General features: G+C 34.8%; 1 protein-coding gene across 2 annotated transcripts; it reads left to right on the top strand.

Moving 5' to 3' along the window:
* The first annotated feature begins 3,535 nt into the window (after positions 1-3,535).
* On the top strand, positions 3,536-36,051 carry LOC123546749 (probable serine/threonine-protein kinase pats1). 2 transcript variants are annotated; one of them, XM_053551052.1, is made up of 6 exons: positions 3,536-3,749; positions 11,016-11,152; positions 18,754-18,828; positions 19,297-19,371; positions 21,799-21,814; positions 32,410-36,051. In XM_053551052.1, the coding sequence occupies exons 2-6, from the start codon at positions 11,054-11,056 to the stop codon at positions 34,509-34,511; spliced, it is 2,367 nt and encodes a 788-aa protein (XP_053407027.1). In that variant the 5' UTR covers positions 3,536-3,749; positions 11,016-11,053; the 3' UTR covers positions 34,512-36,051. The 2 variants fall into 2 exon arrangements, with proteins under 2 accessions (XP_053407027.1, XP_053407028.1); XM_053551053.1 differs by lacking the exon at positions 19,297-19,371.
* Positions 36,052-72,089: the final 36,038 nt, after the last annotated feature.

Below are 72,089 nucleotides of genomic sequence, written 5' to 3' on the forward strand. Positions count from 1 at the left end.
GCGCCATGTAAAGATGATCAGTATTGGCGTAAAAATACGGTAAATAGATCTTTATATTGTTCTATTGATCTGTGTTGAGTTTAATCTTACTTTAACAACTTTGGGAGTCTTACTGTGACGAAACTCCAGATAATATATTGTTGTGTAAATGATTGCCATTCCCGCATGGGGACAAAACAAACCAAAAGGATCACAGTTGCGCACCGCCTTTGTATGAATAAAAAATGCAATGAGTAAGTATTTGCTCGATATTTCCTATACATAAACGACAGAATCTCTGCTCGAAAGCGTGTTAGTTCAAGAAAATGCACATTTATTAACTTGACTTGCGCAGTATTATCTAATATGATGAAATGTAATAAGGCTTGCTTGTACATGTAATTACACGCTAGTGTATCATTGAAGGTTCCATCTGCGGATGTTTCTAAATTGATTTTTGTACTTGTAGCATGTGTAAATGTTGTGTTCTGCTCAACCCGGGGCTAGAGGGCGTGGACGGTAGCATGCATTTCCACTACCGTCAACGAACAGGCTTAATCAAGCCGAGCTTGCAACATTTTCGTTTTTGTCGTGTTGAGCGACCTGTGGAGTTTCCACTTTTTCTATTTTGCTATCCTTTGTCATAAAGTTTGTGTATTATTCGTCTCGTTTCGGAAGGATGCATGTCGGGATAGCTCTACCAAACACCTTTTATATTAACAACAAAAACTAATATACCTCAAAAATCATTTGTATCATTTATTTACTTAAATGATTCGATTAACGTGTAATAACCAAATTTACTGGACCCTGTTGTTACTAGTAACTGAAGCTTTGTAAAATAGTATGATACGCTGTCTGTATATTTTATTGTATGTTGTTGTTCAAATTTTGTTCAATATTTTGATGCAAATATGTTCGTACGTATATTTGTAAATGTTGATAGATCTCCTTTTTGGAAGTGATAAAGGATATACTAGTATCCAACCTTTCCTTTACGGTTAGTGAATTTTCAAACTAAAAATAGCTTTGAATGTCTGAAACAACTGAAAGTTCTATGAATAAAACATAGTTAGTCCGAAAAGTGCTCACAATTTATTCTTTTCCGCGAGATATTTTTTTAAATCTATTGACGAATATTGTAAAAATCTTTATTATACTTGTCTCATTTTTTTTAAAATGTCGTATCTATATTATGATTAAACTGCTATACATGTTACCTCTTACTTCATAAAATCGGTCACAGTACAAAAATGTACAACAACATGTGGCTGTAACTTGTGTAACGAATCTGAGAAGATGGGTCCTTTTTTTTTTAGTAAACATGTTTCGCTTGTCAATCCCCATTTCTGGAAATTGGCCAACAACATCAGAAGTAATTTATAGATTTTCTTGCGTTTTACGTCACACTGACAAAGTTATTGGTGAGGTGGCGACCTTTCAGCTTTTGTAGGTGTAGGAAGACCCAATGTACCCCTCTGGACATCATTCCAGTACGGGCGAGCACCAGGGTAGAACCACCAGTCTCTTGTAAAGCAGCCGGAAGGCTCCCTCTGGACATCATTTTAGTACGGGCAAGCTCCAGTCTCTTGTAAAGCAGCCGGATGGCTCCCTCTGGACATTATTTTAGTACGGGCAAGCTCCAGGGTAGAACCACCAGTCTCTTGTAAAGCAGCCGGATGGCTCCCTCTGGATATTATTTTAGTACGGGCGAGCTCCAGGGTAGAACCACCAGTCTCTTGTAAAGCAGCCGGATGGCTCTCTCTGGACATCATTTCAGTACGGGCGAGCACCAGGGTAGAACCACAGTCTCTTGTAAAGCAGCCGGATGGCTCCCTCTGGACATCATTTCAGTACGGGCAAGCTCCAGGGTAGAACCACCAGTCCCTTGTAAAGCAGCCGGATGGCTCCCTCTGGACATTATTTCAGTACGAGCAAGCTCCAGGGTAGAACCACCAGTCTCTTGTAAAGCAGCCGGATGGCTCTCTCTGGACATTATTTTAGTACGGGCAAGCTCCAGGGTAGAACCACCAGTCTCTTGTAAAGCAGCCGGATGGCTCCCTCTGGACATTATTTTAGTACGGGTAAGCTCCAGGGTAGAACCACCAGTCCCTTGTAAAGCAGCCGGATGGCTCCCTATGGACATTATTTTAGTACGGGCGAGCTCCAGGGTAGAACCACCAGTCTCTTGTAAAGTAGCCGGATGGCTCCCTCTGGACATCATTTTAGTACGGGCGAGCACCAGGGTAGAACCACCAGTCCATTGTAAAGCAGCCGGATGGCTCCCTCTGGACATCATTTCAGTACGGGCGAGCACCAGGGTAGAACCACCAGTCTCTTGTAAAGCAGCCGGATGGCTCCCTCTGGACATCATTTCAGTACGGGCGAGCACCAGGGTAGAACCACCAGTCTCTTGTAAAGCAGCCGGATGGCTCCCTCTGGACATCATTTCAGTTCGGGCGAGCACCAGGGTCGAACACCAGGGTAGAACACCAGTCCCTTGTAAAGCAGCCGGATGGCTCCCTCTGGACATCATTTCAGTACGGGTGAGCACCAGGGTAGAACCACCAGTCTCTTGTAAAGCAGCCGGATGGCTCCCTCTGGACATTATTTCAGTACGGGTGAGCACCAGGGTAGAACCACCAGTCTCTTGTAAAGCAGCCGGATGGCTCCCTCTGGACATTATTTCAGTACGGGCGAGCACCAGGGTCGAACACCAGGGTAGAACCACCAGTCTCTTGTAAAGCAGCCGGATGGCTCCCTCTGGACATCATTTCAGTACGGGTGAGCACCAGGGTAGAACCACCAGTCCCTTGTAAAGCAGCCGGATGGCTCCCTCTGGACATTATTTCAGTACGGGCGAGCACCAGGGTAAAACCATCAGTCCCTTGTAAAGCAGCCGGATGGCTCCCTCTGGACATTATTTTAGTACGGGCAAGCTCCAGGGTAGAACCACCAGTCTCTTGTAAAGCAGCCGGATGGCTTCCTCACATAAAGAATTCACACCCCAAGCGAAACTTGAACCCACATTGGTGTGGAGCAAGTGATTTGGAGTCAGTTACCTTAACAAATCAGCCACGGATATTATTCATGAGACGTGTATATGAAAATATGTATTCATGTGTACAATACGTATAAATAGTGCCTAAAAATTTGTATAATCTATAATCATGTTATGTCATGTTATGTATATAATGATACAACATGTTCCTTAATGTTATGTTTATTAAAACGCTAATATGCTGTTGAATTAGGTCAGGTATTTATCAAATGTCATTCAGTCAAAAACACAACATTTTAAACACGCAATAATTATTTTGAAGATATCGGGTAGTCAAATATCTGTTTGCGCTGGTAAACTTTACAAGTTGTATTTATATTGTATTAGGTGGGTTCTATTTAAATCACACCAGGCTATCCCCACAACTAAATGCGCCGGATTTTTCGGCATGTTCCGCTGGCGTACCGATTCTGTAATGAGGTCATGTAATTAGGTTACCATTTATGTATTAGTTTTCGTTTGTGAAATAGTAGATAAGTATTAAATGGAGTATTAACTGGAGTATTTTAACTGCGTATCCGAACTGATGCGTGCATAACATATGAAACGAGTGCAAATCGGGCCAAATCGGTGTACCGGGTGAAATCGGGCTATACAATCGAGCCCACCTAATAGTTATAGGTTACGGTTCATGTCATTTCATGTATAACAGTTTCGGTTTGTGAAATAGTTTGTACATATAAACTGAGGTATTTTGACTGTGTTACAGGTGAGTTTTTGGTTTATTATTGAAACTGTAAAGGCAATTTTCCATATTGTCACAACATAATTTCAGTTAAGTGCTTGAGTACACTGGAAATAATTTGATCATTTGTGTCCGTTTTTTTTTTCTTCGTATTTTTACATGATCCAAAATATGATCCTGAGATGAATTTTGACTTGATTGATTCTATTACTTTTCTTTCCGGCCCTCTGTCAACGATTAATGATTAAAGTACGGTGTTCCGTTTTGGATTTCCGCTTTGGTTGAAAACCGGTCTCGGGGTCTTTAGGACGGCTAGTCCGTTCGTCATTCCATCCGTCCATCCGTAATTTCGTGTCCGATCCTCAATTTGTCACTCAGGAAGAGATTTAATATTACTTGGCACAAATGTTCCCCATGATGAAACGACGTGTCACATGCAAACAAGGATCCTCTAGCTTAAAGATCAAAGGTCAACAGTATTTTTTTCTTGTCCGGTCTATAACTCAACATTCCATGAAAGTATTTTAATATTTCTTGGCATAAATGTTTCCCATAATAAGACAAAGTGTTATTTGTAAATCAAGACTCCTATCTCAAAGATTAAGGTCACATTTAGCGGTCAAAGGTCAACATGACTTTTTCCAGTCCAGTTTGTTACTCAACATTTCATCAAGGGATTACCATAAATGTTTCCCATAATAGGACGGTTTTTCATTCGCAAAACACATTTCCTTAGCTCAAAGGTCAGGGGCGCTCTTGAAAGTCAAAGTTCAAAAGGTTTATTTTCCTGTCTGGTCCATAACTGTCATCCATCAAGGGATTTTAATACTATTTGGCACAGCTGTTTCCCCATATCCAATACATTTTTTTCCTTAATATTTTGCAATATTGTAGCGATGAAGATTTTAACTCTTACATTTCAAAATATGTAACATTCATTCTCACCTCTGGTCTTTGTACAGTTATGCATGGATCTGAATAAAAGTACGCTATAATAGTTTTTGTCTAATTTCTAAAACTTTTGTTATTTCACCACTAGCACCAGACCAGAAAGACAATGCCACTGTAAATGTTATACCCTACCCATAGATATACTATAAGAACCATGGTCATTAACGGGAAAATGCACTAACTCATTTCTCACCTAAAACGCGCAGTTCGATGAATGGGTAAAAAGCATATTGAACAAGCGGTAATTCCTCTCCATTGTGCACCAGTCACATTGTCTCAACATTTCATATGGCAGAGATACTCCAAATATTTTATGCTTTATTCAACGTTACAGAAAAAGACTTGCGTGAATGAACATCCGGTCTAGAGGTCACAGCAGTGTGCAAATGTAAACAAATTAAAACATAAATCAAAATATTCACAGTTATACAATAAAATAACAACTTAGAAATGATTTTTATTTCTAAGTCAAAAACTGGTACACATGAGTTCACATTGCACAGTTATGCTGCATATACGCATTATAGCGTACATGTGTAGTTAATCGACGAGTGACAAACATTTTCACATCAGCCAATCAGAATAATTTTGAACGCTAGTCTGCAATGCAGATGAAACTATAAACTACGCGTTTTTTCTCTGAGATAAGAAATATTGAAGGAATGTGACCGATAAATTGCCACTTGTTCAATATCCATAGTTGCGGTGTTTCATTAGGGCCAGCGCTTGCTCCATGTGAACGCGAAGCGCGAAGAAACAACGGTACGAGGGCGAAGCGCGACAGTACGACGGTGATAACACGACAGTGCGATGGCGAAGTGCGACAGTACGATGGCGAAGCGCGACAGTACGATGATGACAGCCCGTCGTACTGTCGTGCTTCGCATCTTACTGTCGCGCTTTACCATCGTAGTGTCGCGCTTCGCTATCGCACTGTCGCGCTTCACCATCGTAGTGTCACCATCGTACTGTCGTGCTTCGCAATCGTACTGTCGCGCTTCGCCATCCTACTGTTGCACTTCACCATCCTACTGTCGCGGTTCGTCATCGCACTTCGCGTTTCACCATCGTAGTGTCACCATCGCATATCGTTTCTCTGTTTACCTAAGGACCAATTTTAATTAAACTCTGTATTGTATAGTATTGTCAACTCTGTCCAATGATCAAATAATTGGAACGCTTTTCGGCACGGGTATTATTGAAACGAATACCACCAGACTTGTTATTCAGGCAGAGTGTCACACAAATGAATATTATCTGAAATGATGATATTAGAAAAATATCATACCTTAAGGTCTATGGCTATTTTACATTGTTTACATGAGGGATGATAAATAGAGAATAACAGGCTACTGTCTTTTGACATCAGTGTTATCAGGTCGAGGCTGATATGGGTTGGAAGGGGTGAGGGAACCGAACCCCTTCCGCCCATATCAGCCGAGACCTGATAACACTGATATCAAAAGACAGTAGCTTGTTATTCTATTTATCATGAAACTCATACAAACTGCCTAGAAAAACACATGTCTTCTTCTCTTATTTCGTAAAAAATGTCTTCTGAAGCAAAAAATCAAATTTATATTTTACGGATTTGAAAATTCATCCGCCCCTGAAACTCTGAACGAAACAATACGGCAGCCATATTGAATTCAACTCCGACAATGTTTTTGACTTTCTGATATTCTTGTAAAAAAATAACAATGAAATAATTTCTTACCTGCGTAAAAATCAAAAATCATCATCTTGAACAAACCAAAACATGCTTTATTTCCATATTATACAACATTTGACTCAGACAACTACATGTCCAAATGTTACTTATTATTCTTGAATCAGTTAATTATAGTTCTTGGATCAGTGTAAATTTAGTGATTTTAAAAACTTTAAAATCTGGAACTGGAAGTGAAATTTTCAGCGCTTTGGACATGTAGTTTGTTTTGTTTGTTTGTCTACGGATCGCGGGGTTGTGAGTTTGATCCTCGGGCGGGGCGTATGTTCTCCGTGACTATTTGATAAACGACATTGTGTCTGAAATCATTAGTCATCCACCTCTGATTCATGTGGGGAAGTTGGCAGTTACTTGCGAAGAACAGGTTTGTACTGGTACAGAATCCAGGAACACCGGTTAGGTTAACTGCCCGCCGTTACATGACTGATATACTGTTGAAAAACGGCGTTAAACCCAAGACAAACAAACAAAACAAACTACATGTCCAAAGCGCTGAAAATTTCACTTCCAGTTCCAGACTTTAAAGTTTTTAAAATCACTAAATTTACACTGATCCAAGAACTATAATTAACTGATTCAAGAATAATAAGTAACACAAACACTTCTGCTAATACTTAATAAAATGTGCATGCCTTAAATAAGGCATAAATCAAGAATAAGTATATCATACATTGTCAAGTGTATTGTAAACCTTTCCAAGAATCGATCCATGTAAACATTGTGATGTCAGGATGAACGTTTCACGATGACGTCATTCAGTGCTATTGTCTGTGCGATAAAATTAGAGACAACCATATTCAAGGAAATTTGTTGAGATTACAGAATCTATTTAGAAAAAATATTGTGCAACATTGAAAGTGGACTCTGTAATAAAATTCAGTCTGGAAGGAAACTGATGTAAAAACTAGTCCGTCAATATGGGAGGAGCTTAATTTTGATATCAGGTCAATGACCTGATAACAAAATAAAATATCAGGCAAGTGATATCAGTCACTTTGCATAGTAGTTGCATGATAAAAACGAATATCACCCAACCTAGTGTTATTTATAAATCAAATTCATGATCCAAATTTTAAAACCTCTCTGTGGAAAAATAAATGAAAATGTATTAACATGTATTTAATTGTTTTGTGAGAAAATGTTGTTTAATCAGCTCATACATTTCAAGCCATGAAACCTAATAAAAATACACTGTTGTATAAATTTTGCTTATAAAGCTTTTGGGCAAATTTTATGCAAAAGTAAGGTTTAGAATACAATTGTTTGTTTCCGCTTAACCGACCGACTCTGTCCTTTTACCACTGACCCTAAAGTTTTAATTGAAGAAACGTATCGGATAGAAACAAAATGTGATAGAAATTTACCTAAATACACTGATTTTTCTACATATTGCTACATTAATTCAATAAAATTTTAGATATTAAACACATTGTCTTGGCCTAATATATGTCACTGTCAATTTGAAACTAAAATCTTGTATATCTCATTTTTTTCATGCAAATCATATATAATTACCATCTTAGACCACGATAATCCGTAAATAGCCAATCGCAAAGCAGACTTGTACCCGTCTATATTTCATATACAACAGTAGCGTTGTATATATATCGGGGGAAACTTGGGCAAAAAAACGCGTGAATTTCGTGCCAATTTACCATCTAACAATACAGGCTAACGCCGGAGTTAAATGACCTTGCAATATTCTCACCAGTTATCAATGGGATAAAAAATAAGACTGACTTGGAGGTAAATTCAGTTGACAACGTCTAAATATTAATATTGTAAAAATGACCCCATGTTATTAGATATCAATAAAAATGAATTACAATAAACTACATATTTGTAGTGTAGAACCAACTGGGTAAAAACGTAATATACACATTCACTGAAACGTTTCCAACTGTTGTAACTTTTTATGTTCACTTGTTATAAAAAAGACATGTCAGCACGATCCTTACATTTGCAATCAACTGGATCCAGTTGTTCGAAACTTTAACAGGCGATTGAGTTAACGGTCGATTGACTTTATCAGTAGATTTCGACAGTTTAGAAAACTTAGAAAATCAAATGCACTTGTTAATGATTATAAACACTAAACCATCTTTACAGTAAAATTAAAACATTATACTAGTGTTTCCCACCCACCAAGACAAGTATCATAAATAGAAATTTAACAGGCGGTTAGTTTAACAGCTTAATGCAGTGGTCGTGGGTTCGAGCATCATTGGGGTCACGACCATGACTTCTCATATGACCCCAGTACTAGTTTTCATAGGAAACGGACTAGAGAGTGGTTACAATAAGCTTAAACAGTTAAAGTTTTCATCACAATCGAGCTAAAACAAATTAGTATAAACTAAACTAAACTAAACTAAATTACAGTCCGTTAAAGTTTCGAACAACTTGGCCCAGTTAGGAAGTAAAACAACTACATCATTCTTACAAGAAGGGTACGATATAGTAAAAGGTATTCGTAGTCCTACGAGCATCTACGCACTAACTATATCCTGACAAACAAAGTAAACAAATAAAAAAATAACTAACTAACTAAATAAATAACCTGGCTATCTTCTTGAATCAACGAATCAACGTATCTGTCATCATGTTTCGCCAACATGCAAACTCCTCACAAAAACACTGTTCAGCATGCAGTCCAATTTTGAGTATTTTTGAGAAATCCATATTTAACTGTTTAGCATTAATTTTGTGATTGCAAATGACTCAATGTGTTAATGAACGTTAAATCTTAGTAAATCCGGTATTTGAGTAAAACTGAATTTATACAAATAACCTGCATTCTTTCATATGCCCTACTGACAATTAAGCGCTAACGGTACAAAGATGATATTACTCTTATAAAAACACGTTAATCCTAATTTCTATAGAACGCGTGGGAGAGTTTTCAATAATTGTAGTTTTTATGTCACGTGGTCTAAGTAGGATAGACAACTCGTGCCGTTGTCTACGGGATATATACAACTCGCTTTGCTCGTTGTATATATCCCGTAGACAACGGCACGAGTTGTCTATCCTATACATAGAAATACAAAGGAATACAGACTTCTTGTGGCGCGTCTTTAAACGGATATTCGTTTGAATTACTTTTAAAATCACGTGATCCCTAAGAATTTCCGACCGATTATGGAAAAGCGATAAACACGAAAGTAGGGCAAAATGACCTCCCCTGTCAGTCTAAGAAAATAAAAAAAATCATTCGTTTCTCTGCACAAGTTTTGACTTCAAGGGAATATTGCACGGCTATCGTAATGTTTAGTAGTATATTTCGAAATGTGTAGTCTTTTTTTAAGATTTAAGTTTTCTTGTTAGTTTCTATTTGGCACCTTTAAGGATTTTTCCTGGAGGTGTTTTCCTTTACCGCCCATCGTAACGATGGATACCATCAAGAATGAGGTGTCGAGGGTAGAACTTGCTTCGCATTGGACCGAAAATGAATTAGTATAAACTAACTGAATTATTGACTTTTTTCAACACAAAAGTTTTGCATGCAACTTATTGTACCGTAATAAGAATTTATTTTTTATATAAGGATATATTCAGAGATTGCAACTAAATATTATCATAGCGATTATTTCTTTTGAATTGTTGAGCACAATGCCTTACTGGCAGCTCTTCATATTTTTGCCTCAAAATTAGTTCACCTGTTCAGGGATAATTAAAAGAATGTAAACTATATATACTGTATAAATTATATAGTAGGTTATTGAATGCTGGCTATTCCAGACAATTTAGATTTGTTAAAATGATTAAAAAGTTTTGCGTGTGTAGTGAGTTGCCGTGTTCAATTTTACAGCTTGATTTTTATGGTCAAATTTTGCAATGTTATTAAAAATATGTTTTATGGTCCATTTAAACACCACTTCCTATGCTTTATTAAACTGTATCATTTGATATATTAAGTTTAGATATTTAATATGGTACAAAAGTAATTGATGTGTGAATTTTAGACAGTTTTGCACTTTCCCAAAATCATTCCTCGCTGAAATTTCATAGTGTTAAGATATATTTTTCAACATTTTTGATATAACTTGTTATTTATCATCTTATCGGTAAATCTTTGCAAACATTTATATCTATAGTAAATTAAGCTTGTGAAAATTAAGATAAAATTTCACTTAGAAGTTGTTTTTTTCTTCCACTGAAAAGTTTAAAATGCATTTGCAACGGTTGCGCTTTGTACTTAGAACGAGATAAACCCTAAATATCTAGTGTGGTCTTGCCTGTTTACTACCCTTGATATTGAAACCATGATTTTTCATAAAAAGTCATATTTATTTCATGTTCGGATGCCGTTGAATTATACCCTATCCGTTAGCACAAATGTTGAAAGCTATGCAGGTGTAAAACGTCATAGTTTTAGATAAAAGGGAGCACGCCTTCAAGTGTAACGTTTAACATTTTTGAATTAGGAGGTAAAATTAGAAGGCATCAGTTACAATAGCCTTTTAAAATTGTGAAAATATTAGACTGAAAAGTATTATAAATTTATTAATAACTTGAAAAAAAATTAAAATACTGACGGAACAAAACGACAGGGCTGTTTGCTTAGTCTAATTGAGCTGTATTAACTGGATCTAATTATATGATTTCAGCTGAACTGATAAAACCTGGAACTGTTTGACGAAGACAAATGTCTGTCAGGAAGAAAAAACAAACGGAAAAGGAAAAGAAGTTTGAAGAGCAAGAAGAAGGTGAAGTAGTTTCGAAATGGCATCCACAGGCTAGATCAGTAAGTATGCAAAGTTACAAATAACACCACAGCTAAAGCAGCTGCTTATTTCAGAATAACATTCAGAAGCTAAGTGTGTCGTCTTTTCCTTACTGAAAAAATAGATGAAGGTTATTCCAATGTACAATATAAATTTTCTATTGAATATATTTTTCACAAATACATTGTTTACAATCATTACATACATTTACATGAAGCATAATATATCGTCAAGTACAATATTAAATACATTTTCGTGGCTTAGAATCAGGTGAAAGAAAAAGAAAGAAAAAAGAAAGATAAGAGAAAGAAAGGTTTAGTTGTGTGTGTGCGTACGTGCATGCGTTGTTGGTGATATATACATGCATGTATGTGCGAATATTGTGAGTGTGAATGTTTAAAAACTATTCACGCTAAATTACAAATTTAAAATCTTACATATATATAACAACAACATATTTTAAACGAATAAAAATACTTTTTAAATCCATATAAAAAGGAAATTACGTCAGTAAGTAGTCAAGATTTTCAGTTCGACTGTTAGAAGATGTTGCACTCACCTATTCGTTGGCATTTGCAACGGCATCCGCATTTTTAACTTTTGTATGTTAGCTGGTATCACACTTACTACTGGTGGGAAATGATCTTATATTCACTGTGATGATCTGAAGTGATGTGCACAGGTTAAATAACAATGTTTTACTTATTCATTATTTCATAAAGTTATTCCCCTTTTTGTCTATGCAATTTTCAGTTTCGATTTTGTATGTAAGCTGGAATCTAAATGTAGTAGATTGATCGAGCAAAGTAAACCGGTGTCTCAGTGTAGTTGACTGATTTTTTTTTATGCCCCCAAAGGGAGGCATATTAATTTTCAACTGTCCGTTCGTTCGTTCGTTCGTTAGTCACAACGTTAACTTTTTGCATGAAGGCACTTTACTCGCGAACCACTGCACCCAGGACCTTCAAACTTCACATGCTGATAGTACTCATTGAGTACACGACCCCTACTGACTTTGGAGTCACCAGGTCAAAGGTCAAGGCCACAGGGACCAACGTTAACTTTTTGCATGAAGGCACTTTACTCGCGAACCACTAAACCCAGGACCTTCAAACTTCACACACTGATAGTACTCATTAAGTACACGACCCCTACTGACGTTGGGATCACTAGGTCAAAGGTCAAGGTCACAGGGACCAACGTTAACTTTTTGCATGAAGGCACTTTACTTGCGAAACACTGCACCCAGGACCTTCAAACTTCACATGCTGATAGTACTCATCGGGTTTACGACCCGTACTGACCTTGGGATCACCAGGTCAAAGGTCAAGGTCAAAGGGGCCAACGTTAACTTTTTGCATGAAGGCACTTTACTCGCGAACCACAGCACACAGGACCTTCAAACTTCACATGCTGATAGTACTCATCAAGTACACGACCCGTACTGACCTTCGGGTCACCATTTCAAAGGTCAAAATTACAGGGGCCAACGTTAACTTTTTGCATGAAGGCACCTTACTTGCGTACCACAGCACCCAGAATCTTCAAACTTCACGTGCTGATAGTACTTATTGAGTACACGACCTCTACTAACGTTGGGATCACCAGGTCAAAGGTCAAGGTCACAGGGGCCAATGTTAACTTTTTGCATGAAGGCACTTAACTCGCGAACCACTGCACCCAGGACCTTCAAACCTCACATGCTAATAGTACTTATTGAGTACATGACCTCTATTGACTTTGGGGTCACCACATCAAATGTCAAGGTCACCAGGTCAAAGGTCAAGGCGCTGCGGGGGCATTTGTCACCATTAGTGACAGCTCTTGTTTTTGATCTGGCATATCCGATCATCCGATCTGTGCACTTGGAACTAGGTACCTTGCAAACCAAGATAGTGTCACCGCGCTACTACTATTATGTATCAAGTAATAGGAAAATATCTCCAGAGAGAGAGAAAGAGAGAGAGAGAGAGAGCCATCAGATATAGGCATGTCCGGCTAACTTAGCCTGGCTCTTTGCGAATAAACAGTTTGGTACTTAAGCGTGTCCGATGTGTAGCAAGGATACACACAAAGCTGAGGTTCCTAGGAGGAACCAGTACTGGCCTCTTATTAAGTGGGAGACCCTGTGTTTTGTTCACAGGAGAAAACTCCTCAGACTATTCAAATTTTGTATAATTATATCCCTTTTCTTCTCAAAACACTAGATAATCAGAGCCAAGACTGATAAAGTCAGAATATATAACAGAATTATTTTTTCTAAAAACTGGGATTCGAACCCTGGACCTCTTCATTATCAGTCAAGCATGTTAACATTAGACCACAGGGGCACAATTTGTATGAAAGCAAACTTGACCAATCGAGCGTTGTACAAGTTACTGTATTGTAAAAAATGACTTGGGCTTGATTGACAAAAGTCTTATTCTACTTTTGCTTTCGGTAAATAATGCAAACTTATTTGTAAATGACACACACTGTGTCTATAAACTGATTTATAGACACTTGTTACTTGTATGGAAGACTCTTTCAGGAGAATGACTGTCATTTTAGGTATTGGAGGGTCGCGCGAGACATTGAATAAATCTTATAAGCGCCCTCTGGTTCTTTAACAATGCAATGTTTAATACTTCCATACGGTAACTCGGTTTAAAGGTGCATAAAAACAAAAAAAAAAAAAACAAAAAAATACCCTACCAAAAAAAACCAAAACAACAACAACAACAACAACAAAACAAAAACAAAAACAAAGAAAACAAACCCACACACATTTACACGTGCAACGTATGTACACATAACTATGTTATCTAATAGCGAAAACAGAAATGTATTAGTAGCAATTTAGTTATTTTACTTCAAGTTTTATGTAATGCAATACTTGTAAGTTGTAACGTATCATACCTGTCACTATCTTAGCTGATTTTTCAACGAAATTCGGAAGGGTAGTTCTGAAAGAAGGTGAAGTAATGCGCAATAGTCACAAATAGTACCATATTCACAAAGTAAGATAGACAAGAAATCCTATATATTTTCATAATATTTTTCCTTTAAAGAAAATCTTATTAGCTTCAAACTTGTAAAGATTGAATGCAAGCAAGTAAAGCTTGAAAGTGCATAATTTGAATGAGGAAAAATAACTATTGTGAGTTTCATTTCACAAAATTAGTATGATAACCAGGATGAATAGATCAAAGGTGAAAGACGATATGAGGAAAATTTCGAAGCGGCAATTAAAGGCTATCTTTTAAAATGCGTATTTTCTGCGAGTCTAGGTCTTTGATAATGTTTCTAAAATAAATAGTAGTACCTTTTATTTGGTGAAAGACGATATAGCGGCGGTGCAAAACCTAAAACAAAAAGTAGTACCTTAAAGCTGTTTTGATACTTATGATGGGTTTTAACAATATATTAAGAAATTCCAACCTAGCGTCATGTGATTTACAAACACAAACCTGTAGTAAGACAGCTACCGAGGAGTGACGGCTCTAACGTAAACACCGACTGCACGTTTTATACAATATAAATACAAAATATCTAGGGCGCATGTAAATAAGAAAGTCGTTCTATTCTTTTTATTGCATATTCCTTAGCAGAGCGTCAGTCTTTCGAAACTTAAGGGTGTCCCATAACATAACACCACATAGAGAAACATAACAAATAAAGAATCACTTTTGTGTGCCTCTTCTCCATTTCAACGACAACCTACATTGAAACTAATTTTTTCCCCTAAATTTAGTTGAAAGTGAATCAATCGCAATATATGACACTTTAAACAGTTCGTTTAGATTTTATATTGTATCGTAAAGGTTGGCGGCATTTTTGTAGACATTATTTATTATTTTCCATCACTCACTAAAGCATAAAATAAATATGTTGATCGTAATATTATGTTTAAAACTGCAATGTCCTGAGCCACATCCATGCCCCAAATCACAAATGATATTTTAAGAATTAGGAAATTTGTAAAGATTTCGCTTTTACTAGACTAAGTCCGTTTATATGACAGAAAAGGACTATTGGCTTTGGTAGTGTCAAGCAAACGTTTCTTTTGATACAGTTGTCATTTAATGTTGTTTACTCAGTTTAAAGTACACAAAAACACAAATTTGATTATAACAAGAGCTCCATAACTTATTCCGATACAATTTATATATTATCGTCGTTTTGTATTCAAGACTTGTCAGTCACTTGAAAATAAAAGAATTCTACGCCCCAAGCAAGGAGTCTTGCATTGTCCGCAGTAACGTTTGACCGTACAATGACAGTAAAGCGGGGCATTAAAGATTTTTACATTGGTGTAATTATACCTTAGATTTACCTGAATTTTGTTTTACCTTATTAATTTGTTATTTTTGCGCTAATGTTAGAGCCTTTCTCAACTGGGATTTTATATACGTTGTGTTGTCTAACTTGTTGAAAATAGGGTAAGTGCGAGGTTGGCATGACCTTAACGCCTTTTAAACCCCCAGTTTCCTTTATATAGTTTATTGACAGTTCCAAGCCAGCGCCCCTATTTTCAACTGGTTTTCTGTCTGTCTTGTATTGTCTGTTTCGTATGTTTTCTTGTTTGTTTTATGCGTTTTTTCCTTTCCTCCTTATTCCCCCCTAGTGCCCCCCTTCCTTTCCCCTTGCATTTGCACTACTTTTTGCATCCCTCCCCCTTTACTTTGAGTTAGTTTTCGTGGCCCCCCTTTATTAAGACTGACGGAATCCTAAGGAGGTACACAATTGATTTTTCCTGCTTATATGGGTGCGTTTGTGTGATTGTGAGTCTAAGACGGTTCCCTACTGTTTTCTATGTTATTTAGCTGGGTATGTTTGTGTGTTTGATTGTGGAACACGAGTGTCTGCGCTTACGTTGTAGTGTGACTGTTATTAAGGAACGTAGCATTCCCTTTGTATTTTTATCCTTGTTCTTCTTTCCTCTTCAAATTCCCACCCCAACCCCACCATTTTACCACTTCCTCACCCTCTATCTATATTTCACATAAAGTAATATGCACTTGTTAGATGTTTGAAGCAACCCGTCTGTAATATTTTTCCATTACAGCTTCTTTTTATCGTGGACCGACTTTGCTAATGCGTGGCTCTGAGGCTGTGTTTGAGGTGCTCTGTGCTTCCGAGAAATCTACCCTTACCTATTATCTTTAGATATGTAATCAATTTAAAGTTTCCAGCTTGCTATTTTAGAAAGTTTTGTTCAATGCAAAATACTGTCAAAACCGTGGTAACTTTTAAGTTAATAGTTACAAGGTTTCTTCGTTCAGTGCATATAGCTTCTTTACTTATAAAACACACGGCCACACAATTTAATAAACGATAAACTTTATACTTTAATTAAATTCATTTTGCTTGGAAGGATAGTGCGTATGTAATTTTTCAGAACGCTTTTTTCATGAGTAATATTGTGAATATAATCTTTATGAACATCTTTATTTCGGCCCGAAATTACGAAAATCTACGATAAAGTCCGAAAAACCTCGGTTGTGGAGAAAAGAATCTCGATAAAAAGATTCCAAATGACTTGGAATCACTTGCATTTCACCGATGTTTGTTCGAAATTTCACATTGAATGTAGAAGTCTTCACCTGAGGAAGCCATACAGCTGACCTACGATAAATCGGTCGTTCTACCCAGGTGCGCGACCATACCTGGAACAATGCAAGATAGATATGTTAAAACACTTAGGAACATAGTGTGACTACGAGTCTAGTCTGTTGCCCAACAAACATCAGTTTAAACTTCCCTGTGGTGTTTTACCACTGACCATTCCAAGGAAGTTTCCCACTTGTTTTTTTATTTGGCTGGTCTGTCATTGTTATCAAATTGCTTTACTTTTTCTGTGTATTTTTGTGTAAATGCAAATCATTTATATTAAATAAGTACAGTGTTGTTGTGCTCTTAAAATTTGTAAATATATTCCTATAGTTTTCATACAAAAAGGTTGTTTATTTTGCCGCTGTTGGTTATACCACAATGTTCCCATTAGTTTTTAATGTTTTCAAATATCATATAGTTTGTAGTTGTTGTCATTAAATGGACTAAGCCTTAGTTTAAGTCTTCTGATTAATTATGTCTCCCCCAGGAGACATATTGTTTTTGCCCTGTCCGTCCGTCCGTACGTCACACTTCATTTCCGAGCAATAACTGGAGAACCATTTGACATAGAACCTTCAAACTTCATAGGGTTGTAGGGCTGCTGGAGTAGACGACCCCTATTGTTTTTGGGGTCACTCCATCAAAGGTCAAGGTCACAGGGGCCTGAACATTGAAAACCATTTCCGATCAATAACTAGAGAACCACTTGATCCAGTATGTTGAAACTTCATAGGATGATTGGTCATGAAGAGTAGATGACCCCTATTGATTTTGGGGTCACTCCGTCAAAGGTCAAGGTTACAGGGGCCTGAACATTGAAAACCATTTCTGATCAATAACTAGAGAACCACTTGACCCAGAATGTTGAAACTTCATAGGATGATTGTACAAGCAAAGTAGATCACTCCTATCGATTTTGGGGTCACTCCATTAAAGGTCAAGGTCACAGGGGCCTGAACATTGAAAACCATTTCCAGTCAGTAACTTGAGAACCACTTGACCCAGAATGTTGAAACTTAATAGGATGATTGGTCATAAAGAGTAGATGACCCCTAACGATTTTGGGGCCACTCTGTGAAAGGTCAAGGTCACAGGGGTCCGAACATTGAAAACCATTTCCGGTCAGTACCTTGAGAACCACTTGACCCAGAATAATGAAACTTCGTAGGATGATTGGTCATGCAGAGTAGATGAACCCTAACGATTTTAGGGTCGCTCTGTTAAAGGTCAAGGCCACAGGGGCCTGAACATGGAAAACCATTTCCAATCAATAACTTGAGAACCTCTCGACCAAGAATGTTGAAACTTCATAGGATGCAGGGTAAATGACCCTTATTGTTTTTGGGGTCACTCTGTTAAAGGTCAAGGTCACAGGGGCCTGAACATTGATAACCAGTTCCGATCAATAACTTGAGAACCACTTGACCCAGAATGTTGAAACTTCATAGGATGATTGAACATGCAGAGTAGATGACCCCTATTGATTTTGGGGTCAGTCTATTAAAGGTCAAGGTCACAGTGGCCTGTTCATGTAAAATCATTTTTTGAAAATAACTTGAGAACCACTTGACCTACAATGTTGAAACTTAATAGGATGATTGGACATGCAGAGTAGATGACCCCTATTTATTTTGAGGTCACTTGATCAAAGGTCAAAGTCACAGGAGCCTGAACAGTGACTTGAGAACCACTAGGCCATGAGTGTTGAAATTTAGCGGGATGACTGGACATGCCAAGTAGATGATCCCTTTGCAGCCAACCATCAGTGTCTCTTTGACTTTCGCTCCTGACCCCTATTGACTTCTTGCCTATAGGACTTTGCATTGGGGGAGACATGCGCTTTTTTACAAAAGCATTTTCTAGTTTCTTTCTACGTCGGAGTTGGTGTCGGCATCTACTTTCACAAGCGTTTTGTATGTTTTCTTTAAAAAACTACTTGCCCCAATGCTCTCAAACACGTCTTTGTCATCTTGAGACAACCTCACACGTCAAGATACATAACCTTGCTTTCATTTTGCCTTTTCAGGGATATCAGCCCAGACGTAGAGATGCTTTCTCACGAAGCATAAGCCCTCCAAACTTAATACGATCACATAGGCTGGTGAGTTATCTCAATCAATCCATAAACCACGCAGTAATTTACTTGTCTGTAACACTATTAAAATGCATCATATGATTCAGTAGCCGTATAGTTGGTTCCTCTTTCAGAATATTGCCACATTTCAAGTATGTCTTTTTCAGAAGACTAAATTTAAGAACATATTATAAGACCGTTAGAGCGTCATTTTATTGTTTAGCGATTTTCTTCCTTTTCGGGAATAGGGATCAAGACGCAAAAAATGTTAGTTTTTTAAAAATCACGATTAATTGGTATAACGCTTAAAATAACTTTGCGTAGACATCAATACATACTAGTACACGGAATATATATGATGTTTTGTTGTTCTTAAATTAGTAAATAATATTTTGAACATGCTTGTTTTCAAGGGTACCTTTTCAGTTAGATATACATTTGAATTCAATATATCACACAACTTTTTATTTTTACCTTTGCAAGTTTGTTTTTCAGCTATCTACACGAGAACAGGACGATGATTTACCAGTGAGATCTATTCCTAGAAATTACGCTGTGGTTGACCTTACGGTAACGAATTCTTTTCTTATCTCGAGTTTTGTTGTAAAACTGTGAATATTTTGCATTCTGCTTTTGTTTGTTTACATTTCGCCTAAACATGTGCAGACTGCTGTTACCTCTAGACCGGATGTTCATTAGTTAGAAGTTCACACAACGTTGACGAAAGCATAAAATATGTGAAGTATATCTATAATATGAAATATTGAGACAATGTGACTGGTGCACGATGGAAGATAAATTACCGCTTGTTCAATACGCTTAGCACCCATTCACCGAACTGCACGTTTTAGTGAGAAATGTACGATTGAAATGGGTTAGTACACGTCCCGTTTATGACCATGGTTCTTATGGTATACCCAGGGGTATGGTATAACATGTACAGAGGCATTATCGTTCTGGTCTGGTGTCAGTCATTTCAGTAAAGTGTATAAGAAATTGTTTTTAATTTACTTAATGGTTTTCGCAGGATTTATGTAATCATTAGCTTGAAGATTTAAACTCGACCGGGATTCTCCGTAACCGTCAGTATCAGCCTTGCTTTCCTTAAGGTTGGTCTTGATAATAGGTAGTAAGAGTAAAACCCCTGGAAGAATCGGGCAGATCAAACAGAGCAAGAGTCACAAACTCCTAAACAGGTCAACAACAAATATAAACTATAGTGGGAAAATACAGAAGATGGAGTATTTCAAATACCCATCAACAATATGGATTTTAGTAAATTAAATACGAAACGGAATGATAAAGAGAATTCATTTTAAAGAACTTTATACGTTGGTTACATATCTTAATAATAAATATAAAAGTACAAAATTGTCATTAGAACTGACTTTTACAAAACATCTGCTTTGTAATTAAATGATGCTAAATAAACTAGGATTACTGTGTGCGCTTTTAATTTATCGAGTGTAAATAACGTGTTTCAAAACAAACAGAAAATGATTTACAATCCTTTAATTCACAGACTGACAAATATATCGTACTATAATAATAGGGTGCTTTAATTATTGATTAGGCCGGTATGTTAAAACTTTCCTTTATACTATTTTTTTCTAAACACATATCCGATAAATGACTTATTTACTAGATCATGCCTTACAAGTTTGAATATTTTAAAAGTTCTACGTACGAACAATATTCCTACGAGAATACTTAGAAAAGCACGAAAAAAAACTTGATCTCGATATCTCAAATTAATGTATTTCATAAAGAAGGGTGATTCAATCAATTCTGTCACTGGTTTTATCAATCAGATCAATTCACTCTTCATGCCACTGCTTCAAAGTATTCTCCCTGCTCAGAAACACACTTTTACAGTAATTCTTACTATCCATGAACTAAATGCTGAAATGTAGTATGTTCTTGGTATACCGTTGAGGCACTGAAAATGGTGTAGCGTTTACCTGCGAGCATTTTCTTAAGCAATGGGAATAGGAAAAAGTCACAGGGACTTAAGTTAAAATCAGGCGGGTGCTAAACCAGAGTAGCAGGAATAACTGTATGCCTTTCAAACCTTTACTTTGGCGTTTATTTTGATAAATATTTTGACAGCTGTAAGCACTTTATTTTTGTAGAATAAAAAATAATAGTAGCCTTTGATGGTTTTACTCTCCTAAGGCTATTGTACAAAGGGGCCACTAGGATCAAAGAAGATATTATTTAAAACCTCTTGATATATATTTAATTTTTGCAATGACAACCCTTCCCAGACTTAAACTCAGCCATTATTATTTTTTATTTATGGGTCGCTGGGGCTCTCAAAATAAATAAAAACATCGCCAGTGCAATTTTGAGATTACAGTTGTTATATAATTTTCAGCATTTTTTTTTGTCGCAATCTAACCGCTTGGACGTTTTGTCAGTTGTGAACATATTGGGGGAACAATCTTTTATTTCATACAATCAGTCAGAATTAGATGGACGATCTATTCTGAAATACCTATAGTATGATTTGAGCTGTTCGGAAAATTGTTTATAGTCCATCTTCCTCTACCATATCATTACGACATCAAGCTTTTTCTTTATTGCTGCAACAACAGGCCTGCCTGGACGGTTATTGTCTTGAGGACTATTGTGACCCTCTTAGAAAAACTGTTTTAATGTCACTACAAAACTTCTATGGACACGACACAATTCAGAAGATATCTCTTTTGGGGATTCCCGCACTTTAATATAAACCCTGATTTCTATTTCTCTTCACATTTCATATTAAATGAAATAAGGCCACTGTATATTTGAGTGTGTATCAACAAGCGATAATTCACAAGTATTAGTATGTTTGTTAAACATGTGTCATCAGTGAAGACCATTTAGTACAGAATTTATAGAATCTCCCTCATACAAGAAAACGGATAACTATGACAAAGTAGTAGAATATGATTTGAGAATATATGTTTGTATGTTTGTTTTGTTTGAAATACAGTCATGTTTTACTTTCAGAGATATACTGGAGAAGGTAAGTGTGTATGTTTACTTGACTCATTTTATTCTGTAATCAAACCGTGTTGGAGAAGTGTCTCACAAACTTACATGTATAGTATATTATGTGCCTACCCGTCGACCATTTGGTTGATTTTCTAGTATGCTTTTCACGTGATGATTTTCCGTCAAAATAACAGTGACAATAAAATGTAACATGTTACATTCCAATAACAGTTGTTGCACGCACGCTTACGATATAATAAATTTATTGGTTTAGTGGTTTAGTAGTTATTTTTTGTCAATAAAACCAAATTAGAGAGGTTTAACTATATTTGCTTACATTGTTTGCAATAATAAATGCTTTAACAGTTGCGAACAGCAGCCCTTTGTTTTATTCTGTTTACCCCAAAACTGTCAGAGAAGTGCTTCAAAACGAATCCTTGTGAACAATGAAATGAATAAATGATAAATATAATAACATGCTACATAAGTTTTTACAAATATGTGATACCAGTTTTCATTGATTTCTTATTTCTCATTGTAAAATCAAATTCTGTGTTAACAAAATTTTCTAACTGACAGCAAGTACTTTAGCTTAAAAGTTAAATATTTTTAGTAACGGCTCTTTAAAGCCGTAAAATTACACGGATGGAATAGATACATCCTTTTTCTGCTAAACCTGTAATTTATTGCTGTTATTCTTTTTAAATCTTCTTTTATAGGTACTATCTCTTCAGTACTTTAAACTAATTTTTGTATTGTGTGAAGATTGATCGTAGATAGTGAGCGATCAGATAACGACCGTAAGGCGTTTTATGGGACACGCCTCCATAGTTGTGTATTATTTTGAGCTGTGATGAAGTACTCTTTTACTAGCCAGAAAAAAAAATAAATAAATAAAAAAAAAAACCAGAAAAAACCCGTAAACATTTTACAGTAAGAATAATCTTATTATAGATTTTAGCTTGCCGTGACGAAAGTCACCAGAGCTGTTGCAATACTCCCAGTGTAGGCCTCAATTGTTATCCTTATTAACGATTATCATCAAGCTTTTATTTTGATAAAATTTTGCCGCTCCTTTCTGTACCTTTTCTTCGATTAAGTTATGTCTTCGATTGTCAGCAAGTATATATCTCAGTAACTGCATTATACAACTAAATAAAAATTCACAAACTTCTTTGCCGTGATAATACCAACCGAATAACTATTTCCTACATCAGATTCTGATGCTTTTATTTTGTTGACATTATTTCATTTTTGTACTAAGCCATTTTGTTTCTTTTCTTAAGCAACATACTGTTCGCATTTGTCAGCGAGTTAGCATATTAACACATCGCCCCATTTATAGTGCTCACTCCAGGTATTTCCGTCGAGGGTCACTAACAAATCTAATACTTAACAGTGTCAATTAATTTATCACAACATGCTTCGCTAGTGTGACGAGCAATACATTACTGAAATCACTGAGTACGAGATGGTAGGAACTCAAATTGAAGGCAGTGGTATACATATAACGGGTATAAAAATGCTCAACAGTGTAACCTAAGGACATTTCATGGGTTGGGAGGCTAATATTCTCATGTCAATGTTTGCGAACATATGCTGTCAAATGGTACCAAGCCTTGAAAAACCAGTCTTTCCACATAACGTATGAAAAATGGTTTAGTGTGTTCTTCCAGGATATTTGACGCATTAACATTTCGTCTTGCAAATCAAATTTTCAGTACGGCCAGTAAATCATGTAGTTGCATTTTCTGAAGGAATGTAGTTTATTTAGCATATTTCAGTGCAAGTCATTTCATTTTCTCTATTCTGTAAGAACTTGTCTTGATGTGTATAATTAGCGATTTCTATTACTGTTTGTTTATGCTTAAGATGAGGTCTGAACTATAATGTAATGGCAAATGCATCCAATCTAAACAAAACAGTACTAGCTACGCAAAACACCCCTATCGAAAATAGAAACTTCTGTAAAACACTACTTATTTTGATATACAAAATGTATATGCAGTTAATTGCAACATATTTCAAAAACTGCAACATATTTTAAAAACTGAAAAAAATAATGTACAGAATCTTTTTTATATTTTAGCTAAAATCTAATATTTATAAATCATTTTGAGGAAAAGAGAAACAACTGCGTGAAAATATCTTTGTAGACTTTGAGGAAAAAATATTATTTAAACAGTTTTAATATCCTTAACATTTGTTTGACCACAACTTTCATACCCACAAATAAAAATGGTTGGTGGCACTAAGAGTTGTCCTTCGGCCAGTCCGTCCATTTGTCAGAATTTGTGTCGTGCACATTTGAAAAAGTATTTTAAACCTCATAGAATTGTCATTTAGCATGAAAAGTTGTGTACCTGGTGTTTTAACTGGGATACACACAGACCAGATTTATGACCCTTGACTTAGCCAAAAATATGCTTAAAAATTTGCTCCTTTGGCAAAAAGGTATTGTCGTATGTTTCTCAAAAAGTATTTGACTTACGATTACGAAACATGATCGGAAATATATTTAGCGTGTGAATTTGTGCAACTATGGTTTTGTTTGAATTTTCACTTAGCTAGACCAGAGTTATGGCCCATGACTATGTCAAAAGTATGTATAATTTTTTTTTCACGTACCATAAAACTTATTTAGCTAGGGCCATGAAACATAATAGGAATATTATTCAGCATGTGAATTGTGCACCTCGGGTTTTGTTTGACATTACTCTTTGTAAGACAAGAGTTATGGCCCTTGCTTTGTTCAAAGATATGCATAAAGGGCATACACGTTTGTATCGCATGCATCTCTAGAAGTATTTGACTTAGGCCACACCAAATCAATTTCTTTGTCATCGGATTTTTTCCAAAAAATTTAAGAGCGAGCGAGCGAGCGAAATAAAAATAAAAATATTTGTTTTTTGATTTCACCTACTGTTGGAGCGGGCGAGGAGCGATTTGAAGAAAAAAAAATAATAAAAAACCTTGTCACAAAAGTCAAGAAGCACTGCAAAAAAACATATCAAAATGGCTTAAAAAGACATAAAAGAACCAAAGATCCTTAAAAGTTGAAGGTTTAATTACAAACTGTTCCCAAAATACGTTACAAACATTTAGACATTTAAACAAACTTGGGGGGGGGTGGGGGGGGGGGGGAGCAAAAGGCGGATACAAGAAAATCTGGCAATTTGACTGTATTTCTAGTGTATAGAACTAATGTGTATGCTAAGTTTTATCCTAGGCAAGCCAGTACCCTGGCCACATAAAGGGTTTTGCCTTACATTCCATGTCACTACATAAGAATAAGAAAGCTGTTACTCTCGTGTAGTGTATAACAGAAATCATCTCGGTATCTCGAATTTCAAGGGACCTTGCTTTTTATTTCGAGATAACCGAAATTCGAGTTATGAGGAGGGACGTATATGGACGAAATAAGTACACATTACGAAAAGATTTAATAAAAAATAAAAACTGTTTCCTTGATGCCGTGTATACGCTGTCGGCACTTTACGCATACACAATTCCGTACAGTTTGTGTTTATCAAAGTTTTCAGTCTTTCGAAGAATAAAAATGATACTAACCTCAAATGTTTTTGAGTCAAGTTTCCTTTTTGTACCACGTTTCTCTCCGGAGGATTGACAGCATTTCGATCTGACATTTTGAACGAATTATGCTTTCCCCCAAGAAGTTAATTTTTATACAGTCTCATCGCGGTTACATCTAAGTAATCCTTATTAAAGATCCCAACAGTTCAAACTAATTAATTCATTAGTTTAAATTAAAAGCAATTTTCATAACGTCTCAAAAAACAAATGACTGCTGATTAAAGAAATGTAATGTTTACATCAAACAATTATCATTATGGCACGTGCAAACAAGTATGACATCATCTCACCTTGATAATCACCGCGCCTTTGATATGTCGGCATCACGTGTTACCGGTTAGGCAAAAAACATGGACATGTGTTAAAAACCAACCAACATTCACAATGACATGTGTGAAATTTTATCGCATATTTTTCTCACTTCGACTTACCGAGTTCACAATGCACTTGAATTTTATTGACGGGACTGAAAATCCCTTTCGACACATCCGGAGTCTCGGTAAGTCAAATTTTGACATAACCGAAGTTGAATTACTTATATAAAGAAGGAAAGTTGACGGGACTTGAAAATTTCTTCGACTTAAGCGGAATTTCGAAGTAAGCGAGTTTGAGATACCGAGTTTCGACTGTATATGGAAAATTCTGCAATCACCTCACCAGTACATTAGGTATACTCATGACCTATGTATCATAGTGTCATGCAATTTCACAAGATACCAGGAAATCCATCATCCACTGATTGTAAATTCAATGACAAATTTTGCACTTTCTATTGTTCTTTGATTTCACATTTAACTTTGGCAGATAAGGAAAGACTTACTTTTGATGATGCAAGTCTTAACAATAAATGCATTATCATCTTCAATTTCTTTTTAATAAATAGATCTGACGGTACCCGTTAAACAAATCTGAAAAAGGATCTATAAACAGTTATATAATATTCTTGTTTTTCAACTCTACTTGAAAAATAAAAAAGTAAGCCTTTAATGCATGTTTACTTGGATTGTGAGTTTGTAAGCTCTTTAGGATTCCTTTGCCCTAATAAAGTTCCATGTGCGTACCCCTTCTCCGCAAGAAAATTTTGTCCATTTTACATAGCTGATAGAAGCAATGTTCCAGTCTTTAAAATCAAAGTTATTTCAACAGTACATTATTTATGATGTAACACTGTATGTGAAGTCCAAACTGAATTTATACCGCCTGTCCATTATTTAAGTACTGATATATGTGTATAATTTTAAGGATTGCAGCAAAACGTTGTTTAAATCACCGGCCATTATTAGATGACATTGTTTTAAATATGACATTGTTTTAAATAATGTGATATTGATGTTCATCTTGAGAAAAAAAATGTTCTGCGGAAACTCTTTCTGATGATCTTTCAAGGATTTATTTACACAATCTAACTGTCATTTCGGCTGTCAGTTTTGCAAACTGGGACAACACAGAGCCTCAAACATGTTTTTCTTGTGTTTTAATGGACAGTTATGATTAAAAATACATGTGTATTAAATTTTATGAATTACTGTCGCTTCACAGTAATAATAAGGCCCCTAAACAGAGAAAAACGCCCGCTCTGAAATTTTGAAATCGGTCTCCAAAAACTGAAGCGAGCGGAAGCTGATTTTCAAAAAAAAAATTTGTTTTTGAATTTGGAAAAAAATGGAGCGGGAAATCCGTTGACCAAGTAATCAATTTGGTGTGGCCTAACTTATAACTTGTGCCTGGGTTTGCATTCTACAAGTCTACAATTCTATCACACCAATCGTCATACTTAAAAGATAATTTCATTTTTGAAGATATAAAACACATGTATTGTACTATATCATATAAAAGGGAAGAAATTTCATGTACAAATTTAATTCGGGTGCCTGTGACTTTGGCCTTAGCACATGCCACATTGTCTTGTAATGGTGAATATTCATGCCAAGTTATTTGAATATACACCTATGCATAAAAATCTTACAGACCGGATAAAAACACACACACTAAAATTGTTCCTTGTGACCGTGAAGCCAGGGGTCTGGTTAATGCGTATGACAAATCAACTCATTATAGGAAACATTTATGACAAGAAATTTTAAAATTCCTTGATGAATGGGCAAAGTTATTGACCGGTCAAGAAACATATCATGATGACCTCTAACTTCTAAATGTGACTTTGACCTTAGAGCCAGAGGTCTGGGTCTTGCTCATGACACGTCGTCTCATTATGGGGAACACTTGTGCCAAGTAATTTCAAAATATCTTGATGAATGGCAGAGGTATTTTCTGGACAAGAAACAGACCCTGTTAACGTTTGACCTCTAAGTTTGACCTTGACCTTGGACCTAGGGGTCTAAATCTTGCGTTTTATTAAGGTGAAAATGTATGCAAAGTTATTTTATGATCCCTCCGAGGGGCAAAAACTGACCGACACTCAAATAAATCTATAAATGGATTTCTGATTTGGAAATCGCTAGTGAAACAGTTTCCATCGGTCACATTTTGACAGAATTCAGTAACAGCAGTACCAGAAGCAGCAGTAGCTGTAGCAAATGTGGTATTAGCAGTAGCACTAGCAAAAACGTAATATTGGCATTAGCACCCGTGTAGCAGTAGAACAACAGCACTAGCAGCAATAGTAGCAAAGTTAGAAAATTTGAAAACTGGCAGAAGCAGTAGCAGCAGAAACAGTAGCAACAATGTGAAAAAGGCAGTAGAAGTAGTAGCAGCAGTAACAGAAGTATCAGTAGTAGTAGCAGTATCAGTAGCAGTTGCAGCAGTAACAGTAATAGCAGTAGAAAACTTGAAATTGGCAGTATCTGCAGTAGCAGAAGTATTAACAGCAGTAGCAGCAGCAGCAGCAGCACTTACAGTACAGTAGCAGCAGTAGCAGTTGTAACAGTAGCAGCAAAAGTAGCAGCAGTAGCAGTAACAGCAGTTGCAGTAGCAGTAACTGCAATAGCAGTACCAGCAAAAGCAGTACTAGCAGTAGCAAAAGTAGCAGAAGCAGCAGTAGTAGCAGTAGCAGTAGCACAAGCAGTAGCAGAAATAGTAGCAAAATTAAAAAATGTGAACCTAACAGTAGCAGTAGCCGCAGTAACACTTAGCAAAAATGAGCAATAGGCTGTAGCAGTAGCAGTAGCAGCAGCAGGAATAGCAGTACCAGCAGTAGCAGCAAAAGTAGCAATATTAGCAGTAGTACCAGTAGCAGCAATAGCAGTTGCATAAGTAGCAGTAGCAACAACAGTAGCAGAATAAGAAAATACGGAACTGGTAGCAGCAGCAGTAGCAGCAGCAGTAAAAGTAGCAAAAATGTAAAATTTGCAGTAGCTACTGCCAATTTCACATATTTGCTACTGCTGCTACTGCTACTGCACATTTCACGTTCTTGCTACTGCTGCTATTGCTATTGCTTCTGTCGTTTTCACGTTTTTGCTACTGCTGTTTTTGCTACTACCAATTTCACATATTTGCTACTGCTACTGCTACTGTCGAATTCACGTTTTTTTACTGCTATTGCTGCTTCCGCTACTGGCAGTTGACATTTTTATAATTTTGCTACTGCTACTGCTACTGCTACTGCTGCTTCCGCTACTGGCAGTTCACATTTTATAATTTTGCTACTGCTAGTGCTAACTTCCTATACATTAAATAGCGCTAAAATACACGCGCGTTTCATCGACATTTAATGAGGTTGATGGACAATATACTTTTCCACGTTTATGCTAGGAAAGCTTTCGCGCACGTTTACCTTTATGATAACATTAGCATAATCCATCGGGATACGTTGGCACTTTTGCAGTTCTTCAGGTGTGATACAACGAAAAGAAATAAAAAAAAAGCAACAAAAAAAAAAACCAAAAAAAAAACAAAACAAAAAAAAACAACAACAAACAAACAAAAAAAATGCGTTATCCCTACATAACAGACGAATTTTCAATAAAGAAAATTTCAAAATTACCAGTTTTTCTAATTCATGAGTCTGTAAAACTGTATACAGAAATCTGTGACAAAGAAAAATGGGTCGTCATGAAATATGTGACAATTAAGAAAAAAGACATTAGGTGTAGTGTGATATTTATATGATCTGTTCAATGGAAGTCACTTGTTTGAGGCCGAATAACACTATATTACCAAAAATAAGTTAATAAATAAGTTAATTGATATAGACGTATCAATATATGAAATTCTAATCTACTTCCGTTTTCAATGATGGCGAAGAAGTCGCTATGAAATTCTTGACATTTTGCTCTCAAATCAACTACCAAGGCTCGTTCGAAACAATGTCATCGTGTTACCGGCATCACTAAGCATAAAGCTGCACATTGGCTCGTCCGAAACCATATCTTCGTGCGACCGATATCCGGACAATGCGCTTAGTTTTACACTATTGTTTAAACTAAAACAGAAAACACAATATATTTTTCTATTATGTAGGTATCATAGAAAATAGACACCTTTTGTGCTTACAACTGTATTCGTCACACCGAAATCTTATAACTGATTTTAGTTTAGGATAAAAATACGTTTAGATTGACCTTATATGTGGTGAGATATATTGCTTTTGCACAGTCTGACAGAGTGTGAGTCAGTCTGTCTACCTATCCGTACATCTGTCTGTCTGTCACAATAGTTCGTCCGAAATAATTCTCTGAACTTGCCGGTGTGATTTGAAGCAAACTTTGTATAAAGAATTCTTACCAAGGCTAGTTTTGCATGTCGTCGGCATTTACCGGGTGCATTATTTTGCAGAGTTATGACCATTAAAGGTCTTTTATTATAAAATGTGTCTTTACATTTTTCATGTCCCGAACGGATTTAAAGCAGCACTCTACCAATGATAAAATTTATAAGAAGATATTTTAGAAGAATAGAATGCAACCAAGAAAATTAATAGCAGATTCGGTTTCATTTAGTTTGTTCATGAGGGGTAATGGATAGTGCAACATCTTTCACGCCCCCTAGCACCGTCTTAAGTGGAATTCTATTACATAGTATTTGAATCGGGCCAGGATCCCAAAGGAACAGAAATTATAACAACAATGAATCTTAATCAAGTATGGGGAGAAGTTTTACGACTGCGAAAAGATTGCTGTAAATTGTGATAGTTAATAAAAGCTTAGTTTAGCAAATGTGTTTTTATTGTATGATATTTGAAGGAGTTATGAGACTTCGCAATAAAACAAATTCAATTCATGTTTACATCGAATGTGTATTACATGTACTTATAATATCTTGTGTTCAAGAAATAATGCGATATGTCCTGGTATTTTCAAAGTTTAATTTTTCACTGTAACAACCTTATTTTGCAACGAATCCTTATCATATTTAACAGTGTGTATATTTGTAACATGTATCTACTGAGATCAGACTATTGATTGCCGAGGGTTGTGATCTTTATGATGTAATAACTTGCATGCAACATATGTATCTGGTATATAAATAACAAACTTTGATACGCGAATTCATATGTGAATGTATCGCAATTGAGTTGGTTTTTGTAAACTTTGTGAATTAAGAGTAACAGTACTCCTTTGAACGGTTAAGGGCAACTGTGGCACCTTTGTTTCGCTTTTTATACGCCCGTTTGAAAAACGGGACGTATTATGGGAACGCCCCTGGCGGGCGGATGGGCGGGCGGGCGGGCGGCGTCCACAGACCTTGTCCGGGGCATATCTTCTACATGCATAGAGGGATTTTGATGAAACTTGGCACAGTTGTTCAGCATCATAAGACGGAGTGTCATGCGCAAGAACCAGGTCCCTAGGTCTAAGGTCAAGGTCACACTTAGAGGTCAAAGGATACAAGAATGAAAACTTTGTCCGGAGCATTCTTTCTTCATGCATAGAGGGATTTTGATATAACTTGTCACAAATGTTCACCACCATGAGGCGGAGTGTCATGCGCAAGAACCAGGTCCTTAGGTCTAAGGTCAAGGTCACACTTAGAGGTCAAAGGATACAAGAATGAAAACCTTGTCCGGAGCATTTCTTCTTCATGCATAGAGGGATTTTGATATAACTTGGCACAAATGTTCACCACCACGAGACGAAGTGTCATGCGCAAGAACCAGGTCCCTGGGTCTAAGGTCAAGGTCACACTTAGAGGCCAAAGGTCAGATACAAGAATGACTTTGTCCGAAGCATTTCTTCTTCATGCATGGAGGGATTTTGATGTAACTTGGCACAATTATACACCATCATGAGAGGAAGTGTCGTGCACAGTTCCTTTCTTTAGAATTACTTCCCTTTGTTGTTACTATAAATAGCTTATATTGTAACTTCTTCATTACTAGTCGTAGTGAAAAATTGGGACCATTTTTCTGTAGTACAACATGCATGCTACATCCAATTTTGAGGTGTATTTTGACCAATCTCTACCTGGTAAAGATTTTTGTGTGGACTTACAATTTTTTTTTTGGATTTTTTTTTTTTAATTTTTTTTAAGATTAACTTCCCTTAGTTGTTACTATAAATAAATTATATTGTAACTTTTTTATAATTGACCATAGGGAAAAACCAAGACCACTTTTCTTGGTACAACATAGATGTTACTTTTAAATTTTAGGTGTATTTTAAGGTCTCTCTACCTGGTAAGGAATTTTTTTTGTGGACTTAGGAAAACAAAAGACTTACAATGATTACTAGACAACCACAAAATTAAAATTCATGTGCAATACAGCAGCTAGAGTAAAGAAATTTGCTGTGACGGGCGTATATTGTGACATTCTGGCACTCTTGTTTGATGAGTAATAGTTGTATACTATATTTTATTTTCCTTCCTATCCCGCCCCTAAAAATTCGCAATCATTGTTTTGCTTAACATTTATAGTTGTTTTTCTCCCAACACATGTCTTCGTGCTATGCCAAAGTACTGCATGCTAATTCATCCTGCAATTCTCTAGTAAAAATAAGATTGTATCACTTTTGAATAATAAATATGCATTTTTGTTTTGAACTATTTCTGGTGTATGATAATAAGTTAACGAAGCTACATGTATATATCTGTAGTTTGAGCCCTGGTAAATTTTATTTTGGTGCATTTCAGTCCCTGACGAGATTGAAAAGACTCCATACTACGTAGATCTCTACCATAGATCCTTACAATATGGAATGACAAATGATCGTTCCATTCGGGTGAATATAGTTGGGAACTTTGGTCAAGGGAAGACGACTTTGGTAAGACGTCTTACGGAGCGTAATTTAGACGGCATTGAGGTCACCAATGGTATTGACCTGGCACATTTCATTTGTGAGAGAGAATACTGGGGAAAACTAAAATATAAACGTGAGGAAGAAATGGTCTCACGACATCAAGATACTGTATATAATATGGATATCTGGGATTTTGGTGGCCAGTATATATATTACGCGACACATACATTATTTCATAGCAAAAGAGCTGTATACCTTTTGGTGGTGAATCTTGATCTTGACCTGAAAGATGTTATCAAAGACGAAGATTTTCCTACACAATCCGGAGAACGCAATATGGAATATTTTGTCAAGTTTTGGATGAATTCAATACATTCCTTTATTGGCTCTGAAAATGGACATGAACCTCCGGTCATTATTGTTGGTACACACAAAGACCTACTCATGGGAAACTCGGAGACGGAACGCCAACTCAAGGCTGACGAATACTTTGATAATATCAGACAACTATTTGACAATACGGAAGTAAGAAACCATATACGAACAGATTTTGCCATTGATAATACGAACGAAAAGGATGAGTCAATAGAAAGGTTGCGTGAAACAATTTATAAAACTGGGAAAACAATACTTGGAAATTTTCAAATACCGAAATCGTGGATGGTCGTTGAAACCGCAATTCAGCAAGCCGACATTGGGAAGATTGTAAAATTTCAAAGGATAAAGGACCTAATAAGGTACGAAACATATGTTTTAGAAAGCAATGAACAAATTAAACTGTTCTTACAGTACTGCCATGCCAAAGGGACCTTGATTTATTTTGACGAAGAACCGATTTCAGAGTATGTAGTTTTGGATCCACAGTACCTGATCAATGCCTTCAAAAGTATCATAACATCAAAAAGATTCATGAAAAGAAGTGCACAGCTCCGACCATTTTGGAACAGACTAGTTACAGAAGCCAAGCTTGATGAAGAGATGATTGACATACTCTGGAGAAAGGAAAATTTTATTCACCATAAAGACATTCTGTTGGCATTTCTGAAGAAACATTATATCATTTCCCAGGCAACAAAATTTGATGACAAAACTCAAACTTCTGTTGATCTAGACTGGTACATCGTCCCCAGTTTGCTAAAGGATCACAGTTCGCAAAGTGAGATAGCTGATTTTCTTCAAGGAAAACAACAGTCAAAAATTCGATACGTGCTACAGTTTGGAGGCATTTCAGTCGTTCCCACCGTGTATCACCGATTAATTGCTGCAATACTAGGAAAGTGGTATGTTGTAGATTATAAGGGCAAAAATCTTATATATGACAAGCTGCTTGTATTCAAACTAGATATTACCCATTTAGGCCTGATTGAGATGAAAGGCAATGACATTGAACTAGCCATGATTTATTTATGTCCACAGTCAGGTATGTCAACAGCTGTTGCCGACAGCTTTCGCCGTTTCGTTGAATCAGTTATCTCCTATGAATTCAGGAAACTTCGAACAAGCATTGATGATAAACGAAAGCCATACTCGATACATTACAGATGCAATGACGCAAGTCATGATTTTCAAGGAAGCATGAAGCTTGAAGACTTTCAACATTTGAAAGAGAAAACTCATGTTCCATGCCCCGATCTGCACACACACGTTATCGATGCGTATGAAGCAAAGAGCGAATGGTTTCTAGAAAGCCAAATATTTGAGGATCTGCCAAAACGTATTCTGACGGACAAGGACTTAGGCAGATTTTCGCAGGCAATAGGAAAGGATTGGCAGATCCTTGGACCAGAAATTGGCTTGAGTAGAGTGATTATTGAGCATATCACAGTAGATTATCCCCAAAGCACTGCGATGAAAATATTCAAAATGCTCAGTATATGGCGAGATCGGAATGAAGATACATGTACAATTGGTAACCTTGTGATGGTGCTGAAGAAATGCAAAACAATTACCGTTGACTGGGACACAGTAAGAAATATCATAGAAAACTTAAATTAACTTGATTCTGATTGTATAAACATATAGATACTTACAATTTAGACAGTCTGGTTGTATCAGTTGTCTACAGCTATATATTTATAATGTATTCAAAACTAAACAGAACAATGTCAATGTCGCTTTACAGTACTATAATAATCTCAAAACAAAACGGTCACGAGAGCATGGCGGCAATGTTTTTTCTCTCTGTATGGCAGTCGAAAAACAGATAAGGTATGATTTAGTGATTTAGTACAATTTGGCGGTTGGAATGTGTGCTGAATACCAGAAAAGGATTACAGTCACAAATGAAGAAGTATTATTTGAAATGATCTTGTTGGGACACACAATTTTGAATTTTTAAGCATAACACCAATAAAAAGTCCTTATGTTTGCCATTTGAATGTTTTGACTCGGAAAGAACTCGCAATGGATCGCAAACCACGTGTAACATTTAACGCGCATCTATTATCGATTGGTGCCTTTTACCGCGACGTCACTTATGACGTACGTCTTGGGTACTTGTTTGTATTGGAATGGAGTTGATGTAGTAAAGTTATTGAAACCAAACGTACTTTTAGTATTAGTGTCGGTCACGACAATTTGGTCCTGCGAACCTGATACACCGCCTTAAAAGAGAAACTTATGCAACAACTCAAGAGTAGATTTACCGCTACAGCTGCAAAGATCGATTTTACGAAATGCCGCAGTTATAAAAGTTCAAAGGTCGGTGCAGACGATTTGGAGATCAGCGAAGAAGAAATAGAGACTATTAGTCTTTCTTTAGAAGAGAAGTAGACAACACTTGAGGGTGTACACTTACAGGCTCTAGAAATACTACCGCTGGAAAATGAAAAGAAAATAGAAATAAGAGTGATCGCGCAGCACGAATACTTATCTACAGTGCAAATCATACAACCTTAAGAAAACATTAAAGGTAAAAATATAAATCACAATGTCGCCTCACATAAAAATAGTAATAGTTTCACAGAAACACAGTCCAGTCCTGAAAGCGGAAACATCGAGTAAACAAAGACGCCGCATATTCAAGCAATGCTGATAACAGTTAAAATAATGTCCAAACTTCTTATTCCTGAAACAGTTAGCATAGATTGCTGAAATAAGGCATTCCAATATTCACCGGAAATGTACTTGACTGGCAAGCCCTCTGGAATTTATATGTATCTGCAATACATGCAAACTCGTCACTTCTGAACGCACATAAATTCAGGTATTTGAAATCGATTCTAAGGGGAGAAGCCATCAAACCAGCACAGGTTTTGCGCTTCCAAACGAGATTTTACACGAACGTTATGATAATCAAGACATACATTACAGCCCTATAAGATTTACCCGTACCAGTAAATAATTCTGCAAACCTTTGACCTTTCTACGATGGAACCGAGACGCCTTGAAACAGAGTGAAAATACATATGATTTATTGCTAGTACCCGTCATAATGCAGAAACTTCCGGCTGAAATAAAAAAGAACATGATCCGTGAACATGGTTCAACAAATTGGGAGTTTAAGGACATTAGACGAATTTTGTAGAGGGATTTAACCATTTTAACCATTTCGACCTACTTAGCTGCAGCAGCGTTTGTGACCAACAGTGACAAAAATAGATCCAGACAAAAGGCATTAAAATCCACATTCAGTCTTTAAAAGCAAAAGTATGCGTTTTCTGCAAAAAAGCCTCGTTACAGCGAAGATTGTAATACTGTGAAAGATTATGACAAAATAATTGATAAAGTTAAACATGACAGACTGTGGTGTAACTGCTTTTGATACTATAGGATCTCAAATTGCAAGTCTAAGTCTAACTGTATGATCTGTTCTCTTAGACACCATACCAGCCTATGTCAAGATAAGTTTAAAAGTCAGCCACAGCACACGAAGTCAATACACGTAGAAAACATAAACACTGGAAAGAAAGCTACAGCAATACTACATTCCCCATATATAACTAAAGACAGAGATGTACTTCTAAATATCGCCGTTGCCGAAGTACAGCCAGAATCTGCATATTACGAAGCCAATACACTTTTTAAAGAAACAAAACTTTAGAATAACCGGCAGAGAAACACATTACCTGTCAGGATTTTGCTAGAAGAACATCTAGAAACCGCTACGATAAAGCTACGGACAGACACTGAAGATACTAAAATCAAAGTACTGAAAGTGCCAAATGTAGCAGTCCCAATGTGCCGTTAACAAGCTTCCTTACCTTTTTAAAATCATATTACTCATTCTAGTAGATTATTACTGTTGCATAATACATAAAGCTTCCAAAGACGGGTGATCTTAGTGAAACCAACAACTGGAGAGATATCCAACTAGTATCCCTCCCATCTAAAGTCCTTGCCAGGGTACTCTTGGAATGGATGAAGAAGGCCATAGATAGCAAGCTAAGGGTTTAGGTAGGGCGATCGTGTACATACCAAATCGCAACACTACGGATGATCATTGAACAATCTCTCGAATGGCAAACAGCAACGTACATGAACTTCATCGACTTCCAGAAGGCTTTCGACTTTATCGACAGGAGAGTTATCTGGAAGATAATGAGGCACTACGGCATACCAGGGAGGAACAACAATATCATCAGCTGTTTTTACGAAGGCGTGAACTGTAACGTCGTGCACAACTCCGACCTCACTTCCTCATTCAACGTTACTACTGGAGTACGCCAGGGTTGCCTGCTGTCACCCACGATCTTCCTTCTGGTTATAGACTGGGTATTGAAGACCACGATGAACGAGCCAGGAGTGTACAATGGACTTTCATCAAGAAGCTTGAAGACCTGGACTTCGCCGATGTTATCTGTCTTCTGTCCCATACGTTCCGACACATCCAACAAAAAACGACACGTCTACATCAGACGGCACTAACTACAGGACTGGCCATCAACTCCAAGAAAACCAGAAGCATGCGAATCAACACAGCACAGGTTAATCCCATAGATATAGATGGGAGTCCGGTGGAGGAGGTGGCCAACTTCACGTATCTGGGAAGTGTTGTGAGTACAACAGGGGTGACAGAAGAGGACATTAGATCCAGGATAGGAAAAACTAGACACTCCTTCACTACCCTAATACCAACCTGGAAGAACTGAAATATACGCCTCTCAACCAAGCTCAAGTTATTCAACTCCAATGTACTGTCCGTCCTGCTTTATGGTTCTGAAACATGGCGCCACACCAAACATCTAGACAACAACGTACAGGTATTCGTGAACACCTGCCTCTGACAGATTCTCCGAATCCGCTGGCCAGAGACCATCTCAAACAAGGAACTCTTGCGGAGAACAAAACAGACACCGATAGCCACTATCATCAGGCAAAGAAAATGGAGGTGGATCGGACATGTGCTCCACAGAGGCCCTGACAGCATAGTCACACACGCTTTCGACTGGAATCCCCAGGGAAAAAGGGAGAGGGGAAGGCCAGTCATGAATTGAAGGAGGACCCTTGCTGGACAGCGAGCTTAAGAACATCCCTATGTCGTGGAAAGAGACTAAAGCTACTGCACATGAACGACAAAGATGGCGTCAAGTGATGAAGGCTCTATGCCCCCCAGGGGCGAGGAAGATTAGGTAAGTAAGTATAATACAATTTACTGCCGTAAAATTGAAACTTGGATATTTGTTGTCTGGTCCACTGATTACATTTGAAGATATTCCACATCATACATCATCGATGAATTTAGTTGGAATAGACACAGAAGAATGTTACCAGTCCTATGATGATTATATGATTTCAGAAATGCAGCGTTACATACAGTGAAGACGATCGAAAATATTACGCTGATTTACCCTGAACAGAAAGACATAAAAACATAACCGACCAGTGAGACTATATCCAGAGGACGAACAAGAAGACCACAGGGACAACCAAGTCTTCTAAAGAAATACAGAGCAATTATAGCAGAACAAGGGCGACGCGGATTTGTTGAGGAAGAGCCCGATGCTACATTATATTCCTCAACTCTCAGTTAAGAAAGAGTATTAGGATTGTATAATTATGTCAGTAGCTGCAGAAGTTCACAAGAGTCAGCAAACTTGAATAATTGTCTTTAAAGTACTCAGCCTATACTGAACGACCTTTCATCAATTCTTATGCGTTTAAGGATTCACAAGTATGCAGTCACGACTGACATAGAGGAAGCGTTTCTGTACGTTCGACTAGGTTAAGAAGATCGTAGCGTCACGTGATTCTATTGGTTGGGTGGTCCTGACGACTCGAGCAGTGACTTACAGATCTACCGCTTCAGATCTGTGCTGTTCGGTGCCACGTGCTCATCGTTTATTCTGAGCGTCGTAATACAGAAACGTTTGTCTTCAAACCAGTGTGGCGTTAAGAGAGCAGCTTTTAAGGCATATTTATGTTGACAAGATACTTTCAAGCATACGACATTACGACACTCTGCTATTCACAGAGACATTTATAAGGGAAATGGATTTAACCGGAGGTCTTGGGCTTCAAAATACGAGATTTTACGTGAAGCGGCGAGATCAAAGAATGTTGCAGACGACTGAAAGGCTACCATAGTTCTTAGAATCGTATGAATTTTTTAAAGCGACACTATTACACTTACGAAAAGGAAAATTATAAGAGTAGTCTGAAACCTATGACGAAAAGATTAGTTACTTAAGGAATCTTCATCCATATCAACTGAGTCTACTAACAATTAGAAGCAAAATGTTGATGCAGTCACTTTAGCAACATAATCTGGAAGTCATGGCAAAACACAGTGTTGTTCCAACAAATACTTTAGCCGTATCAATGGTAGAATTAATGACTTTGTTGGAGAGGAATTGGCGTTTCATATCCAGAAAAGCACCCAGTGCACAAAAATAGTATTTTGCAGCGACAGACAAGTAGTATTATCAAAACAACAGAACACATCCGTATGTACAGAATAAAGAATTTCAAAGAATTGTCAGTTCATAGCGAGTGGTGATACTGCCCTAATGATTAAAATCAGTCAGATCTGCCTTCGAGAAGCATTACTTTCGGCAGAATGTAAAATAACCAGTTATGGTTACATGAGCCTTCAAGGTTGATAAAAGGTTTTCCCAAAACGCTACTGTTACCATCATTGATAAGAGAGAGTGATTCGTCCAAGAACACAAGATATACGTCCCAGAATACAAGAGAATACAAGAGATGTGTCCCAGATACAAGCAAAACACTTCCCGGAGTGCGAAAGACATTTACCAGTCTACTTATCTACACAATATAAGTTGCAGTCTTTCCAATTTGGGTCAAAGACAGCTACTCAAGAGACGTTTCAGTTGACATTTTACAATATGTCAGATTACACACGGTCATTTACAAAACAGTTAACCGTCGCAGACATCGTCAACCTATTAACCATCTTAAATGTGCTGAAAATAGATAAATTAAGTTCTTGCTTCAGACAAACTACTGAACGTCACTGCATATGTACTACGGTTCTTACGTAACTGTGCAAATACTCAGAAAATACGAGGTCCGCTTACTACAGACGAAATAAACAGAATATTATGCACATGGAGTAAATATGTGCAACATAAAAGGTATTCATAGATCTTCATGAGAGAAAAGACCATACTCGACACAAATACAACTTGACCTCTACTTCGATGGAAAGAATATTGTTTGCTGTGGTGGATGTCTATACATAAAAAATAAAAGATTTCCATTGTTGCTACCTACAAATCCAACCATCTAACTGACCTCATCATTACTTCATCACACAAAAGACAACTACATTGCAGTACTAAAAGTTTATATATCTACCTGAGACAGATGTTCTGGATTCCGAAAAACGTCAAAAGAATAAAATTCATTATACACATGTGTATGAAATATCGAATACAGGAGAAACTTAGAGAGTTCCATGCCCATTATACCAAACTACAGAGTACAAGACGGACCACCATATAGCATTACAGAAATAAACTTTATTGGAGTCATGAATATAAAAAAACAAAGATGGATCAATAGGAAAGACATACATTTGCCTATCCACATTTGCAAAAAAAAGAACAAAAAATACCAAAAAAAAAAAAAAAAAAAAAAAACAAAAAAAAAAAAAAAAAACAAAAAAACAACAACAACACCAACAGAATAACTGGGAATAGTTCCTGATATAATCACAAAATTCAATTAATATTAGTATTCTGTTGTTTCGTCAGCCAAAAAGCAAGACCAATCGCAATTAAAAGATGCTTTTGTACAAAGTCAAGTGTCTCCCCCAATGCATAGTAGTAAAAGCCAAAATGAAATGCAATAGGAATCATCTGCTTGGTATGTCACATCATCCCATGATGTTTCAACGTTCTGGGTCACATGGTTCTCAAGTTGTGGATAGGAAACGGTTTTCCATGTTCTGACCACTGTGACATTGACCTTTGAAAGAATGGCCCAAAAGTCAGTAGGGGTCATCTGCTTTGCATAGCCAACCATAATAAGAAATTTCCACGTTCTGGCCCCTGTGATATTTACCTTTGATCAACTTATCCCAAAATCAAAAATAGATAAAGGTCATCTGCACATCCTATGAAGTTTCAACATTTTGAGTCAAGTTGTTTTCAAGTTATTGGTCACAAACTGTTTTCCATGTTCAGGCCCCTATGACCTTGACCTTTGATTAAGTAATCCCAAAATCAATAGGGGCCATCTTCTTTGCATGTCCAGTCATCCTATGAAGTTTCAATATTCTGGGTAAGTGGTTCTCAAGTTATTGACCGAAAACTGTTTTCCATGTTTAGGTCCTTGTGACCTTGACCTTCAATCGAGTGTCCCCAAAAACAATACTGGTCATCTACTTTGTAAGCCATATCACCCTATAAAGTTTGAAGGTTCTAGGTCAAATGGTTTTCCAGTAATTGGTCGGAAATTACATATGATGGATCGATGGACGGATGGACTGAGGTCTTACGAACGGATCTTTATTAGGTATTCCTTTTGTTCTTTTGTTATAAAGTGCCCAACGAGCGACATAAAGTACCCAATAATCAGTACGGAATGAACAGAATTTAGCGTTACCTATTTTCTTCAGTACCCAACAAGTGTTATCTCGTTAGCTTGGCCGGCCGGCTGGACGGACCCGGCAGAAACAATATGTCTCCGCAAGAGGAGGGAGGAGAAGCCATAATGATGTCAGACAATACTATTACGAATAACGCTGCTGCGAAGATCCTGAAGGACCCATATTCACTATAAGAACATGAAACGATTTACCTAGACGTTTATATCTCAACGTTCGCCTTGGAGGCTGATTAAAGAGGCTGATCTATTTGACAAAAACCTGCATTTCATAAGTATTATGAAAAACGCTTACAAGACTCGAGGTTCTTCAGACTCTCATAATAGAAGTAGAATGCATGATCAACGACCGGCCGCCAACGCATATGTCTTCCGACTACTAAAATGAATATCCAATTTCACCAGCTCACCTTATATACGGACGCCAGATTTCTACACTTAAACTTCCAGACAACAGGTGCGATCTCACACCAATGTCATTCTTGCGAGATTCCGTGAAGAAATTAACAAACTGTACGGCTAATACGCAACTTTTTGACCAGATTCGAAAAGGAGTATCTCACATCACTTCGTGAATACCACAAATTACATAAACGATTGCGGGATACTCAAAGAATCTGCGATGTCGTACTCGTATATGACGATAATTTCCACAGGATCAGATGGCCTCTTGAAGTTTTCGACGAGCTGGTACACATGTACACACGGTTTCGTGCGAGCTACCTAAGTTAGAACCATCAAAGGTGTTACCATACGTCCAATAAAAAGTAAATTCCATTGATGACTAACGACCAATTTGTACTTTCGTAATGACTTTAAGATGCAGATTCAATTTTAAGATATTCTTATTTAAATCTTAATGTTGATATTAAACTCAGAGATAGTGGTAATTTGTGCAAAGAAAGACTATACAAACTTATACCTTTCGTGGCCCGGAATGTTATAGATGGCACGCATTTCTTTTAACATTACTGATGTTTATCATTTGGCGCCTTTGACCGCGACATTACTTTTGGAGTTCCTCCTATGTACTTGTTTGTATTTGACAGGAGTTTATGTAATACAGTTATTGAAACCAATTGATGTCAATCCCCATACCATGGGTGATGATTCTGGCACAACAAATGTAGTAAGCAGTAAGCTTATCGCGAACGCTATTGTCGATGGAGTTCTTCCTGGGCTTCAAGAGAATATACAATCAGAAAAAATGAAATTCAAGCATAAACATGATAATCTTATAAACAGTGTGAAATAGCTGAAACTCGCTGCTGACTCGTCTTAATAATATACATATAGCTAGAATACTCGAGTGACCGGAATACCGGAAACATGAAGAAACGGAAACATTGATCAAATAATCATAGAAACGTGTAATAAAATGGATGTCACAATGGATCTGTCTGAAACAGACCGATATCACCGTGTTGGTAAAGCTAACTAACCTAGAGGGCCTAGACCCATTATTGTTAAATTTCATATCGAGTTCGTCATCGAATGTACACGCCAAGGGCTTTACCCAAAACAAATGGTTTAAATGGTACGTATATGAAGAAGGACAGCGTAGCTTCGCCTTCTACACTGCAAAAATAGTGGTAAAACGTAATATATGACAGCTTCTGGCTATCAGAATGTGTAATTTTAGTGACGGTCAATGATGGAAACATTCACGGTATAATAAGCATTGACATCTTGTAAATTGAACATGACTGAAAGTTGTTGTAACTTTTAAGTACACACTCTAATCGCAACGTGTTACAGAACATTTATTGATTTATTGTCGGGTAGCTATGACCATTTTTATTGACTGGTTCGCCAAAAAGTTTACTGAATATTCGTCTATTGTGTCTATACTGATTTGAATAGTTCTGTAAATAATGGTATAAACTTGACAGACATTTACCTCTATATTTGCATGGTGTTAGATATTTCGTATTTTGGAAAGTGTACAGAGTAACAGATTTGAGTCAAGGTTATCAATACGTTTAGATATAGGTAAGATTTGATGAACAATAGTTTTCATGTAATTTATCTAAAGCATTCTTTGAACTTCGGTTGTAATTTTGACTATAGTTAGACTCTTTTTTAAACTAATATTTTATTGAGTTCGTTCCCTCTATACTCGCTCATATGTAACAATGCTCCATTCTCTGAAGAAGTGTTTTGTGACATGTTTGATCTAATATACTTGTATGTCAAGTAGCAGTTCAATACTATAGAGTAAATGCTATATCTGAATGACTTTTTTAAGAAATAGTGAGTTTTTGTGACATTACTCAGCATTGATTGTTCTAGTTGTATTTACATCAAGAAGTAATTCAGCATTGTGTTTTTTTTTGACCTGGCAGGGCGGAGTAAATCTCTGACTTATGCAAATAATAGTAATCTCAAAAAACAAGGAAAATAAGTAGAGCAATATTATTGTTCAATTCCGTAATTTTTCGGTAAACAACGACTTAAATTCAACGCTATATTACTACATGTAAGGTAGTCCCCACTGAATAGAACTCCAGTTACGAATTTGTGACATTTATCTCATCTTGATTGTTAGCATACTTGTATTATTCAAGTATCAGATACATGTATGTATGACCTTTTTAAGTTTAAATTTATTATACCAGCCACTGGAAATACTATGTATTAAAACAGGCGTTTAATCAAATAAAACTGTTCAGTTTCAGTGCAGGTGTTCGCATAATTTACAATGAATGTACATAACTGTTTTTTGATTTTTGATTGAAAAGAATGAAGTGATTGTTCAAATGTGCATTTTATGATATTTTGTTTTGATACACGAAACATGAAATTAGGTATGAATATTCAGTTTATATGATGTATAGTTATGTAATTGATAATAATCATTCGTTTGATTTTCATATGTCAAACCGTTTCACTTAATATTTTTGTTCTTCACAAATAAATTCCGCTTTATGATTTTTGTATAATACTTTTATTGTTTTCTTGCAAAACTAGTTATATTAAACTAAGATTCAATTGCATATGTACAACTTATTGATCACCATTGTACATGTATATGATATAATCAGTAAATCGCAAAGAATCCGCAGAAATCGCCAATCACTCTTCCGTAGTGCATTTCATTCGTTCCATTGCTAAAATATTTCTTTTTGCAGAAGTATTCCGAGTAGTTTATATTTTCATTGATGTCAACGTTACATAAAAACCTTGGATGAACTTCCCTAATGTAATTCCGGTCCAAATAACAAAATTATTCTTACTGGCTGATATGGAAATGTACACTATACGTGAACGCAGTGTGAATTAATTCTAAATCGTTTTTAAGAAGATGTTCATTCATCATTTCAAGTTTTTTTGTATAACTGTGAATATTTCATTATTCTGTTTTATTTGTTTACATTTTACTTAACATGTGCACACATGGCGTTGTCGTCCAGACCGGAAGTTCATTAATAATTCATTCAAGGATTTTCCTGACGAAAGCATACAATATGCGGACTGTCTCGTAATTGAAACATTGAGAAATATGACGGGTTTGCCAGTTGAAAGTAAATTTACCAAATGTAAAATGCGCAATGAAATTATACATTTCCCGTTAATGACCATGTTCTTAGAATGGGGTAAGCTATAACGTGTACTGTGTTTTTTCTCGGTCCGTACTAGTAGGCAAATAATCTATTATATTACATGGTATATTTATTTTAGAATTACTAATATTAAACTGTATCCGTTATTACGGTCCATAATTAAAAGTAGATACTAATTATTATAAAAGCATCTTACAATGAACTTGGTCGTTTATCAGTTCAGTTATTGTAGTCAAAGAACTGTTTTATGCGTTTTGAATTGTATACTGTAAAAGCAGAAATTTTCGAGAGGGTTTAACTTTCGCTATTTCCGCGAGGTCCCACATCTCGCGGAAATTAATCCTCGCGTAAATATTCACCAGTAGTATAATTCTAATTCAAGTAGGATACCACTTTTACAATTTCGCGAATATTGAAATTCGCGAACATACCCAAGATTTCAAATTCGCGAAATTTTGACCCAGCGAAAATATGTGCTTTTACAGTATTGAAATGGATTTGCATTAACCCGCTTGAAGTTAATTTCACTGTAAGATTGTATTTTACCATCTTCTACGGTCGTAAAGACCATGATTGAATGGTAAGTAACTAAACTTTCAGTTTTAGTCGTCGTCCATATATTAGTTAAGGACAACTCCAACTCCACTCATTAATGCCCAGATGATTTTATTGGAATTTCATTTCGTGACCTATAGTTTTTATGCGCATCTTTCTACGCAGCCGACATTTTTCATGGAAAACTGAACTGAAGTCAACATTTGTTGAAACATGTTACAGACAATCTTAAATATGAGGAATCTTGAATGAAATAACATTTTTGATAAGTTTTATCAGTAATCAAATGTTGATATTGGTTTATGTTGTATTGACAAGTATCATGCCTGACAGGTATCTTGCTGTTTTTGTAGTTGAATTTTCACATCGCATTTTAGTACAAAGACAGTGTTGTTCATATAATGTAAGATAATTGACTCAGTATTGATAAGACACCCTTTCAGATTATTTAGTTTTCAATTATAGAAAGAATTAAGAATTTTAAAAACATTTTTTAACTTCTAGCAGACATACATGTTATCAATTTGGCCAGGTTCACGCCATTTTCCGTCCGAATAGGTGTTGTATTCAAGCGGTCTTAACACAAAATTTAGCCTGGTGACCCATACATTTTAAGCTATTTTTTTTACTCACAATACAATCATCTATACACAAGAAAAACAGGAACAAATTCTATGAAAGAGTTTTTTTTTTTTAAATTTAAAAAAATATTCTTCACTACGGGTATTTTTCATTGAAAAAAGTTCACAAAAGTAAATATGAAACAATAATTTTTTTTTCATTTGTACCCATTATTGTAAGGATAGAGTATTACAAATATGACTATGATATCAAATAAGTATATAATAAAATATGTAAAAAGAAGAAGAAAAAAAAAAAACGTTTTGTGCTGTCTTGATGTATATTTTGGTTGGTATTTATAAAAAAGCAGAAAATTATGAAAATGCTGAAAAATCGCTTGCAATTTCAGCAACAGAGGGTGTGTTCAAAACAATTTGTCACAAAAACAAGCCTGGTGACCTATTGTTTTTATTTTTTCACTGTTTTCAGCACAAATTTTCCTATCATATATGTGAATTAAAAAAAAATCTATGAAAGGAAAAAAACTATAGGAATTCTCTTTAATAACCCTACTATTCTGAAAATATAGTCTGATAATAAGTGCCGTAACAGTATTTTATACTCACATGGATATTCATGTGCCTTTTCTAAATTGATTTTCTTTAAACTTGTATCAGTGATGCAAACGTTTGAAGTCTTAGACCTCCGAAACGGTATAGTGTCGTCAACTATCGGCTAAAATTGAAAACGTTCCATAATTGAACCATAATACACACTGACCGTTGGCAACGCACTGTAACCTTCCCGTAACATATATGACGTTTGACGTATGTGAACTTACGTTGCCGATAGAGCTATGTGATCTTCGGCATTTTCCATCTTTGGGGTTTATAAGTGGTTTACAAACTTCGTAAGATCTTGGGTCATGGTAATTTTCCAAATGTATTTGAAAAGATTATCAAACGTTTTATTAAAAGAGGTTACGACCCAACTGTTTTGAGACATACCGCATGTTTAGTGTTCAACCCGTTTACAGTTAGACACTACGCTTCCCTCTTTGATTGCGTCTGACGGAAGAGGGGGAGGACTCTATGATGAGCAGTTTTTAAATCCTACCAGGACTGAACTGTTTTGATATTTGTCTTCTGGCCTGTTTCGTCGGGCCCTTAAGGGTGTTTCTCTTGTTGCTCTGTCTTCTGAAAAGGCATTGAGTACATACGTTTTTGGTTCTAAAGATTTGCTTTTTATATATTTATACACGAGCATTTTTGTGTTTTACATGCCATGCCTTTCTGTTTCCATTACGTGTGTTAGAGATTCACCTGCAGGGGATTACTTTTATTTACACTGTCCCATGTCTCTGGAACATGGTGGGGGTAAGAGTGAGGTTGGGTGCGCACCATAAACCGGTTTAAGCTCCCCAGTGGTGTTTTTGCCACTGACCGTTCCAAGGCGGTGCCCCACTGTGTTCCTTTGTTTGTTCGTTTTGTCCTTGTGTGTTGACTTTGTTTGCGCGCGTGTGTGTATGCTTATTGTTCGTCTTGTCCTTATGTGTTGGCTTTGAGTGTGTGTGTGTGTTGTTCGTTTTGTCCTGATGTGTAAGCTTTGAGTGTGTGTGTGTGTGGTGCACGCGTTTGCGTGCTGGGGGGTTCATTTTGAGGAGGCTGCGCTTTTGGTGCGTGGCATTCCCTGTTTGATATTTTTCTTTGTTTTTATAGAATGTGGTCATAGAATAATTGTACTCAGTGAAATCGAATGAAAGCTTTTGGACTTAAGTCATTATCCACTATGTATTTCACTTCAAAGTAATTGATCAAGTCACTCAACATTCGTAAAACATGAGGGGGTGGCCTTCCATTGAAGATATCACATTGGACTTTATCACATAATAAAGGATAAACAAGGATAAACAAGTGAATGAAGTATTGCCATGCAATACAAAGTCCCCTACTGGAAGGCACCTAATTTTCTCTACTGCAGTATTGAATAATGAACTGATATCTGTCAATGATGTATAAACAATATTGTACTATATATACAGTATGTTATAAACAAAAGACTTTGATTAAATTTGTATATATAAAACCCTATAATTGTTTCATATAATATAGCATTTTTGGTCGATTATCAAAAAGGTAATGTTATTTATAGTAAAAAATCCATATAAGTCCACACAAAACTCATTACCAGGTAGAGATAGGTCAAAATACACCTACAAATTGGATGTAACATGCGTGCTGTACCACAGAAAACTGGTCTCGAATTTTCCCTACGGCCTGTAATAAGTAAGTTACAATATAAGCTATTTATAGTAATAACAAAGGGACATAATTCTAAAAACGAAGAGTGCCTCATGGTGGTGAATATTTGTGCCAAGTTACATCAAAACCCCTCCATGCATAAAGAAGAAATGCTCCGGACAAAGTCATTCTTGAAATTGGCATTTGACCTCTACGCATGACCTTGACCTTAGACCTACGGACCTGGTTTTTAAGCACAACAATCCGTCTCATGATAGAGAACATTTATGTCAAGTTACATCAAAATCCCTCCATGCATAAAGCAGAAGTGTTCCAGACAAAGTCATTCTTGTATCTGCCCTTGGGCATCTGTGTGTGACATTGACCTTCTACTTAGGAACCAGCTTCTTGTGCATGACACTCCCTCTCATAGTGGTGAACATTTGTGCCAAGTAATATTCAAATCCTGTTTAGCATGACAAAGTTATACACCAGACAGGAAAAATGTCCCATTAACCTTTGATCTCCAGGTGTGACCTTGATCTTTAAGCTAGGGTTCTAGGTGTTGCGCATGACACGTCGTTTCATCATGGGGAATATTTATGTCAAGTAATATTAAAATCACTTGATGGCTGTTAGAGTTCTGGACCGGACAGGAAAAAAACCATATTGACTTTTGACCTCCAACTGCGACCTTGACCTTTGAGCTTGGGGTCGGGGTTTTGCGCATGACACGTCATCTCATCATGGGGAACATTTGTGCCAAGTAATATTAAAATACCTTCATGGATATCAGAGTTATGGATCGGACACGAAACAGTCCATGTACATGCCATGTTAACATTTGACTGCAAAGAGTGACCTTCACCTTTGAGGTAGGGTAATCTTGTTATGAGGTACATTTGTGCCAAGTAATATTAAAATGCCTTCATGGTTGGCAGAGTTATAAACCGGACAGGAAAAAAGCCCCGTTGACATTTGACCTCAAATTATGACCTTGACCTTTAAGCTAGGGGTCCGGGTTATGCGCATGACATGTCATCTCATCATGGGGAACATTTGTGCCAAGTAATGTTAAAATCCCTTCATGGATGACAGAGTTTATGGACTGGACACGAAATTGCGGACGGACGGACGGACGGAATGACGGACGGACGGAAAAGCGCATTCCTGTAGTTCCTGAAACTGGGTTTCAACCAGTAGGGGACTAATAAGCTATGTGTAACACATCTGAACAAAAGTTTAACACTAAATGTCGTAATAAAGCAAAATAGATATCATTTCAAAACACAAAAAGCCAATTTGTCTGTGTCGTCTTTTTATGTACCGGCTTATCATATAACATCTCTTGCAGGAATTATTCACATATGTGGATTAACGGAGAGTCTAGGAAAGTCCTTCTGTTTTAAGCAATTGTACACGAGATGTTCGGTTTATTTTTCAACAATATGCAAACATACAAATATATTTATGTTCACTGACCTGTCTTCTTTTGACAAAATGTTTAATTTAATATCTGCCGCAGAAATGAATAATTCTACAGCGCTTAGTCAAGTTTAACTATTTACATTCGTCTTATTCTTTTTATTCTTTAGATAGCGTCGTAGTTGTTCCGTCTGATGAACAGAATGGCCAAGAAGCTGGTTTTAATGTTAAATGCAAAAATGTGTGTAATTTATAATAAAATCTTGTTAACAAATGAAAAGGAAATATAATGTAAATATAAGAATTGAAACTTTATTTTCGATGTTCACGCAAAGTGAAAGACGGAATAGGATCGGCAAATTAAACGCGAATCGCTAGCGCGATTCATGGATTTGCCAATCCTATTCTGTCGTTTATTTCGCATGAGCACCAAAAAATCATTTCTTAAATATTTACATTCGCCCCATTTTTTCCTATTGAAAGCTTTGACGTTCATTTCGTATGAATAGCAGAAGGAATGGTGCGAAAGTTATGTCAACGCTACTTAGTGATAAAAAGTCGCCGCTGTTTTGACGACGTCCACGTATAGTTCGGGACAACGTTCCTAAGATGACGTCGGAGTTGTTCCGTCTGGTGAACAGAATGTTCGGGAAGCTGATTTTAAAATCAAATGCAACAAAACTGTGTACAATTTATTATATATTGTAATATGACTAACAATGCTTTAATTATCATAAAGATGTTATGTTGACGTCACGTCAACGTACTATTTAGCGCCATGTACGCATCAAGAAATAGCGCTTTCAAATTTCATGAAATAATTTACTTAATAACATGTATTAAACAAAATGGCACATTGCACAAATGTGTTAATTGATTTACACACATGGCGTGTACAAACAAAGACCTAATATTGACGCCATGCTTGCGCGAAGAAACAGTCCCATCATATTTGATATAAATTTTACAATAAAGAACATATAAGAATCGAAATAATTTATGGCAAAACAGTGCTTTATCACTATTTATACACTCGGGCGGTTATACGTTGTCCGAAATAATTTCACTCGGACTGCGCGCGCCCTAATGAAATTATTACGCCCGAAGTATAACCGCCCATCGTGTATAAATAGTGATAAAGCACTGTTTTGCTATAAATTATTTCTTAAATCTTGTTTACAAATGGAAAAGAAATATAATGTAAATATAAGAAAAGAAACAATTTTTTTCGGTTTTCATCCAAAATGAACGAGAGAATAAGTCGGCAAACTGAACACGAATCGCGATTTATGGATTTGCCGATCCTATACTGTCGTTCATTTCGCACGGACACCGAAAAAAGGCTCTCATGGAAGCCTAAGTTGCCAAATGTGTAGGCTCTGTAAATAAAGATGTTATTATTATAAATTATTATATAATTATTGCATTTTTTTAATTATAGTATATTGGTCAACTTTCTCAGATTTGTCCTTCAGATTTATCAAAGATAATTTTCGGAATTTACAGAACACTGTAACTGTACACTGAAACAGATTCCTGGCATTTTTTTATGAATAATTCGTCCAAATAAGTTTCAAAACCTTTTCTGTATTAGAGTTTACTTAAGTTTAGGTTTTAGTATTGGTTTAGATCAAGACTCAGCCCAAGTTAAAGCTAGAATCACACCGCCCCCGGATGGGATTGCGGATGAGTTCCGGATTCCCATCCCCGGATTGCTCCGGATGTGTAAGAAAAACAATGGGTTTTGCGGATTATAAACCTGTAATGCAATCGTAACAGAACCTTAATAAACCTAATTAGACCCGGAACAAAACCTTAATAGCTCGTAGCTTTTGGCTTTAGTGATTGTCTTCGGATCAATTTAACCTTAACGATCTTTAGTTTCGCATGACCAGTGGCACTTTTTATCACGCATCACAACCACCCATGCATGTCCATTTGTTTCACCTTAGTAGAACGTGTAGACCTCACTAGAAATAAACGTTTTCACAATCCGATAGCACTATAGTCTTTTGAAACTTTCCCTTTGTTTGATAGTTTTTTCAGTGTTCAGTTGACAAACCATGCATTCCTTCTAACTTGTTTCCTAATTTAAAAAAAACTGTATGTGTTAAAAGTTTTTTTTAGACCGAAACTTCTCACCTTGATGGTACTAGTATTTATGTTGGAAGACTGACTTAGATTAAGGGAATATCATTTCCAAACTCATTTATTATCTTTTTCAGAAAGTTCAAGCCTTATGCTCCCTATTTTGTCACACATTTTTGCGCGTACAATTTTAAGATTTTCAAATTGTTGTTATTTTGTATCAAATACAAGCGTACAATTTATAAACGTCGAAGATCTCGTGCAATCCTCCAAGAGATTCAAATTACAAAGTAAACAATTATCAGTTGAACACCACTCGTATCTGTAATTCTGGATTTTATCTGCTTACTAACAGCAATGATATATATAAAAACAAACTGAATATTAATATACGGGTTTCCGGAACAAACATACATGTCAGAGTCTGAATAACAGGTCTTGTTTAGGGCTAGTCACTTTTCTCTGAACTTAGCATTGTCAGGTTTTTATATGATTCCAGTAAAGAAAAGTAATTGAAAAAAGAAACATTTTGTATTTATTATTTTTACTTATTATACCTCTCTTTTGCCTACAATGATAAAATCCCATTACCCGAGAAAGAGATATTTTGACTATCAAAAACATTTTCAACCTTTTTGACACGTGACCAAGCGAAATTGACTGTCAGGTCATGTGACCGCGCTGATATTTTGAATGTCATATAAGGGCAATTAACTCCTTCAATTTTTTAGCCATATGATTGCCTCCCTTGTACACATGTAGTAGTGACGTCACTATTTAATGTGTACACAGGCGATTACCGCGCTAAAGATTAAACTGTTAAATTAAATGAATTAAAAACATTTTTAAACATTTTTATGTACTAAATTTTGTTCGGTATAATAAAATAAATATCATATGGCAGCGTGTGTGACATTGATATTGTCAATCCTCGAAACAGAATGTCACCACTCGGCTTTCGCCTCGGGTGACATTCTGCCCACGTGTTGACAATATCAATGTCATACACGCTGCCATATGATATTTATATAATGTACTTAAGATCTTCGATCTCCACCAAGTAAATGTAAGACAACAACTATTAAAAGGTCTCCACCGCTTCTTCTCATTTAATATATTAAAATGGCGGATCTTTCGCAAAGTACATTGAAACATTGTAACAACAGTACAATATAACTGATGTGCATGTACACTTTTGTCATCCCCCAAGCAAGGAGAATTATAATAAAGAACTTTAATGGTATTGGTAAGAACTTTTAATGTATACTGTATGTGTTTTCGGTGGGCATCCTTCAACCATGACGGAACGCCTTTGTGTTGATGCCAGTCTCTGAATGAATATGTATAATATACATGTATGTTTGATAAAGTAAAAATTAATCGGAGTGGTTACAGTTTCTTAAACGTACATGCACCAGCTGACAATTCAACATTGTAAGCGAAGTTTATTTATGTTTAAAACAATTGTGACATGAAACAGGAGAGATATACTAATTTACATGAGCTTTGTATGGGTAAACAGCTTGGTTATTTTATGCACCAAGAGGACCAATACACACGTAGTTCTCTATCCCGGGAAGAATCATAACCGGTCTCAAAGATTGAGGTTATTAAACACATGGTTATTGAACAATATACTTACTTTTAATTATTTATATCAAAAACTGAATTTAATGTCTTTAAAAATAAAGGGTTGAAAAAGGCTTAAATTTTAAAAACAACATGAAATGCATAAGATATTTAATGGCAAAATAAATCTGTTATTCGGGAACATGTAAATTGATTTAAATACCAAACCGTTGCAAGTAAACAAAACCTATAATTTTCATTTTAAATCCCCGTTTTGACGGCCGATGAATCACTAGTTTTTCGTTATAGTTATTTACTGTTCAACATTTACAGGTCAAAATTATAGTCCATTTATTTTTACATTTCTCACTCTTATTCTATGTAAAAGTTTAAGGAAGTGTTACATACATTATATATAAGTGGTTAATGTTTTTCTCTACTACATTACTTTATGGTTTACGGCAACTTCATGTTCATTGGACTGTGTTACTTTCTCTGCAAAATGTGCATTAAGGAAAACCCTTTGAGTAATGTCAGGACAAAATATCCAGTTATCGTTCCAAATATAGGTAAAGAAGTTATGCATATTTTTGCGATATTGAAAACCTATTTTCCTTGCAAGCCTGTCACGACTTTATCAGTTTCAGACATCTTAAATATCCCACTTTCAAGAGAAAATTAACGAGATCTTAAATATCATCTTTATTATGTAAATATTGCTAGTTTCCAATAACAAATATAATAACCGATTACATATTTTGATGTAAATACATACAAACAAACATTTCTGAATGATTCAGTTTCATTTTATATGATATATAGATAGAGAATGTTGCGAAATCTTGCAATATTTGAATGCATGAATGATCAAAAAGTCGATCAAATGTTTATAAAACAGCTTGAAACGTAATTTGATCGTTTTCCAATCCACTTTTTGGAGAAACTTCCTTTGGTGGATTCGAATATGCATAATGCAGTCTCTGTATTGAATGACCGACAAATCGCCATATACAGAAAATAACGTACGTTTTTACTCTAAGTACAGATAACAAGAGAAAGAATGTTCGATTTCATTGTCACGTAACGTGAATTCTTTAATAGTTTAATGTAGACATTTCTATTGGAAAGATAGCCGACAACTATGGCTCTGGTATCAGCAACCCCTATGATTACAGTATCTATGTGATATACTTTGCTAGATATTGTATTGGAAGATTTTTGTCGTCATGTTTCATGTAGATAGTATTTAGGTCTAAAATCGCAATTAAACAAAAATAAGATTCTTTCCTAGAAATTTTAATTAAAAGCAATAACATTTGGAGGCAAACCTCTATCTGACATAAAAGTACCAAATACTTGTTCAAACCTTAGATGAGTAATTTAGTTGACGTCACATATAGCAATTAATGTATGAAAAACAAAAGAATGGCATTTCTACATAAACCTGTATAAGAATTCAATTTTGTGTTTAAGTGATTCTGTCATATATGCCACTTTGGTACGCCAGCAACATTCATTATCTTCTGAAGATGATAAATAGATATAAAATACAATGGTATAAACGTCTGCTTTACGTAACCAAACTACTTATGTGATTAAACAATTTTTTTTTATTTAGAGAAACATGTACAATTTTATTCGTAACTATGAATTCAGCAAGAACAGCAATTTTAAAAACATGGAATTTTGATGAGAAAAGGTAAAAAGGTAAAATACTAAACAATAAGTGATCTTTTATTGACGTAAAAATAATAAGATGAAACTGCCACTTTTGGCTGTACATGTTTTTTTTTTTCATTTTTGTATTACGTGGTAAAGAGGTACAGCTGTATCCAAATGGCAAAGACCTTTGTGCAATTTGTATATATTGATAAAATTATCATATTGAATTAATAATGAACTAAACGTAAGTACTGTTTTGGAATCGGTAAATCAGTAATCAAATACCCGTGTATTGTTTAAGATGAAAAAAATAACAGTACTTACAGACATCAGGTAAACATAAAGTGCTAGTTAAGCGAGAGATAGTCCAAACATATTGTTTTAATCGGGGAGTCGATCTGCCAATACATACGTCGGGGCGTTCGTCCGTTACAAAACAAAATATCATTTTACCTCCCTGAAAGAGTTGTCAAAATGTCTGGCATTCATGTTTGCCTGAATGAATCTAGGTCAATAACGTTATACCTAAATTCAACTTTCTCGGTTCCAATTTCAAGAACGTTCAAATCAGGAATCAATGTTTCGTATCCGCCTTTTTACTTTTTAAACCGCTCGATTTTTCAAAGACTTGGCAAAATACGTACCGTAGTGGTAATAAGACGACACGGAGAATGCCACTTTCAGTTTTGTCTGTTCAAAGTCGGGATTGTAATTCGATGACGTCAGACGTCAAATGGGTTGTGTTTTGTATTCGATCCATAAATTTTAATCCCTTTAAGGATTTACAAACAATTTAGCACAAATATATGTACAGATTTCAGGTATGTCGATTCAATGTCAATGTAGAATAAAAAAAGTCATGATCAATTTACCTTGAAACTGACTTACGTAATACAAATCTCATATCAAGTCAGTGCTACTTCATTCTATTAGATAACATAAATTCATAGTCTAAGAGTACAACTGAAGAATATATTATCATTATCAAGTGAAAAAATGCACACAGTTTTCTTACTTGTCTTTGACTCGAACTGACAGTTATACACTCCTGGCATAATATGCAAAGTGTTGTGTCATTAAGGTAGTTCTGCACGTTCGGATTGAATTTTTTTCTACAATGTAGAATTTGATTAAACACTGATTTTTCAAATTCAAGAATATACTTAGAAAATTCAGCAAATAAAAAAAGATAGGGTCTTCAAGTTTTGCTACACAGATTTGAAAAATTTGGACCTCACGCAATTTTTCATAATGGGAGTCTATGGGATAATCATAACTTTCATAACATTTTCGCGAATAGAAATTTTTCTACAATGTAGATTTTGAATGTGGTAAAATAAAATGTATAGGTCCGTGTGCTTATTTTTGAGGAGATATTTGCCCATGATTAAAGTGAACCGCACATTTCACGCTATTTTTTGACATTTTTTTTTAAATTATAAAACGTGTCAGATGTTTTAATATAATAGTTTAACTTTAGACAGACAGTAACAGCGCCACCCTAATAAATTTACTCGCAGGCTGCCTTTAATCCTTTAATTCATAAAATTATTTTTATTTCCGTACGCCGAATCCAGGTCTTACTCTGCATTTTCCGGGTAAAAGACATTACGCCATCACTTCCGGTTTATCAATCGTGCAGAACTACCTTAAAAGCATAAATTATGCAATTTACTCATATTTTATAGTTAGCTAAAATACACAGTAACACATAATAATAGCAATCTAACAACAAAGATGTTTCATCAGTAAGAGTTCTGCGATAACATTACCATACGATGGATAGAGGTTTGCACTGCAATCACATTCGATCTGGAGTACTTTAGTGAAGTCCCATCACGAAGTCGAAACGATGACTGTATAAAACCTGGTAAATTATCCAGTCAGAAAGATGCTTTTAAGTTTATTTCAACCAGCAATCTGCTTAGTAAAAATACGTCACCCTTTCCGAATATTGGAAAATTACGGAAAAGACATGCCTTGCACTTAGGTGATCTCACAGCTGACCATATAAATACTCTCAAACACATTTATTATATAAAATACTTACTGCTAAGCCAGAGTAAAAACATAATAAGTGAAATATTACGATGCACCTTTGAAAGCAGCCATACGGATATAACAAACTGTTCATACTTAATTCTTACGGTCAGAAACCTACTTTAAATACTTTCTCGAATATCAAGATAAGAAGCCTCATGCATAGCAGACGTATGTTATTTTAATTTTACCACAAAATGACAAAATGATTAAGAATTGATTGAAGATAGATTGTTGACTTTCGCCTACAGTAAGTTTACTAATGATTACACATTTTCAACATTTTTTCTCAATGTTCAAATTTCATACAGACCTAGAATTAGTTTTGATAACTTGCGAGATCAGACTGTCTGAATGAAACATTTTTAATCAATTTTGTGTCTGCTCCTATGGAAATGATATAATGTTGTAGTTATGAAAAACAATGATTTCTATAGTGATATTAGACAAATAATAGCTTCACCGAAACATGCTGTAGATCTCGTAGGATAAGACAGTTATGCAGTTGTAGATATTAAAGATAGCTCACGTCTCGTACATTGTAATATGATAAAAAACGTAATAGATTTTACCTCTGACCATGAGCATCAAGATTCCTTTTTTACCAAGTTTATAGCTTTACTTAACAGTCAAGTTCATATTTGATCTCACAAATTCGTTTAGAGGGCTATTTTTGTTACAACAGATAAACAAGATGTGTTGCCATTCAACACCGTCTGAGACACAAATAGATTTAATACAACAGTCTGGAATTGATGTTACATATGTAGATGTAAATGGAATAGTTATCAATATGGTGCTACCGTATAAGGGTTTTAATTGAACCTTTTTCTAATAAAAGAATATATAATTTAACCAAATATGATTCGAAATAAGTCATGAACAAGAATGGAAAGTTTGTAAATGAAATCTCTTTGGTATACGTTCTAGCATGTGTCATTGCTTTTAAATTTTAAACAAAATCTGGATTATGACAGTTTAATTTAGTAAAATATTTTTACAGTTTTTGTAAAGCTAGTCCAAGTGAAGAGGATTATTGGTAATATATTGATAATGGTTGAGAAATATATTTGCAATAAGATGTTGATTAAGGTACAAAAAGTAAACAGTAAAACAATCTTAAAATAGAAATATGTTTGCGTTCTTTTGTTTGTTTGTTTCTGTTGTTGGGGTATTATGTCATAACGGTGCAGTTTAGCGACTTTCCAGGTTTCGTCGCCGCGGAGGAATATCAAAGGTTCCATTAGGTAAGGGTTGGCAATTAGAACCACCGAACTTTCGTAAGTCATGTTGATAATTCCTCATATGAACATTTATTTCAAGTGAATGTATTTAAATCCATTACATGAACCTTAACAGTGTGCATTTCATAAATTGTTTTCATTTTACTCTGTTTATAGTGTAGTCAAGTAAAATTGTAATCAATTGTTTTCAAATATGCAAATTTATTTGATCAATACATGCCAACAGTAAATATGTTGCCACTTCGTATACCTATATAAAGCCGATAGTTAACTGTCTGATAAACTTGTACTTATTTGTACAACTGTGATTTTCCTTATATAGATATACGCCTTGTAGTGTATTTATTGTGTATTAGATTTCATGCACTTGGCAGACAGAACAATCCTTCGCACTTAATTAAAAAGCCAAGACCATATTTATGGAAACATTACCAATACAAGAAGGAAATGACATTTTGAGACTCGCATATATTCATGTCAGTGTCTTTTGTTTATCACTTGATAAATGTGTTTTATTTGTTTGATAGGGAATAAAATCTAAACAAACATCATTTGGAAGCAAAAAACGGCGCTAAGCAAACTAATAGAAGGCTCGGTTTGAGTGCGTCTGTTCATAAGGAGTACTGAAACAAGCGATGTCCTTCAAGCCCCTACCAAAGGCTGAATTGAATAGACTATATTATCCCAAAATGTCACATAACACATAAGCTATCTGAAAACAGATGTATATAATATATTTTTAAGAGTAAATACGTAACTACGAGAGGGTGCGTTTATTAAGGGACAGTGTACGTATAAGTATAGATGAAACACAATACTTATGTAGTAAAGAACGTCCAATAATAGTATTGCACGTTTATGATAAAATTATTTTACCATATTTGTAGGTATTGGTATATAAATGAATATAAAGAAAAAAACAATTTCTCTGGCACGACATTTTTCATTATTTTCATATTAGCATATACTGTTTGTCAACAAAACCAAATTACCGAGTTTTCACTATATATCCTGACAATATGCAATAAAACACAATCTTGGTTTCGTACAATAAAAGGAAAGTGCACTTATAAGATGTTAATTAAGGATTTATAACAGGAGTTTATGGTAGTGCTTATATATTCTTGCAACATCCGTTCACTTTATAGTCAAATAACATTTCTGTAAATAGGAGTGTTATGTTTATAATGGGAAAGCGTGTATACTAGGGTTTGTATCATGGTAATGTGTGCAAATTCATTTCAATGGCTAGAAAAACAAACATTTGATAGGAGAAGCTTCGTTTACTGGGATGAAGCATTTGAATTTGGGTATTCGGTGGCACATGTATATCTCGGGAAAATGCACGAGGTCTTTTAATGTCAATGAATATCTGTTTGTTTGGGCTGGGTCCGTCGAAACAATAGGAGGAGATATAAAAATATCATAATATAACATCTTGTTAAATATTAAGGGTTATAAATCCTGAATCAGGCCCAAATATATATTCCCTAATAATATGCGCAAGTTAACTCTATAGTGATAAGTAAAGTTGAGCCAGAACCTAGAAAACTGTAAGAAGAGTGATCCGAGCGAGTTACATATAACAAAGTACAACATCTCGATGAATACAGGATATGTCGTTCTTTGGTGCGTAGAAGACAGAATAATACCACAGACCGACAACTAAAGAGCGCCAGAACGATATTTTAAAACCCGTCAATACGAGAAATCTCGACTATAATATCTCTATCAAACTGGCGAGCATTATTTGCCGTCATTTCGTGAGGAACGACACATACTCTATTTCTCGTGTGTTGTTTCATCTTCGACCCGGCAACACGCCATTAGATCAATTACAAGGATAAGATTATCTTTAACAGACATTTTGATAGTGTAGATTGTTTGTTAGATGATAATAATAAATTGGAAGGGAATGAACAATTGGCTGCAAAGACGAATGTCAGTTGTAAACTGCAAACAATTCCGGTAAGAATAACACGAGGCATGGGAGTGTATAATATGTGCTAGGTTAGTTGTATCATCTTTATCAACACATATGTGTATTACCTGCAGCCTACAAAGAAATGACATTTAAAGTAGTTGCTGTCACAGCTGAAATGAATAGATTCTTACTAGAAAAAAATACGGTAAGTTCCAGTTATTGCTGATTATGTCGAGGCATCACAATATCTCTCAAAAATTATTCACACGTACCCAAATACAACGCATTCTGTTTTACTGGCTAAAATGATGATGTTTTCGAAAATAAGTCTAAATAAAAATTTTGAACGGAACGTGCATAACCGCTGTAAGGTAACTCGAAGAGTCTTTTGATGAAACCGCCAATATTCGAACCTTAAATATTAAAGTCGCCATAAAACAAGTGATTTCATATTGGCCTAGTTATTTGTCCTCGGGCAGTCGTATTGGCCCTAGGCCTATACGACAACCCTTGGATAAATAACAAGGCTTAATTAATAACATTATACTATTCAGGTTTAATTCTGAATTTGTAGCAGTTAAGATGTTGGACTGTATCTGTAAAGAAGATTTGAATGGTTATATACATGAAAAAGAGAAAAATATGTTTTATCATTTAACTCCCAAACCACCGACCTAAGAAAACTCGTATATTCATTACTAGGAGAAATCATAGAATTGAATTGAATCAGTGAGAAATTATTTGATAAATAGGCTTTACTTGACTATTATTGAAGGCTTGGCAGAGATTACAACAATGTAATCGAATTGGCAAGTTCCAGAAATGCTAGCTATCAAGCTATATTTAATTTTTATCCCATAAACAGCACGTCTTTGAGGAAATCAAAGTCACCTCGACCTGCCATTTCTTTAGAAAATGTTTTGTAGTCTTGTCATTCGCCCAATATCGTTCGTAAACTAAATCAAGCAAAAGAAGGAAAAAAAACATACACGTTACTTTCTGTACTTTCCACTGTCAGTTTCTTATCCAAATGGAGAGAGTACACCAATTACTTCAACTGGAAGGTAGGTTCATACAACACTTCTATGATAAGAAGCGGAAATGAGAGTGAGTTTAACATGCTAAATCAAAGTATACACATTCGCATATTCCAGTGTCAATCTTTGAAATAAAGCGACGTTCAGAGTTTGGCAGATATATTTAGAAACAAGTTTTAAAATTTATACAGTCTTAGAAAGACAATGCAATAAATATCTACCAACATTTGGGTATGAAAACTGAAAGTTCTCGCAAATTGTTTCAGAAAAATATCCTCACCTATTGTGTTGTCACCTTCACTGTTCTAAAATAAATTTGAGCGCTATAATTACTGAAATTTTATCTAGAAAAGCTTCATCATTGCCATTTTCATGCATCTGCTTAATAATATTACCTTCAGTAATACATCATATAAACAGAATCAAAGCATTCAAAGTTATAGGACCGTGTTTATTTCAGTCTCAAAAAATAATTAAGGAGGACATCGTTGTTATTGCATAACAAACAACAATGCGTGGCAAAGATATATTTTAGACATTACTCATCATTTCTTGATAGTTCAGATGTCTCAGTCTGATACAGCCGTATGCGGTTAGTGGAGAAAACAAGTTGTTATGTCTTAAAGTAGTTCTAGACGATCAGATATTTTTTCTACAATGTGGAATTAGATTAAACCCTAATTTTTGCAAATCTTAGAAAAATCTGCAAATAAACCTGATTGAGTCGTGCTTGATTTTTTGCTAGACTGATCTGAAAAAGATTTCGTCCTCACACAAGTTTGTGTAATGGTCGCCTATGGGAAAATCAGTTTTAATACCATTTTCGCCAACAGAATTTTGTCTACAATTTATAATTTTAATGAAACGTTTCACAGAAATGGTCTTTAATATGGTGAAATAAAATGTAAAGGGCCGTGCGCGATATTTTGATATATTAATAACGTGTCAAACATTTAACATCTTTAGAAAGATAGAAACGCCAATATCTTAATAAATTTACACACGGGTTGCCATTCATTCGTGAAACGGAACCGAGCCCAGTTATCCGGATAAATACATCCAGTGAACTACTGTAACATCAACTGAGTAATTTATGGCATCTTTAGTTTTGAAGATTTAAGACCCAGTCATATTTTTTGGATATTATAAGATTCTCTCACTAGTTGTAGGTGCAGATGGGAATATCTGGCTCGAGGGTAACTGTTTAGGTAAACAGTTTTCCGAGAGCCAGATTTTCCTATTTGCACCTACAGGCAGTGATCGAATGTTTTTCTTGCATACTATATTCAAGAAATTCTTTTAAAAATAAAATCAATCTAAAGTCTTTTTTTTTTTGTTAGAACTATTTCTTATATAGTAGCGCATTTAATCAAAGCGCGGGAAACCAACGTCCGTAAACAGGAAAGAAGTCATAACGTTTGAAAGACAAATTGCAAAGCTTAGTTCCGGTTTTGTTTTATCAGTTGCAGAGTAACGTTATAATTTTTTGATAAAATAACGTTTTTTGAATCGAGAAATATACTATCAGGAACAAAGAGGAACTGTCGAGGTATTGGATTTTTATTCCGTTTTATGAAATAAAATATAAATTACTACATAAATCTTCTACAAATATGTAGTTCGTAATACGTCATTTACAGCACGAGAGTCATCTAACACCTCCAGCACCGGTAAAATACCGGAAATCCCCGTCTGGTATGCAAGAAATTCTGGTGCTTCTCATAGTAAGTAGACGAGTGGTTGAAACAATTGATATCGTTTAGTAGCATTTTTAAATCAGTAAGTCTACATTCATTCCCGAACATAAAGTTCAAAGATTATGTTTGAAATCATTTATTTTTGAGCTGTCTACACAATGTAGTGCCTTTGAAGTCTTGTAAATATTTATCCATGATACATTTTACTAAACTATACTTTATCAAAGGTCATTTAATTTTAGTGAAACGCCCTCTGCTAACCTTACTTTAAGGTTACGACAAGATAATTGTCATCACAGAAATGTAGACAGGCGAAGAACAGTACGTTAGAAATTTAAAAGAAAAAATATTAAAGCCTGACCTGTGGCAACAATGGACGGGTCATTTATATCGTTTAGCTCTAAAAGATATAATTAGGCCTAAGCTGCTTTGTCTCTATCACTGTTTTATTTGCCGAATCGACTGTAAGAGCATTAGTATTGAATAATCTTATTGTATCAAATATCCTAAGCGAAGGAAAGACTAATACGTTTCCTGTATTTCCGGACAGTCTGGTCATTGCGTTTTGTGTTCAGAGAACCTTAGGCATCATTGTGTCTTTGTACATTAGAAGTAATGAAATTAATTGCCATAAAGCTGCATGTTAATTCAAGTCGTGTTGTTCTATCTGAAAGTTGCTGCAATCTTTTACTTTAGACCATCCCTAAGTAATGATCACAACGTTTAACAATATCGCTTCCCGTTTAATCGTAAACAGTGGTGATTCGTCATTTATATCTAGTCAAACACGCTTTAAGATAGACCATTTTACAAACGGAATAGACCGTAATATGCATGTTGATGTGGGAACAAAGACGCATATGTATGCTATTAATTTCATTTTTATAATTTCTATCATGATTCAATCCAGAATTTATCGAAAACATCAACGTAGCAATCAAATGAAGCTACATATATATTTCGTCAACATGTCAAAATTATAAAAAGTGTTGAAACGTTTGTAAATTGAAACATGATAAATATTATTAATTAATGCTGTAAGAATCATTTGAATCCACAAATGGACACTTTGATGCAGGAATGTGACAAATCTCAACATATTTTACATTAATGTTTACCGGACAGGAGTTTCATGTGTTTTGAATGTTCTGAAAATAGAATTTCAAATAGATATGACCTTTCTGAAAAACATCTTATATCGAATATAAGATAACTCTCGTGTTGTAAATGACATAAAAACTACAGTTATGAGTAGTATTAGATATAGCGCTTTTGGTGCAGTTTAACCTAATTTAACATTTAACCCTTGACCTAAACCGACCAATGCGGACCAATTTCAACAAATTTAAAACAAATTTTAACAAATTATTGTTAAAACCTATAGTAAAATATGATTAAACACTTCCATCAAATATTTGCCAAAATCCTGCCAAGTGGCAGCAATGTGGCAGACGCTGCCAACTTGACAAACTTTTGGCAGAACGTTGGCAAACACAAATTCAACCAATCAAAAGCCTGCCATTTTTCTGCCAAGTGGCAGCAATGTGACAATGTCTGCCAACTTGGCAAACTTTTGGCAAAACTTTGGCAAAACTTTGGCAGATTATTTTTATTGATAAAATGTAACTTATTTGATCTTATTTTGAATTAATAACTACATTATTAGTCTTTAAATAATTTTAGATAATTTTAAATACATTTGATATAGATGAGTTTACAAAATAAAATATATTGTTTGAAAGAAAGAAGATTTACTGATAATATAAATCCTCATTATGTTACAAACAAAAAACGGGAGAAAAATGATAAGGGCTACTTGTTCATCTTGTGGAAAAAATGAAATCAAAGTTTGTTAAAAGTACAGGAGGTAATTTAGATATTCACAAAGCAATGTTACCTTTATTACTAAGAAAGGTTTAACACTTCCAGGATATAATTATTGTGGGCCAGGAAATCCCCTAGATAATGGACCCCCTGTCAATGAACTGGATGCAGTATGTTATGGACCATGATTTTTGCTATGACTCAAGACTAAGTAAAAGTGAATGTGACAAAAAAATGCTTTCCAATTTAAATAAAACTAAATCAAAAACATTTGGAGAAAAGATTGCAAAACATTTAGTTGTGAAACCTATAATTAAAACGAAATACACACTTGGGTTGGGACAAAAACAAAAATCAAAAAACGGGAAAAGGGGGTAGAGTATACCCCCGAAATAAATTGGAGCGATGAATTAGCAGAAGAATTACACAAACCAATTAAAAGAAAATTTAGGAAACGAAGAGTGATAGTTAATGATATTGATGATACTTGGTCAGCTGATTTAGTTGACATGCAGCTTTTTCAAAATATAATAAAGGAGTAAAATACTTGTTAACCGTTATTGATATATTTAGTAAATATGCTTGGGTTATTCCGTTAAAGAATAAAACTGGAGAATCTGTTACTGAAGCATTTGAAAAAAATAATTTTAGAAGGACGATTACCAGTAAATTTATGGGTAGATGAAGGAAAAGAATTTTATAATAAAAAGTTTGAATCATTTTTGAATAAAAATAAGATTAATATGTATCATACATTTAATGAAGGAAAGGCTATAGTAATAGAAGATTTAATAGAAGTTTAAAAAGAATAATGTGGAAATATTTACAGCAAATAATATTATACTTATTTAGATAATTTGCAGGATATGGTTGATAAATATAACAAAACAAACATTCTAGTATAAAAATGACACCAACCGAAGCTAGTAAAAACTTAAATAAAGGTACTGTTTACTTTAATTTATATGGTGATTTAAAGATACCAAAGAGCAAAGCAAAATTTAAAATTGGTGATCGAGTTCGCTTAAGCAAACTTAAAAGACATTTTGAAAAAGGATATACACCAAACTGGACAGAGGAAATATTTATAATTTATAAAATTAATAATACAAATCCCAGAACATACACTATTAAAGATTTAAATGATGAAATAATTCAAGGTTCATTTTATGAACAAGAACTTTTACCTACTACACAAGAAGTTTTTAGAATAGAAAAGTTATTAGACGAGACTATAAGAAAAAACAAGCTTTAGTAAAATGGAAAGGTTATAGTGAAAAATTTAATAGTTGGGTACCATTTAGCGATCTTGAACAAATTTAATTAGAAATAAAAGTTTTAATTATATAAATGAGCAATAAAAATCTAATTTCTAATAATAATGGAATAGAAACAATAGATCAATTAATTATTCACTTAACTAAACTAGCTGCTGCTTACAGAAAAAGTTATAAATTTTGTGGGAGAGTAAGTACCGGGTTATATATTACAGCAGGTGTTTTTGGTTGCTCAACTGCATTAGCACTTGTTCCAACTATTCCTATATTTGTAGCAGATGCTGGCGCTGTTCCATCAGTAATTACCATATTTACTAACAGACTAAAACTTGACGACAAGAATTTTTTTTTAAAAATCACATCACCACAAAATAAAACAACTTATAACAAAAGCACGGATTGGAAAAGTAAATAAAGAAGAAGAGAAAAAAGTTATTCAGGATATTTTTACAATATTAGAAATGCAGAAAGAAAAAAATTATTCAACACCTCTTGAAATGCATATAAAAGGAATTTAAATTAACGGATATAAAAGTAAAAAAGAAGAAGAGCTGTAAAAATTTTACGTGGTTTTTTTAAAAAGATTTTTTTTCTAAAGTATTTTAAATATATAGATGGTTAATAAAAGGTAGATAGAATGATTATGCCAAAATTATCTAGCACTTTAGAGAAATAATGAAACCAGATAAAAATTCATATAAGAAAGTTCTTAAAGAAGAAATGTTTTTAAATATCGGTTAAATCAAATAGTTTAGCGATGAATATAAAATCATGTCATTGATAAATTACAAAATGTTATAGATCCTTATCTTCGTAAAAGAACTTTATTTGAATGGGACTGTGGTTGTCTATTAACTGAAGAAGAAAAGCTGAAAGATTATGTGATTGCCCCAGACCAAATAATATTCAAAAACAATCCTAAAAAAGTTTTTTGCAACCGATTGTGACACTAATGAAGGAAAAACATATAAAAGCACTTACGCAGCATCCAAAGACCTTAATATTAATTCAGGTTAATAACAATGTGCTGCAAGGAAAAAAACCAAATTTAAAAAGTGGAAAAATCAAAACCAGCGGAAAAAGATAAAAAATTTTAAAATTTTAATTAAATCTTAAAGATAATTTTAAAACTTTATTTATTTTATTATTTTTTAATCATTTTTTAAATCCTTTTTCCTTAGTGATTTTTTTTCTAAATATAATATATAGATGGAAATCGAGAGATCTACAAAAAAATATTATAAGAAATTTGAAATTAAAATTACATATAGACAAGATCCAAAGAATCAATTATATTTAACTATAACGACTCTTATGAAATATTTTAAATCTGAAAATTTTAAAAATTAAAAAAAGGTTTTAAAAATAATTTGAAAATTAAAAGTTTATTTAAAAATAATTTTTTTAAATAATAAAACTGATTAAATATAACCCAGCTTATTTTCAATCAAGCTTTAGAAAATTAACACAAACGAAATAAAAAAAACTTTACATCAAGCTTTTGATGAAATAATAAATAGAATTGGTAATTGGATTCTGAAGGAAGTGGCTGGAGAATAGAGTCAGTTGATGCTCATTATATAAATAGATATAAGTAAAAATCCATTGGCTGCTTCAAGTTATTTTAAAATTACCAAAAACCATTACAAAATTCAATGAAAGGATTAATAAATATAAAGAATGATGATAATGAATGTTTTAGATGGTGTCATTTAGCTTAAAAATTTCCTGTTGAAAAAGACCCTCAAAAGATTTTTCAAAAATAAAAAAAAAAAAATAAACGATCTTGATTATACTGGAATTAAAATTCCTGTTACATTAAATAAAATACCTAAAATAGAAGTTTTAAATGAAATATCATTTAATATATTTGGTTATGAAGAAAATAGTATTTATCCATTGTACATATCAAAATACAATACGAAGAACACTGTGCATGTTGCTAATTACTAATGAAAAATTTAAACGGCGACTTAAAATCACCAGAGACCCCAGTCCAACATAATGTTTGGATAAAGACTTTAATAGATTAATGTTTCAAAAAACAAAATATCAACATAAAAAACATTTTTGTAAATCATGTCTACAGAAATTTTCACAAGAAAGAATATTAAATGAACACATACCAAACTGTTTAGCATTAATGGTATCCAAGGTGAAAAAATGCCAAAGAGGGAAGTAAGTACAATTTAAAAATTATCATAAAGGTTTAGCAGTACCTTTTGTAATTTATGCTGATTTGAATCAATAAATAAAAAAGTTTTAACTGCTTTACCATCAACTGAATCTTCATTTACTGAACCATATAAAAATTCACATAAAATTGTGGTTTACGGCTATAAAGTTTTTTGTTGTTATGACGATAAATATACTAAACCAACCCAGATTTTAGAGGACCTAATGCAGTTTATAAGTTTATTGAAAAAATGCTTGAGGAAGAGGAATATTGTAAAGAAATATTTAAAGAACATTTTAACAAAGATTTGAGAATGTCTAAAAAAGATGAAAGTGAATTTAAAAAACAAAAGTTTTGTCATATTTGTGAAAAAGAATATGTGACCATGACTGAGAAAATGGGTCCAGATGAGGAATTTTGACAATTTCAGGTTTTTGGATATTTAGAAAGTATATTCATTCAGAAATAAATCCTGAAAATTTCAGATGAAAATCTTCAAAATTGTCAATTTTATGACAGATTTTGTAACATACATATTAAAAACAAAAACAGTACATTTCAGTTATCCTTTCTTTCTAGTTTATTTCTCACATACTGGTAATGGTTAACAATTCTGAACTAAATTTATCTTTTGTTACAGTTGCATGATTAAGTAAGATCCCATTCTTAATATACAAAATGATAATCAATTAAAATCTACAACAATTTCTAAAAAAATATTCTAAAATTGTGTTACCATGGAAAACAAATATTTTAAAAATCCCTTTTTCTATGATAAAAACTTTAAAAAAACATGTTAGCTTGAAATAAGGTTTTAAAAAGTAAAATATTTTAAAGACATATGTTTTTAAAAAAAATAAACTAAAACTTTTCCATGAAAAATAGAATTTTTGGGTTTTATGACAGTTTTGTAACATGGGTTAATAACCATAAGATAAGACAGATTTGTCATTGTTTCTTCATAACTTGTCTTTTACATGCTGATAATAAATGACTTCTTTGGAAAAAAAGAACCTTCTATTACTATGAAACTTTATTTTTGTGATGCTTACTTAAACAGAAAAATCCCAGTTAATTTAAATCTTTCATATTTTCTATGAAAGCATTATTCAAATTGCGTTACCATGGAAACCCATATGCAATAAATTGCTTTTTCTACAATAGTACTTAAAAAAAAGCTTAATTTAAAATAAGGTTTCCCGTAAGTTAATATACTGAAGTATATGTATTTGAAAGTAAAATTTGAAAATTTATGTGAAAAGATATAAAAGTTTGGTTTTATGACAGATTTCGTAACACGGGTAAAAACCCACAAGAATAACTATTTCAGTTGTTGTTTCTTCAGTTTGTGTTTTCACTTATTGGAAATCACTGGCTGTTTTTAATTAAATGAGTCTTCTTTTACAAAGAATATTTAGATATACACTTAAAGTGCAAAGATCTAGCTGGCTAAAGTCCTTCACATTTTCTATAAAAACATTATTAAATTATTTTTACCATGGCAACATATGCATTTGATTCTGTTTTCTAAAATTAGTACTTTAAAATAGAGCTTAATTTGGAAAAGGTGTTTCAGATAACTTGAATATTATAAAGTGGTATGTATTCAAAAATATATCTCAAATTTCATGTTAAAAAGTTAAAATGTTTTTTTTTATGACAGTGTTTGTAACATGAGTAATAACTATAAAAATAAGACATTTCTGTCATTGTTTCTTCATAACTTGCCTTTTACCTGCTGATAATAAATAACTATTTTGAAGTAAATGAAACATATATTACTATTGATTTTTTTTTATTGTTTATGCTTATTTTAAAGTAGAATACTAGAAAGTCTGCTAATTAAATTTTTTCCATATTTTCTAGGAAAATTGTGTTACCATGGCGACATATTTTTTAAAATTTCCCCTTTTCCTACAATAATACTTAAAAGCAAGAGCTTATTTTAAAGAAGTATTTTTTAATAAGTTAAATATTTGAAAGTATAAGTATTCGGAAAGAAATCTGAAAATTTCACATAAAAACTTTAAACAGCCATGTTTCTGAAAACAAAAGTAGTTATGTAAGAATAAACATTTCAGTCATCCTTTCCTCATAATCTGTTTTTTCACTGGCTAGTTATAACTGAAAATACAAAAAAGTGAACATTCTTTTAGCATACATTATATACTGTAGATCCCTTATTGAATACAAATCCATAATTTCAATGAAATATAATTTGAATTATGTTACCATGGCAACATACATACTAAATTCCTTTTTCTAAAAAAACTTTAATAATTACCCCAACAGCTTAAATTTTGATGAGGTTACACTGCTACAAACTCTGATGAAAAGTAGTTATTTTTTCTAGCCAATACTTTAATGGGTTTGGGAACTGAAACTAAAAACCTTTACTTTATGTTTAACCTTAACAGCTAAAAACATCTATATGAACACAAAATAGGCTAAAGTGTTGTGTATTAAAACGTTTGAATTCAACAGCAAATTCTATCTTTTACATTCATTTCCCTTTTTTTAGTTCTCAAAAAATCCTCGCCAATCACAATTTCAGTTTTCAGTTGAAGTGGTTTGGGACAAACAGAATCCTTTGACTTTTTTTTTCAACAAACCCTATTCTCTTACAAGTCCATACAGGTACCATTGTCAGGGTTGTGTCATTCCATGTCAATAATATTCGTTTGGCAAGGGGGGGTAGATTTTAGTAAGTTAACTGGACTGTCACTTTTAACACTAACAATCCGGTGTTTCTGCAGACATGATAAAGTGGGAATACTGGGTTTTTCTTTCTTCAAAGTTTAAAATATTGGATAAGATATTTCTTCACTGGTAGAAGTGACAGGATTTTAAAACATTGTTGACCAACTGTGCGTGTTATGGCCTTTCTTTCATGACTGACACACTGTCAGCAATATCATGTATTATTTAAGGTCTCAGCATTCATTTCCTCCTCCACAGATTCTTCTAAATTCAAAAAATGCAAGTCAGATTCAAACTTTGCATGGTCTGTGATCATTGTTGAATATTCAATCCATCTGTGATATCCTGTAACAAATAAGTAAAACATATTATTTTAAATAATTAACCATATTATTTTAAATAATTAACCTAGGGGTCTCTTTATTTAATAAAAGCAGGTTATCACTATTTTGATAATTATAGATGAAATTTTTTAATTTTTTACAACCCAAAACTCTAAAAAAATTGACAAACAGACTGACAACAGTGTGCTGTCATTATATAAAATGTACATTGTTTGTAGATTTTGATTACTGCAAATAGGATGTTCTAAAAACATTTTTTGCATTTATTGGGTTTACCCTTAACCTGCATAATTTGTAAAATTGACTACTTCATCTTTAAATAGAGACAGTAAACCCTTTTTAGCTTATATAGGGTTCTCATAGAAAATTTGCAAAGTATCAAACACTGCAGATCAAGATCAGACTGCACAGATGTGCAGGTTGATCTTTATCTGCACTGGTTGCAAAGACAGACATAGCTGCCTCATGCAGCCAAAAGGGGTTTAAAAATATACACTGTTTTAACAGCTAACAAAAATGGTTGTTACCTAGTAAAATTCTCCACAGACTGTAACACAGCAAGATTTATTTCCATTTAGCTAGTAACATTGTCAAAATGGAATACAATACAGGTAGTGATGTACCATGCTCACAAGTTG

The sequence above is a fragment of the Mercenaria mercenaria genome, chromosome 9, assembly GCF_021730395.1.
Source record: "Mercenaria mercenaria strain notata chromosome 9, MADL_Memer_1, whole genome shotgun sequence".
NCBI classification, from domain to species: domain Eukaryota; kingdom Metazoa; phylum Mollusca; class Bivalvia; order Venerida; family Veneridae; genus Mercenaria; species Mercenaria mercenaria.

Bases quoted from the DNA above. Each gene is read 5' to 3' on its own strand.
- LOC123546749 (XM_053551052.1), top strand. From the start codon at position 11,054: ATGTCTGTCAGGAAGAAAAAACAAACGGAAAAGGAAAAGAAGTTTGAA. The intron at 11,153-18,753 runs GTAAGTATGCAA...TTGCCTTTTCAG, and splicing joins GGCATCCACAGGCTAGATCA to GGATATCAGCCCAGACGTAG. The intron at 18,829-19,296 runs GTGAGTTATCTC...TTTGTTTTTCAG, and splicing joins TAATACGATCACATAGGCTG to CTATCTACACGAGAACAGGA.